Source organism: Marmota monax, unplaced genomic scaffold, assembly GCF_021218885.2.
Source record: "Marmota monax isolate L192 unplaced genomic scaffold, Marmota_monax_Labrador192_F-V1.1 WCK01_AAM20220418_F8-fsc00101, whole genome shotgun sequence".
Taxonomy (NCBI): domain Eukaryota; kingdom Metazoa; phylum Chordata; class Mammalia; order Rodentia; family Sciuridae; genus Marmota; species Marmota monax.
In genome coordinates this window covers 164,476-217,335 of record NW_026692786.1, presented here as the reverse complement: position 1 = coordinate 217,335, position 52,860 = coordinate 164,476, and the positions used below count along the sequence as shown (strand labels likewise).

General features: G+C 37.5%; 1 long non-coding RNA gene across 4 annotated transcripts; it reads left to right on the top strand.

Moving 5' to 3' along the window:
- The first annotated feature begins 13,378 nt into the window (after positions 1-13,378).
- Positions 13,379-38,001, top strand: LOC124095027 (uncharacterized). 4 transcript variants are annotated; one of them, XR_009227080.1, is made up of 6 exons: positions 13,379-13,553; positions 14,621-14,710; positions 19,016-19,137; positions 19,911-20,006; positions 33,291-33,372; positions 35,644-38,001. It is a non-coding gene; the product is annotated as an uncharacterized LOC124095027 (long non-coding RNA). The 4 variants fall into 4 exon arrangements; XR_009227079.1 differs by lacking the exon at positions 33,291-33,372 and adding an exon at positions 25,684-25,760; XR_009227081.1 differs by lacking the exon at positions 33,291-33,372 and having other exon boundaries at positions 13,379-13,594; positions 35,644-38,000.
- Positions 38,002-52,860: the final 14,859 nt, after the last annotated feature.

The window sequence follows — 52,860 nt, the reverse complement described above, 5'->3', positions numbered from 1 at the left end:
GTAAAGTCTGGGTGATATTTACCTTTCATTTTGATATCCAAGAACTTAAAAATGTAAAGTTAATATATAAATATTATGATTCAAAGTCAATAATACATCTTATGTTTGGTAAAGTGATGAGAAGAAAAATAAAACTTTGTTGTACACACACATATTCAAAACAAAATAAGAAAGAAATAATCATGACAATTACAGTTCCTGTTTCCATAACTGGTTACCCGGTTGCAGCAGGCCTTTATAACTACCATCATTGTCCGTTATTTCCTTTCCCCTCAGCTAGTCATGATTCTTTATGTGGCACAGTGACCTCAACCTTCATTCTTGGTATATATGGTAGCTCTGGTAGCTTTTCAATGTAAGGAACTCAAATCCATATTCATAATGTCTATTTCAGTAAGAAAATGATGCTGCTTCTCTATAATGAGAGTAGTCCATGTATTTGTCACTAGGGAATGGTGCCATCTTAGGGATTCAATTTTGATCTCTGCTGCTTCAGACTAAGCACTCAGAAGCAGTGGCTGTAGCCAGGTGGGCCTTACTGAATGGAATTCCATACTATTAGCCTAGCATAACTTTTATCACTGCCATCATGGTCAATTTGTTCATGAGACAAGTGGATAATGGAAGTAGGTGGCTGGGGAAGAGGCTGGCTGGTATCTACACTATAGGTCATCCTCTTGATTATTAAATCCTTTTCTGCTGAGGTCACAATTTGTGTTCATTCACATAAGACACAAATATCTTTGTATTTTTCACCTACTCAGAGATCTATACCTCTCCCTCAGGCTATCTTGTCACATTTTCCAATCATGCTCTTTCCAAGTCCCTGACTACCTAGCCAAAGCACTGGGCACAGTGCCTGAATCTGGATGTAATCTTTTATCTGGCCATTTCTCCTTCAAAGAAAAACCACCATCCAGTACACTGCTTGAAGTACTGGCCATAGGAAGGATTTTCCTTTACCACTATTCTTCAGGGATATCCCAGAAAGGGATTATAATGCTGTAACTCTCTACTTTGAGAAGGTACCTGCCTATCAAGTAAAACCAGCCAAAAATGGGCCAAAGTCTTCTCTTCCCCTGTTAACTGATTATAAAAAATCATGAGGCCATGGGTATAAGCTAGGAAAGAGAAAGTAATGTTGCAAGAGTGGGGACCATGGGTATTCTGGGAAATTCTTCATGTAACTTCCTCCTACCTTCAATTCCTACTCAGATCTGATCACATATGTACCACTTCTGTTTAATGGTAGAATGCTGCTGTGCAGGCCTAACTATGGGGATGAGTCAGAAAACACCCAGTTCATAATGGGCAATGCAGATTGCATAATAACTTGGTCCATGGGTAATTAAGGTTCAGCAGCAGGCCAAAGCTATTTCTCAAAAGGAAAGTAGTTACCTAGAGGATGAAAGGGCTTTGCTCCAAAATCCTAAGGATCTGTGCTATGATTGCTCTATGAGTATCTATTAAAGACTCCAAATAGCATTCCTATCTGTCACTGATGGATCACACAGCCCGGGTGGCAGAGCAGCTTGCACAGCAGACTGGATCTGTTGCAAAGCTTTCACTTGTTCTGGGCCCTATTCAAAACTTGCAGCTTTTCTGTTATATGCACTTGTATGAATGCTTTGCTTTAACTTTGAACAGATAACAGTGTATCTATTCCAAAGGAGGTACTTATACACCCAATACACAAATACAGAAACAGGAATACAAAGGTTATAAAACTGCCTAAGTTCCTAAAACCAGAGAATTGACAGGTTGTTTGATGTGATCTCTTTCATACCAACCCTTGATATTGGCAGTTTTGTATGGTAATGGATCGTGTACTTAAAAATTGCAAATATTTCAACTGTAGAACTAAAATATTTCATATTTCAACTAAATTTATAACTTCCTTTTTAAAAATTTTTTTAAAGAGACAATTCATGAATACAGAAACACGAGAGAGAGAGAGAGAGAGAGAGAGAGAGAGGGAATTTTAATATTTATTATTTTTTAGTTTTCGGCAGACACAACATCTTTGTTTGTATGTGGTCCTGAGGATTGAACCTGGGCCGCATGCATGCCAGGCGAGCATGCTACCGCTTGAGCCACATCCCCAGCCCCTAAATTTATAACTTTTTAAAAAATCAGCTTATGATGGTTGTGGGAGACCAACCTTGCACGTGACTGGGTCATATTCCCCGGCTGGGTGCTGAGGCGCTCAGTCACAGAAATGTGGCAGAGCTTTCCCTACCCTTCTTGGGTTCGAGGGTCGGTATCTCGTGCATGGGTGTGTCTTGCTACAGCCCCATGGGTGAAGCTACGCTCACTTGTTCCTTTATAATATAACCCCTTGCCCTGTTTAGGATAGAATCTTCCATGGAAGTGTTTTGTGTGTGTCCCCTTCTCTTACTGTGCCCTTGGATTTGGCCTACCCAGGTGTCAGTCAACCTGTTGACAGTGGACATCATGAAGACAGACTCAGCCCCTGAAACGTGACCCCTTGCCTCATTTGAATAGCTTCTCCTCAATAAAAGGGGTCAGCACGGGCACTCGCTCGCTCTCTTCCTGCAGACCCTTAAGGTCAGAGGAGCCATCACTGCGACCTGTTGAGAGCCACAGCCGAAGGGGCCCCAGCAAACTTCCAGCTGCCAGCAAACTTCCAGCTGCCAGCAAACTTCCAGCTGCCGGCTGATGATTGGCTCACAGTGGCCCCAGCAACATCTAGCTGATTGGCTCCTCTGCGGTGATGCTCATTGGGCTGTTTCCCTGCCCTTTCAGACCACGGAGCTGCTCATTGGGGGACTTTTTTGGCTCCGCCCACATGACCCAGCCAATCGGCCTCAAGAGCAGGAGGATTGTGGGAGGTGGAGAGAAGCTTGTGTGGGAGAGAGAGGCTTGGGGAAAGCCGGTGGTGGCAGTTGAGGCTCTGAGGGTTTTTCCTGAGAGGCTGTTTTGTTTGGCGTGTGTGGTTCTAAAAATAAAGTTAGTTTCTTTTGACAAGTGGCTCCTGATTGTGCCCAGCCAGACTGCGGCATTTGGTGGCCCGTACGGGGAGCGACTGAGGGTAAGTGAAACTGCTCGCCCCTAAGGGCAGGGCGAGAGGATGGGTAGCCATTTTAAGATTCCTCTTTTATTTTGCTTCACTTTTGTTTTAAGTTGCCTGTCCCTGGAGATGAGTGAGACGGAAGAAAAACCGCTCACATCTGAGGAAAAACTATTTACGTCTGAGGAACAGATAGGGAGAAAGGACGGATGCACATGTCAGGAGGATAGAAAGGCCATAATGACTTTTTGTTGTTCCCTTTTTATTTCATTCTGTCTCGGTTTTGTTTGGCGTCATCTTGTTGGGTTGTATTATAGTAGAAATACGGGATCAGAAATTAGTAAAAAACAAACTGAAAGAGTGTTAAGTAAATTGTTAGAGGAAGGAGGCATCTCAGTAAAATCAAGAACAGTCAGGGCATACGTTGATACAATACAAAAATGTAGCCCATGGCTTTTTAAGGAGGAGTTGTTAAATATATCACAATGGAACCATCATGATGAAGATTTTAAAAGAATAGAAAAGAAAAGCCCAGGGACTCTGCCAGTTGGCACATTGCCATTGTGGACATTCGTATCTTGTTTGCTTAGTCCAAAGCCTTCAGTTCAGACAATGGTAGAGGAAGGAGAAGACATATTGATTCAAGTAAAAGAGAAGGTCTCTCAAGTTAGTCAGACAGAGGAAAAGATTCAAGTAAAAGAGAAGGCCTCTCAAGCTAGTCAGACAGAGAAAGAAAGTGTAAAACAGAAAAAGCCATCAGGGGGAAAGTTACAACAGGAGACGGCTACTAACACCTTTGTATCACCAGAGGGTGTAAGTGTCCAACCAACAGCACCACCTCTACAGGAGACTGCTACTAACACCTTTCTATCACCAGAGGACGTAAGTGTCCAACTAACAAGGCCACCTCCATATGCTGGGAGGTCCCCAACCCCCGCAGTTGATAGTTGGGATCCTGAGACAAGATCTCAAATATTAACATGCCCTGTATTTGAGGCAGGAGGGCAGCGATTTTACCAAGTTTTAAATTTCAAAACAGTGAAGCAGCTAAAAGAGGCTGTAACAACCTATGGTCCTCAAGCACCCTTCACTGTAAGCATGGTCGAATCCATTAACAACTTGAACATGACGCCAGCAGATTGGGCTAATATGTGTAAAGCTGTGCTAAATGGAGGACAATACCTGTTATGGAAGGTTGCCAATGAGGAATTTTGCAAGGAGACGGCTACGCGAAATGCAGCAGCTGGTTATCCTCAGAGAAACCTAGATATGTTGTTAGGAAAGGGACCTTATGAGGATCAGCAGCAACAAATTGCATATGATCCTGGTGTATATGCACAAATTGCTGTAGATGCAATTAAGGCATGGAAGACTTTACAAGGACATGGAGGTTTACAAGGTCAATTATCTAAGGTAATACAAGGAGCTAATGAACCTTATGCTGAATTTGTAGATAGGCTTATTCAAATAGCTACCAGAGTTTTTGGGAATACAGAACAAGCAATGCCATTACTAAAACACCCTGCTTATGAGCAAGTGAATCTTTGGTGCAGAGATATCATTAGACCATGGAAACATGAAGATTTCAACACATATATTAAATTATGTAGAGACATTAATGAACAAGAGCAAGTCGTGGCAGCTGCAGTAAAACAGGCTTTAGATGCCAGAGACATTAATGAACAAGGGCAAATTGTGGCAGCTGCAATAAAACAGGCTTTAGATGCCAGGCCAAGAACATGCTACAATTGTGAACAAACAGGACATTTTAAAAGGAATTGCCCCATTGGAGGAGGGTTTAACAAAACTAGGTATCAAAGGAGTAGAATACCAGGTATTTGCCCACGATGCCGTAGAGGGAGACATTGGGCTAATGAATGCCGTTCTCAAACCACCATAGAGGGTACTCCATTATCAAAAAACGAACAAGGACCAGGTGTTTATCCACGATATCGTGGAGAAAGGCATCGGGCTCCATTGCCAAAAAATGGACAGGGGGGCCCAATGCTCCGGGGCCCAAAACCACAAATATACGGAGCACTGGAGGAACCCAGCAACCCCATCAGGGTAGTGCCCAGGACACATTGTCCATCAGATCCCTCATCAGACAAACCAGAGGGAGCGCAGGGTTGGACATCTGCGCCTCCGCCAGAGCAGTACTAACTCCAGAGATGGGAGTTCAAATCATTCCCACAGGGGTGAAAGGACCTCTTCCCAAAGGAACAGTAGGCTTATTATGGGGACGCAGCTCTTCTACTCTAAAAGGACTTATGATAAGTCCTAGGGTAATTGATCCTGATTATGAAGGTGAAATAAAAATTATAGCCAGTTCTCCAAAGGGTATATCAGTAATTTCACCAGGAGATAGAATAGCACAGTTACTAATAATACCCAGCCTACATGATAAATTTTCCAGTCGTACTGTAGAAAGAGGTTCCAAGGGATTAGGCTCCACAGGTGTAGATTGGGCTATGCTTTCTTTAAATTTAGATTCTCGCCCCATGCTAAAACTAAATATTCAAGGACATGAATTTAATGGGCTACTGGATACAGGTGCAGACCTTAGCATCATCTCTTGTCAAGAATGGCCAAAACATTGGCCATTACAACAAGCCACTCAAACGCTTCGAGGCCTAAGAGTGGCAACTAATCCCCATAGAAGTGCAATGGTATTAGATTGGAAGGATCCTGAAGGATGTGAAGGAACTATACAGCCATATGTATTGGATCATCTTCCTATAAATTTATGGGGACGAGATGTCCTAGATCAATTAGGTTTGACATTAACAAATAATATCAACCAAAATGCACCCACTATTATGACTAGACAAGGTTTTAGGAAAGGAAAAAGATTAGAAAAACAAGAACAAGGTATAGCAGCACCAATACAAATAGATCAAGGAACAGACAGACATGGGTTGGATTTTCAGAAAGGGCCACTGAGACAATAAAAATTACTTGGAAATCAGAAAGACCAGTATGGGTTCCTCAGTGGCCCCTGACTAAAGAAAAGATACAAGCAGCCCATGACCTGGTCAAACAACAATTAGCAGAAGGACATATACAACCTTCTGTATCTCCCCATAATACTCCCATTTTTGTCATCAAAAAGAAATCTGGTAAATGGAGATTATTGCAAGATTTAAGAGCCATTAATAATGAGATGGTTATTATGGGACCTGCTCAATCAGGGATTCCTCAGTTGTCTGCTTTGCCAAAAACCTGGTATGTTTTAGTTATAGATATTAAACATTGTTTTTTTTCAATTCCAATTCATCCTGAGGATAGTCCACGTTTTGCATTTACTATCCCTGCACTGAATCATGAAGGTCCTGATCAGAGATATGAATGGAAAGTACTCCCTCAAGGGATGGCTAACAGCCCAACTATGTGTCAAATTTATGTTAACAAAGCAATCCAGCCACTTAGAAATCAAAATCCTGAACTACAAATATTTCACTATATGGATGATGTATTATTAGCACACAAAGATAAAAACACATTGCTAGAATGTTATGCCACACTTACAAACTTATTAAAAAATTATAATCTAGAGATAGCAATAGATAAAGTACAATTAAATTTTCCAATTAATTATTTAGGAGTTCTATTATCCTCAACCATGGTCTGTCCACCAAAAATTCAAATACGAGTAGATCAACTCAAATCACTTAATGACTTTCAAAAGTTATTAGGAGACATAAATTGGATAAGGCCTTATTTAGGTATACCAACAGGAGAGTTGGGACCTTTATTTGATATCCTAAAAGATCCATCAGATCCAAATTCACCCCGAATGTTAACGCCTGAAGCAAGAAAGGCATTAAAAATCATTGAAACATATATGGAAAATATGCATTTGGATAGAATTGATATAAGTTTGCCTTTATTATTTATTGTACTACCAACAAAAAATATTCCTACAGGAGTATTTTGGCAAGAAGGTCCATTATTATGGATACATTTATCTTATTCTCCTAACAGTATTCTTACTAGGTATCCTGAGGCTGTAGGACAATTAATACTCAAAGGAATAAAAGCAGCAAAGGGAGTGTTTGGAATTTCTCCCAATAAAATTATTACTCCATATACTATGAATCAAATTGATGAGTTAGCTAATGAGTTAAATACTTGGGCAATAATCATGTGCAAATCTAATGTTTCATTTGATAACCACTTACCATCTAATCCTTTATTGTCTTTTTGGTCATTGCATCCTGTAATTTTTCCAAAAATGACAAGAAAAACACCTATCATGAATGCTCCAAATATATTCACTGATGGGTCAAATAATGGTACAGCAGCAGTAGTTACCCCTGATCAAACTTTTACATTTTTAGTACCCAAACAATCAGCTCAAAAGGTAGAGCTTAATGCAGTTTTACAAGCTTTTGTGATGTTTAAAGATTCTGTATTTAATTTATTTTCCGATAGTCAGTATATAGTTAACGCTATAGTATCCCTTGAAGATGCTGGTAGGATTTCCCCTTCCTCTACTGTTTTCTCTTTGTTTTCCACTATACAAAGTCTAATCTGGGACAGAAAAGATCCATTCTTTATAGGACATATCAGAGCACATACAGGATTGCCTGGAGCCCTTAGTTTGGGCAATGATTTAGCAGATAAAACTACACATGACATACATATTTTCTCTACACTAGAAGAAGCTATAAATTTTCATAAAAAGTTCCATGTCAATGCTAATACTTTACAAAAGCATTTTAAAATAACTAAGGAACAAGCTAGACAAATAATAAAACAATGTCAAAATTGTGTGACCTTTTTACCACAAGTTAATCTTGGAGTCAATCCTAGAGGATTGATACCTAACCATATTTGGCAGATGGACGTCACACACTTGCCAGAATTTGGAAAATTAAAATATTTGCATGTTACAGTTGATACTTCTTCTGGATTTTTGATGGGCTCCCTTCATGCCGGAGAAAAAACTAAAGATGTTATAGCTCATTGCTTACAAAATTTTGCCACTGTGGGTGTTCCAAAACAGTTAAAAACAGATAATGCCCCTGGTTATACTTCTACCTCTTTTAAACAATTTTGCTCAACGTTTGGCATTACTCATATAACAGGAATCCCATACAATCCACAGGGACAAGGCATAGTTGAAAGAGCTCATCAAACTATTAAAATGTACTTACTAAAGCAAAAAGAAGGAATTGGGAAGGGGTAATATATTCCCCAAAGATAAACTTAAAATAACCCTTTTTACTCTAAACTTTTTAAATTTGGATTCATCAGGACTTAGTGCTGCGGAAAGGCATATGTGTCCAAAAAATGTGCATAAACCCAAGGTACTTTGGAAGGATATTCTAACAGGACAATGGAAAGGTCCTGACCCAGTAATTGTCTGGAGTCAGGGGTCTGTTTGTGTGTTTCCACAGGGAGAACAGCAGCCGGTTTGGATTCCAGAGAGATTAACCAAGGTCCTGACCCAGTGATTGTCTGGAGTCGGGGGTCTGTTTATGTGTTTCCACAGGGAGAACAGCAGCCGATTTGGATTCCAGAAAGATTAACTAAGCGATTTCTACAGACCAAAAAGAAGATGATTTGGCTCAAATCCATAACAACTGATATCCAAAACTCCAGTTTGGCTATTCTTACATCTGCAACAGAACCAGGATGCTTTTTTCAATATCTATTTTATTATTGCCCTTTGCCATATCATGAAGTTCTATTTTGTTTTTTGAGCTCATACAGACCTAGGTTAATGTTTTGCTGATCAGTTCTATTTTTTGACTATAGAGTTTTTAAACATTGCAATGGAGATTTCACCTGTAAAAAGTTATAAGGCCTTTACTATAATGTTATGTGTTGTATGTATTATATGTGTGCACACTTGTGTTTTGTGTTATATGTTTGAATGTACGTATGTCCATATATCATATATGATGAGCGCTCATGATAAAATGGATCCAAATATTTTTTTCACGTGATTTATATGGTTTAATTTAAATTGGGTAAACAACTGTTGAGGATTGTTTTAATATGTAAACAAAAAAGAAGGTTAACAGATCTGTTTGTTTACTTTCACCTTTCCTTTTCATTATATTTAATAATTCTCTTAAAGATAATGTAAATTGTTAAGAAAATTGTTTTCTTTTAGTGCCTTCTGTAATGTTACATAATTTTTTCTTTAGCCATTATTGCCAGAATTCCTATCTTCATCCCAGTGCCGGTGAAGACAATGTAAATTGTTAAGAAAATTGTTTTCTTTTAGTGCCTTCTGTAATGTTACATAATTTTTTCTTTAGCCATTATTGCCAGAATTCCTATCTTCATCCCAGTGCCGGTGAAGACAATGTAAATTGTTAAGAAAATTGTTTTCTTTTAGTGCCTTCTGGAATGTTACATAATTTTTTCTTTAGCCATTATTGCCAGAATTCCTATCTTCATCCCAGTGCTGGTGAAGTCAAAGATAAAACCAATCTACAGCTTCTACAATAGCCATCACTGAACTGCTTGCAGAACTTGCCTGGACACATTGTGAGCTCACCTGTATGCATTGTGAACTATCTGTTGGTACAGCGACTTGTGGTAGTGTTGGGGTATTTTTGCTGATGATGTCATTGGTGGTACAATTTTTCTAAAAGGAGCCGTCAATTGGCTTGGTGTATCTTCCTCCCTTCTGCTTGTCATGATCGTCCAGCTAAAATTTGGGGGCCAACAGAGGTGAGGCAAAGAACCTCACCCCCCCGCTGGTACAAAGACCTCTCCACAGGTGTGGCTGTATACTGGACCTGTAGTCAGTGACGGGTAAGATCCAATTGCAATGGTACCAACCTAAGGACCATATGTACTATTGGACAACCTAAGGCAGGCACGGTCCCTAAGCCACATGCTTGTTGTTTAAACAGAGAGGGGGAGATGTTGAGAGCCACAGCCGAAGGGGCCCCAGCAAACTTCCAGCTGCCAGCAAACTTCCAGCTGCCGGCTGATGATTGGCTCACAGCGGCCCCAGCAACATCTAGCTGATTGGCTCCTCTGCGGTGATGCTCATTGGGCTGTTTCCCTGCCCTTTCAGACCACGGAGATGCTCATTGGGGGACTTTTTTGGCTCCGCCCACGTGACCCAGCCAATCCGCCTCAAGAGCAGGAGGATTGTGGGAGGTGGAGAGAAGCTTGTGTGGGAGAGAGAGGCTTGGGGAAAGCCTGTGGTGGCAGTTGAGGCTCTGAGGGTTTTTCCTGAGAGGCTGTTTTGTTTGGCGTGTGTGGTTCTAAAAATAAAGTTAGTTTCTTTTGACAAGTGGCTCCTGATTGTGCCCAGCCAGACTGCGGCAGCGACCCCAAAGAAAAAGGTATTTGTGTCTCTTGTGTGGTTATTTTGCACAGCTCAGTTACCCCAATTCAACTGGAGTGACCCCTGAGCCTTTTATTCGCGAGAACAGAAACCCAGCAGATGAGGACTTCATTTTTTTAAAACTAATTACTGTATTTAACTCAATGCACCACCCTTTGACAGTATGTCTTCTAAATTTCAATATTCTAATTTTTACCATGTAAGGAAATGGGCAATGTAAAGAATATTTGCTTTTAATACTGGAAACACATGAACACTACATAAATGCATAAAATCCACTTCCCCAAGACAGTTTAGTCTCTTAAGAAATAAAAGAATGTACTGATGAACTAATTAAATCCAAAGAAGCCTACTTGGCATTATGCCTCCTTTTTGGTTGTAGAAGGGGCCAGATGCAATAACATATCTTCACCTTAGAACTGATATCTCACCATGCCCCATACTACAGGACCCCTAGAAATATCATTAAAACAGAAATCCCCTGAATTCTTGTCAGATTTATTTGTCAGTGCATATCAGTTGCACTGTTTTGCAAGTGTCTTACCAGTAAAGTCTACAGTAGTTACTACTTGTTGTTCACCAGGTCCAATAAGCATAATGTCATCAATATAATGGATGTACATAGCAAGCACCAGAGGATACGTTAACGTCCTCTACATCTGGTACAACAGCTGCAACTGGAGTTACTGATTATGCTTATGATAAACTACTGTTATTCTGAATGATCCATCTGCCTTCCAAACAAGCCAAACAAGCAAGTTGAATTAGGGGATATGATGGAAGTCACTACCCTTACATCTTGAAATGATGATGCTAATTTCTGCAATCCCTCCAGGATTGAAAGGATGATATTGCTTTTACTTTACTATTCTTCTAGATAAAGGCAGTTTCACATATCTTTCACTTGGCCTTTGCCCTATACTCCTGAGAATCAATGTGGGGATTCTGCCAGTTACCATGTATCTATTCTAATTATGCATTCTGGCATTGGGGAAATAACCACAAAATGGGTTTGGAGGCTCACTGTGCCCAATGAGACAGACCAGATCTTTTTTTTTTTTTTTTTAAATATTTATCTTTTAGTTTTAGTTGGACACAATACTTTTATTTATTTTTATGTGGTGCTGAGGATCAAACCCAGGTCCTCACACGTTCTAGGCGAGCACTCTACCGCTGAGCCACAACCCCAGCCCGACAGACCAGATCTTAAACTTTATTTATCACCTAACCTCCATGAGCTCCTACTCTGGCTGGTAGACCACAGTAATGTTTTGGGTCTCCTGGAATTAGTGCCAATTCAGAGCCAGTGTCCAGTAATCCCTAAAAAGTCTTATTATTAAAGGTATGTGTGTGTGGTTCTGGAGATGAACTAGGGCTTACCAGTTAGCTACATTCCCTGCCCTTACTTTCTGTTTTATAATTCAAATTAGGCTTTTGTTCACTTGACCCAGAATTTTTGCACTTACAAATGGAGTAAGACTTTAGTAGATGTTCCATATACTTAATTTCCACCAAAGAGTAACAACCATACTCCCAATTACTCTGTAACTGAGATTTAACTCGAAATCTTTCATGGTCTGTTTGCATTCTTCACCACAATAAATTTTTGTTCCATATTTTAAAAATGTTTTAAATTTAAATTATATTTCAAATTTCCCTCCAAAATCCAATGCTTCAGGAAGCTTTACTTTTTTCCCCTGCCCCTGTGGTTATGGGGATTGAAAACAGGACCTTGTACATGCTAGGCAAGGGCTCTGCCACTGAGTTACATTCCTAGCACCCTATTATCTTTTAGCAGTAAAGAAAGTGAGGCCCATAGTATGTACCAACCCATCCTCAATCTCAAAACACTCATTGCAATCTCTTAAAAGCTGTTACATCCAGATAGTCTCACTGTCTTTCATCCAGACTTTAACTCATAGAAGAAACATTCAAACACATCCAGTAACACCAACATTCACATGATGGCCCACTCAATCATAATCATTTAAAACACATTAATCTCAAGGCCATAACAGTTTAATCACCTGCCCTATCACTGTTATACAATTTATCTAAATAATTGGGTACATTCACAAACCACTTCACATACCTCCTATTTCACTCAAGTATCCTCTCCCTGTGACAGTCTCAAGTGCAAATCATGTCACAATTCATAACAAAGATTCAGAGAGAAAAGCACAATCACTTGTTCTCAAACATAAGTAACATTTCCTCACTAAGTCTGTCGTGAGATTTCAGAAAGGTTGTCTTTCCCATGGATTTGCCCTTCCTGCCTTTCTCAGTTCCTAACACACAAAAAGCACCTCACACTGCTCCCACTCTCAAATCTAAAGCTCAGGACAAGATCTCCCTGCCTCAGAGATGGGTGATTTATCCATCTCAGTTCCTCCTGGTCCCAACCTGTTCCCTCTTTCCCCAGGGTCCGAATTCCTCTTACACACGCAGCAGCTAAACCCATCCATTAGTCATACGTAGACCAGTTACAAAGTCATTATGTTAGTGGCACACTCCGCACAGAAATGATTTTAAATGGCCTCTCACATTCAAGCCACGTCCCAGGGTAACAACTCACAACCACGGTACGAGTGGCGAGCACGCCGCATGAACCCACGCAGGCAGACAGCACGGCCACTCTCAAATCGTTACAATCCCGGGCACAACACCCCGAGTCGGGGTCGCGTCCACCCTCTCAGTCTCACCTTCCGGCACGCGCATGTGCGGACCCAGAATAGGACACATCCCCCCTCCGTAACCTCACAAAAAGACCGTGTCCCTCCGCACCAGCCAACAATTCTTTTAAGCCACTGCACAAGTCCACTTTGAGTGGGTATAGTTAGCCACGGTGCCAGTTCCTAAACCCGTCCTCGGAAGACACAGAAAGTCCGGAATCTAGACACCAACCGCCGGCGTTGGCGACACGCCAGCCCTGAGTGAACCTGCGCATGCGCAGCCCCAAGTCTGCGCTCTCCGGATCTCTGCCTAGAACTCAGTTTCCCAGAAGACTCCACTGCCCAAATGTACTTCCGGTAGGAGCTTGGTGGAGTGGTCTGGATTCGGTGGGCCTTTGGGGACTGGTCCGGGAGTCAGGCGTGGGCGTGAGGCCTTTCCTAGAATCTGAATCCCAACTTGGGCGGGAGCGCACCCTGAGGATGCCGGAAGTGAGGAATTCTGGCTGCTCGGCATCCTGGAAGAGAAGTGTCTGTAGGTTTAGGACCCTGAGTGCAGGAACAGCCCTAGCAGGGGTGGGTTGTGTTGAGAGCACTTAGGGAGTCTTGGGTTTGTCCTTGGCCTCTGTGTGTGGCTATTTTCTCTGACAACATTGAGGGCGTGATTGTACTTTTGTGACAGTATGATTGTGTGTGACCATTTGTGTAAGTGGAGTTTGTATGACTGTGACCATGATTGTGGGTGCTGTTTGTGTCCCTTTACTTACATGTAGTAAAAGTACGTTAGACGTGGTCTCAGGGATACATTCAAGTAGTCAACGCACACAGCACAAAAGCCTAAATCATGTTGTCCACCCCACATTTATTTATCATATAGCTTCAGAAAAAGTAACTTGTGTAATATGTTTATGTGCTTTTTTAAGTTATTATTCAAAGATTATACCACAACCCCATTGTTTTGAAATTCTTTATTACAAAATACTTGGAGGGGACTGGAGGGCCTAGCTCAGTGGTAGAGTGCTTGCCTAGCAGATCTTTTGGTATCGAAAGACAAACTTAAGATTTTCCAGGGTGCTTCCTGGTGTGTTTTTTCTTTCATTCTTATAGTGCATCAAACTAAAGACTCAAGGATTACTTTGCTCTGGAAATTTTTGTTCTGTTTATTTCTTGTTTTCCACCTGTGTTTTAGTCTCTTTTAAAAATGCTTGTTATTGGGTCTTTTGGGTCTATTTCCTTGATCTTTTCTCTTTATAAAAATGTCTTGCCTTTTTATTTTTTCTTCTTAATACAGTGAGAATGTGCTAGTTCAGTGCTCAATTTTGAGCAGCTGGGTGAAGACCATTTCATTTTAGTGTTAGGAGACTAGTTTGGCCTAACTAAATCCCTCTGCTAAAGAGACCAGGTTGTTTTTCTTGAGTCCAATCTACTGTGGTTGTGTCCCCCTCATAGTTTTTAGTAAAGAGTAAAGATAGGATTTGTCCAAATTTCTTCTAACCATTTTAAGAATGTGTTTATGGAGTAGGGATACTTGAAGGGGGAATAAAATTATCATTTTGGGACCTCAGAGGCTTAATCTCCTGTCTTTTCTATCCTGTCATCCAGCAACACATTCTTTGGACTGAATTTCTTCTACAGTGGAACCAAGAAGAGGATTAATTAATACATTCAATTCTAAAATAAACCATGGCCAATGTAAGTTTACTACTTCAAGTTTCTAATTGAAGTAATTTTTTTCTTATAAGACACATGAATATTTGCATTCTTCGTCCTGATATTATTACTGTACTCAGAATTATACAGTAACTTACTAGTGAATAAGTGATGGTACCAAAAGTTCATGCCCTTCCTTTTTTGCTCCTTTCCTCTCCAACCAGTTTTCATACACTCATTGAATAAATCATTCCTTGTGTTTCATATGTTCGGTCTTCTACCGGGAATAAGGTGAGAATAGAAAATAGTATTCTTTTGAGGAAATTGTTGAGAATTGAGTGATTAATTGAGCATAGAATGTAAATTTAGTAAGAAGTAGAAGAAGAAATATGAGCTGGGTATGTGAAATGGGAAGATGATCAGAGAGAAGATCACTTGATATTTTGGAGATATTGTGGTTATTGATAACAATAGGGTCTAGAGTAGTAATGACGAGTGATTGAAGTAGAGTAGGAGGCAAGATTATGGAAGTAGAAGTATTTTGGGGTTGAGGAGGCCATCATGTTAGAAAGATTCTGTATGTGGATATTTGAAATTACTGAAAATTAAGATTAGTAGTATTGGTAGTAATGACAGTAAGCCAAAAGCTAAAATTCCTGAGTGGGGGGTGCCAGGTGTGGTGGCACAAGCCTGTAGTCCTGCTGCTTGGAAGACTGAGGTGAGAGAATTGTTTGAGCCCATCAGTTTAAGACCATCCTGGGCATCATAACAAAATCATGTCTCAAAAGCAAGAAAAAAAATAATTAAAAATAAAATTCCTGAGGAGCAAAAGCCTGAATGTCAACAAATCACTGTAACAGAATAAGATAATAAGATAATATAATCTGAAGAATTGATGACATTAGATTTTAGAGGTGTCTGACACCAGCAATGAATAACAAGGAAGATAATGGTATAACGTTTGTGGGAGGAGAAAAAAAAGCCACAACTTGAGATGTCCTCAGGGGAAGTAGAGTTCACAGGGAAAGAACAGATAATATGTCACTCTACTGGGAAATCTATACTTTTTCAAATTTGGGGTTTCCCAGTTAGATATTGTGGGAACTTGTTTTCTGTGACCTCACTGGATGGAAAGACTTTTTGTTTTGTGAGGTTTTAGAATTAGATGGAGACATGATTGATGTTTGCATAGAAAGAATAAATATCTTGCCAAAAGAAAGGTGAATACTTAATTACAAACTCCAGTTTTAGACAAACAGGATATATTAATCTCAGATTATATCCGTGAATCTGGAACATTCTATATCAATATTCTCTAACTTAGAGACAGAATATAGAGGACAGGGAGAGGTGGTAGTTGATGACAGTTACTACTCCACCATTGTAACTGGTATAGTTACAAATGAATATGTATAGCTGCTGTGGTGGTGCATGACTGTAATTCCAGCATCTCAAAAGCTGAGCAAGGAGAATCACAAGTTCAAGGCCAGCCAGGGGAATTTAGTGAACTGTCTCAAAATAAAAAGGGTGGGGATGTATCTCAAGGGTAAAGCAGCCCTGGGTCCTATCCCCTGGAAAAATTAAAAACAAAAATCTTTTATATGTGCCTTAAAAAAGACTTTATAGAGTTGAACATGATGGTGGTAATCCCATTGACTCACATGGTAATCCCCATGACTCAGGAGGCTGAGGCAAGAGTATCACAACAATTTAGCAAGCCCTAGCAATTTAGGGAGACTCTGTCTCAAAATAAAAATAAAAAGGGATTGGGATGTGGCCCAGTGGGTAAGAATCTCTGGGCTGAAGCCCCAGTACTGAAAAGAAAAAGCTTTAAAGACTTTGCCCATTCAGAGTTTCAAGTTTAAGAGAATGATGAAATCTCTTAATTAGAAGATCAAATGTTTTACCATCAGTTTTTAAAAAATCAGTTACTATTGCTGCATTAACAAAGCAGCCGGATGGGAGCAAATCTTTACCCCTCAAATATCAGATAGAGGACTAATCTCTAGGGTATATAAAGAACTCAAAAAGCTAAGCACCAAAATAAACAACCCAATCAATAAATGACCAGGGACCTGAACACACATTTCTCAGAAGATGATAAACAATCAATTAACATATATATGAAAAAATATTCAACATCTCTAGCAATTAGAGAAATACAAACCAAAACTACTCTAAGATTTCATCTCACTCCAGTCAGAATGGCAGCTATTATGAAGACAAACAACAATAAGTGTTGGCAAGGATGTGGGGGGAAAAGCACACTCATACGCTGCTGTGGGACTGCAAATGGTGCAGCCAATATGGAAAGCAGTATGGAAATTTCAGGGAAAATTGGGAATGGAACCACCATTTGACCCAGCTATCCCTCTCCTCGGTCTACACCCAAAGGACTTAGAAACAGCATACTACCGGGACACAGCCACATCAATGTTTATAGCAACACAATTCACAATAGCTAAACTGTGGAACCAACCCAGATGCCCTTCAGTAGATGAATGGATTTTAAAAATGTGGCATATATACACAATGGAATATTACTCAGCAATAAAAGAGAATAAAATCATGGCATTTGCAGGTAAATGGATGGAGTTAGAGAAGATAATGCTAAGTGAAGTTAGCCAATCCTAAAAAAAACAATGCCGAATGTTTTCTCTGACATAAAGAGGCTGATTCATAGTGGGGTAGGTAGGGGGTGCATGGGAGGAATAGATGATAGGGCAGAGGGGTGGGAGGGGAAGGGAGGGGGCAGGGGGTTAGAAATGATGGTGGAACGTGATGGACATTATTATCCAAAGTACATGTATGAAGAAATGAATTGGTGTGATATACTTTGTATACAATCAGAGATATGAAAAATTGTATTCTATATGTGTAATAAGAATTGTAATGCATTCCACTGTCATATATAAATAAAAAATTAATTTAAAAAACAAAGCAGTCCCAAATTTAATATATGAAAACCACAAGTTATAGTTTGGCTAGACATCTATAGTCTGGGCAGGGCTTGGTAGGGATTGCTTGTCTCTGTTCTTGTGGTATCAGCTGAGGTAGCTTGATTGGGAGCTGAATTGACCCACTTTCAAGATGACTTCTTTACATGGCTTGCAAGCTGTTTCTGGCTGTTGCTTTGATGGCTTTAGTTCCTTTCTCTATGAGTTATTCCATAGGCTGCTTACGCTTCCTAGAAACCTAGTAGCTGGATTTCAAGAACAAGCATTCCAAGAAAGTAAGGCAGAAATATGAGCCATTTTTGAGATCTAACCTCAGAAGTCATGTAGTTCTTTTGCCATACTTTATAGTTAAATCACAAATGTCCTCTCAGCCTAAGAGAAGGGAGCAATGATCTCCACACCATTTGGGAGGGAACAAATTCAGGTTGCATTGAAGAAGAGCATAATGGTGAGAGATACAACTGTGTCCATCTTTGGGAAGTATAGCCTGCATCAGATGTTTACTAAAGCAATTGTGTGAAGAGTAAAAGTGTCTATGACATAATAGTCATAGTGATGAAGGAATATCTTCAAGCTTATTTTTTTCCCCTAAGATGGAGATTTTTGTAAAACATTCTGGGAAAAATAAAATTTTTTTTCTTTTTTGTGCTGGAGATTGAAACAGGGGCACTTTACCCAATCCCAACCACTCCCGCCCCCTTTTTTTATTTTGAGAGAAGGTCTCACCAACTTGCTGAGACAGCCTCAAACTTAAGATCCTCCCATCTCAACGGCCCCCCCCCCCCCCCCGTTGCTGGGATTAGAGATATGCACCACTGTACCTCGCAGTTTTCAGCTATTTAATTGGGAACCTCTATGTATTCTTAATTTCTAGATGATTAACAAGAGTTTCCCACAGCATGCAAGAAAATGTATCTGCAGAAACTGAATTGTTTAAGAACATATAGGGTGCTGGGGCTGTAGCTCAGTGGTAGGGAACTTGCCTAGCCTATGTAAGGCCCTGGATTCAATCCTCAGCACCACATAAAAATAAATAAATAGATGCCGGGGATGTGGCTCAATGGTAGAACGCTTGCCTTGCATGTGTGAGGCACTGAGTTTGACCCTCAGCATCATATATAAATACATAAAGTTACTGTGCTCATATACAACTAAAATTTTTTAAACAAACAAATAAATAAAGGTATTGTATCCATCTGCTACAACAACAATAACAAAGAAATATAAGCATTCTGCTTTAGTCACACTAAATTCCTTTTTGATCAATTTCAAAGACTTAATTTATACACTGTTTTTCCTTTCCTCCAATGCCTTCTTTTAGTACCTATCTTTGCTTTTTAAAAATGTTTCTTATAATATCATAAAATAGTACTGTGATGTATTACTTTAGGGGTTGGTGTTGTTCAGAGATGTGAGACGTCTCTCAAGAAGAATGGGAATGCCTGAATCCTGCACAGAGGAATTTGTACAAAGATGTGATGTTGGAGTACTAGAGCAACTTGGTTTCACTTGGTAAAGTTACCTAACAGATAAGAATGTCTCTATCAACACATTGAGAATAATTTCTTAGAATATCTGCTCTCTCCCCTGTGAATTTTAGGGATAGCTTTCAGTTAACTAGATAAAAATTTCCTTTGGGTAGAAATGAACACAATTAGATTCCCTATTAGCACAATCAATTTCCCTATCCTCACTTGTTCTGGTCCTTTCTTATAGTAATTTTTTTCCTTGATGACTAATGGATAGAATTAAAATGCTGCATTGCTAAAGCATAACATTGTTAAAGAAGCCAGGCTTTGTCTTTTATTTTCACTGTGCTATACCTGCCAGTGCACAGCATAGAACACTAACCACATGGATCCCAAATGTGAAGCTGTTTGGCTTTTCCAATTAATGTAGTGGTAGGCTGGGTCAGTAAAAGTCATTTACTATTTATAGCTCAAATGGACACTATCTTATTTTCTATAACAAATGCACTTTCTTTTACATAATTTGCCTTTGGAAGTTACATTCTAAGAACTTCACATTTAATGTTAAAAAATCTGAAAAAAATATATCAGGAAACTTTTTTCTCATAGCAAAATAAGAAGACAAAAAGGTTATATAAATTTTAGTATTTCTTTGTTTTGTTTCTTATAATCTTGAACTTAACTGAATGTGACATAATTTATCCTTTAATTTTTCTTCTACAGACCTGTGATTTATTTTTATGTAAATCAACTCTGAGTCACTGTGTTTGGGTATTATCATTTCCATCTGATTTCAATTTCTTTTCTTATAACTAGGACTTTCTGTTTCTAAGCCAGCTGTGATTGCCTCATTAGAGCAAGGGAAGGAACCCTGGATGGTTGTGAGGGAAGTGACAGGAAGAAAATATTCAGGTGAGTAAGCCATTATCAGGAAGCTATTGCAGAATGTTGGAAACTGGTCAGAATATTGAGTTTGCAAGGTTATTAACAAAAATAAGTAAGCGGGGCTGGGAATGTGGCTCAAGCGGTAGAGCGCTCGCCTGGCATGCATGCGGTCCGGGTTCAGTCCTCAGCACCACATACAAACAAAGATGTTGTGTCCGCCGAAAACTAAAAAAAATAAATAAATATTAAAATTCTCTCTCTCTCTCTCTCAAAAAAAAAAAAAAAGAAAAGAAAAGAAAAATAAGTAAGCAAATAATTACAGAAAACCTGTTTCAAAAACCTGTTACAAAGCCACAGAAATGAAACAGGATGCTACTGGAGTGAAGAGAGACATATAGACCATTGGAATAAAGCACCCAGCCCAGAAATAAACCCTTGTATATATAGTAAAATGGTTTAGTCATGGGTGTCAAGACTGTTCAATGAGGAAAGACACACTTTAACAAACAATGTTGGGAAAACTGGAAATCCACATGTAGGGGAATAAAATTCAAACAGATATAAAAATTAACTCAAAATGGATCAAAGAACTAAATGTGAGAGCTAAAATGATAAAAACTCTTAGAGGAAAATATTATGGAAAAGATTCATGACATTGGATTTGGTAATGATTAATTGGCTATGATACCAAAACATAGGCAGCAAAACCAAAAAGAGACAAATGGGAATCCATCAAATCAAACATTTCTTTTCATCAAATGACACAATCAGGAGTAGAGCTGTAGCTCAGTGGTAGAGCTCTTGCCTAGCAGGTGTGAGGCATTAGGTTTCATCCACAGTACCACATAAAATAATCAATAAATAAAATATAGGCATTGTGTAAAAAAATCTTAAAAAATAACACACAATCAACAGGATTTTATTATTATTTTTTGTGTGTGGGTATTTTACTGGAGTTGAACCCAAGGTCTCTTGCATGCTAGGCAAGTGCTTTATCACTAAGGTAAAGCCCTTTCTCTCTTTCTTTTTTATGTTTTTAAATACTGGGGATTGAACCAGTAAGCTTCATGCACAGCCATTTTTATTTTAATTTTGAGATAGTATCACACAAAGTTTCCTAAGCTGACCTTGAACTTGTTGTCCTCCTGCCTTGACCTCCCTTGTAGCTGACCCAGTCTTCTACCCACCTTTTTAAATTTTATTTTGAGACAGGGTTATATTGCCTGGGCTATCCTCAGACTTGCAGTTTTCCTGCCTAATGTTTATTATTATTTTTTAAAAGATTCATATAAATTGCTTTGGTAGGTGATGGAATAACATTTTTAATGTGTCATGAAGACATTTTCAATCTAGTAGGGGATCAAGAGTATAAGAAAAAATGTTTCAGTAGAACACTTAGGAAAGAATTAGGATTGTTTAGAAGTTGGGAGAGTTAAATAAAATATGACTACTTTGAGGAGGTAGAGATGGCAGAGTTGATTGGGATGGAAAGTGGTCAGCAAGGAATTTTTGGGTTTCTGTGTGCCAACATGGAATATTTATGGTTCTGGAGGCCAAGAGCACATCATTATACAGGTCAAAGATCTTTAATGATGTCTACAACTCATTACATTGCTTAGAAACTGTGAAAGAATACATTTGTGTTGTTGTAAGCCATCCAATTTGAAGTATTTTGTTGTAGAAGCCATGAAATACTAATAGAAGGAAATCATAGAAAAAAGGATACATATTTTTCTATGTGTTTTAATTTAAAGATGTCATTCCTTTACCAAGGAAATCTTGTTGCCTGACTAGACTTTCCCTTTGGCTTGGGTATAGAGATTGATTGATTTTATTTTTATCTTTTTTTGAAGTGCTGAGTTTAAGCCCAGGGCCTTGGTAAGTACTCTACCGCTAAGCTGTTATCTCCAGCCCTGGTATAGTGATTTTTCAAAAAAAAATTTTTTTTTAAATGGAGGCTCATAGGAGGTTACAAAGAAATGTACAGAAAGTCCTACAGTCTCCCCTAGTATAAATACCTTACACAACTATAGTACAATATCATACCAAAAATTTGACATTGCTACAATCCATAGAAATTATTCAGATTTCTTGAGTTATACACGCCCTTGTTTATGTGTGTGTATAAATAACTATATGTAGTTTTATCACATGTAGCCTTGCATCTCCACCACAATAGTCAACATATTCAACAGACCAGTCACCACAAGACTCCCTGTGTTATCTCTTTATAGCTGCACATATTTCTTTTTCGTTTTCTCTAACCCTTGGTAGCCACTATGCACTTATCCATCTTTATAATTACATTGTTTCATGAATTCAAATTAAAACCAAAAATGAGATACCTATAAGAATGGTTAAAATGTAAAATGAAAAATATAATATCAAATGCTGGCTAGGATTCAGAGAAAATGGATAGCTCGTGCATGATGATGTAAAAATGAATGTAAAATGGTATGTATGACCATTGTGGAAAATAGTTGGGCATTTCTTTTCAAAACTGAAAATAGATTTACCATACCACCCACAATTTAATTCTTGAACATTTATTGTAGACAAATTAAGACTTATTTTCATGTACTAATATATACATGAATGTAAGAAATATAAACATATGTGTGTACATATGTGTGTACATGTGCGTGCGCACATGTGTATGTATATGAAATAGGAAAAAAAGCCAATTGAATTTCCTTAGTGGTAAATGGTATTGAATGTCTTTTCATGTATTTGTTGTCTGTATATCCTATTAAGTAAATTGTCTCTTGCTCATTTTTTAATTTGATTGTTTTTTACTGTTAAGTTTCAATGTTCTTTGCGTATTCTTTCTTTTTTTGAGCCAGAGTCTAATTTGCCCAGTTGACCTTGAACTTTCTATCTTCTGCCTCAGCCTCCTGAGTAGCTAGGATTAGAGGCCTTTGCCACTATGCATTCTTTGTGTATTCTAGAAGGCCTTTGTTGGACTTTTTTCCCCAAGTCTATAATTTTTCTTTTCATCCTTCCTTGCCCCACTCCCTATACTGGAGTCTTTTATCATTATGATATAAATTATAGATTTTTCATTTTTGTTTTTAATGCCCTTTATGAGATGAAGGAAATTTCCCTCCTCTCCTATTGCCCCAAGAGTTTTTATCATGAATGGGTTTTGATGTAATCAAGTTATTTTTCTTCTTTGTCATATTGATTTGATGTATTACATCAATTGATAAATCATAATATATTACGTAGTATAATATATGTAGTATATTATATGATAAAACAGTATTTTTTATTGTTGTTGGGTTGGATTCATAAAATTAATTGAGGATTTTTTATTTATGTTCATGAAAGATATTGGCCTGTAGTTTCTTTTTTTGTTCTGACTTAGCCCAGTTTTTGTATCAGAGTAATTACTGACCTTGTTAGGTGAGTTGGGAAGTATTCCCTTTTCTTTTATTTTCTAGAAGAAATTATTTAAAACATATGAGTGGCAAAATAAATTTTCCATTGAAATCATCTGGACCTGGAGATTTCTTTGGGGGACTTTGTGTGTGTACATGCGTGTATGTGTGTGTATATGTGGGTATTTTACTGGGAATGTAACCCAGGGGCACTCTACCACTGAGCTGTACCCCTAGCCCTTTTTTATGTTGAGTCAGGCTCTGGCTGAGTTGCCTGGCTGTCCTCAAACTTGTGATCCTCCTGACTCAGGCTCCCAAGTTATTGGGATTACAGGTGTGTGCTCCAGTGCCAAGCTATTTCAGGGGCATTTTTTTTAGTTGTAGTTGGACACAATACCTTTATTTTTATGTGGTCCTGAGGATCAAACCCAGGACCTTGAACATGCTAGGCAAGCACTCTTCCGCTGAGCCACAACCCCAGCACCTTTCAGGGGTATTTTGAATTACAAATTCAATTTCTTTAGTAGTTGTTAGACTATTCAGATGATCTTTTTCATCTTGGCTGAGTTTTGATAGTTAATTGTTTCAAGGAATTAGTTCATTTCTTCTAAGTCATTGAAGTTATAAGTGTAAAGTTGTGTGTGTGTGGGGGGGTGTATGTATATATATATATATCCTGCCACATGCCACTTAATGAGGGGAATACAATGAGAAATGATACTTAGGCAACTTCATTGTTGTATGAAACTCATATAACTCATGTTTACAGAAACTAAGATAGCTTCACCATCACTGGGCAATATAATTTTATGGACCACCATCATATAGGCACTCTATCATTGACTGAAGCATATTTAGGTCATGTGTGGCTTTAAATAAAGGATGTCCTTATGATCCTTTAAATTTCTTTGCTATTTCCTCTTTGACCTGCAGATCATTTTTAAATTAATTAATTTTTAAATTGACAAATAAAAATTGTACACATTTATGGTGTACAACATATTTTCATATATGAATACATTGGGAAATGATTAAATCAAACTAATGTATGATGAGAGCCTTAAGTGATACCACAACATGGCAGAGAAGCAGAAGAGCAAGTAGGTGTGTGCCAAAGAAAGATGACTTCCTCCCATGAGATCTCTCCCAAGAACAACATTAATCCCTTCCTAGGGGCAGAGCCCCCATGACACAAACCCACCTCTTAAAAGTCCCACCCCTCTCAGCTCTTACCCTGGGGGGGCCAGATTTCAATGTGCATTTTGGAAGGGACAAACCATAGCAATGTGGTTTACAGGAAGCAAAGAGATTGACCACTTATATCTCACGTGGAAGAGTCATGTGGAATGAAGACTGGCACTGGAGCACTGATTATGGGATAGTGATTTTCACGGTGACCTAGGCTAAAAATATTTCAGTAGAGTTGAAATATTTATTGAAGTGAGTTATAAATGACTAACATATAGGCAGGGAAAGGAAGTTCTATTCCATAAGTGGTACTGAATCAGTGGGTATCTGTCTAGAAAAATAGTAATATTGATTCCTACCTCAAACCATCAAAAATCAAATCTGCATGTATTGTAGATGTAAATATGAAAGGTAAAAGAGTAAAACTTCTAGAAGAGAGTATGGATATATTTTCGTGACCTTTGGATTGAATTAGTTTAAAATGAAAAATTTCGACTCATTAAAACATAATGAATAAAAACAGAGTGAAAGTGCTAGCTTAGAATGGGAGAAGATATTTGCAATATATATGTTGGTAATATTCAGAACATATAAAGAATTCATACAAATCAGTAATAAAAAACAGAAACCACCCACAGGGCCATTAATTGATGAATTGATAAATGTGGCATATCCACCCAAGGTAATATTATTCAGCTATAAAAAAGAATGAATGCTACAACATAATTGAAACTTTAAAACATGTACAGTGAAACAGCAAGATCTAAAAGGTCATATATTATTTGATTTCATTTATATGAAATGTCCAGAATAGGAAAATCCATAGAGGCTTAAAAATTTTTGTGGTTGCCAGGATGGTGGAAAGAGGGAATGGGATGTGACTGTGTATATGATTTCTTTTTGGAGTGATAAAAATATTCTTGTATTTAGATAGTGATGATGTTGTACAATACTGAGATTTGACTAAGTTATTGAATTGTATGTGTGTGTGTGTGTGTGTGTGTGTGTGTGTGTGTATATATATATATATTTTTTTTTTTTTTCGTCTGTGTGTGAATGGAACTGGGGATTGAACCCAGGGGTGCTCTACCTCAGAGCTACTTCCCTAGACCAATTTTGTTTGTTTTCTGAGACAGGGTCTTAGTAAATTTCTGAGGCAGGCCTTGAACTTGAAATCTTCTTGCCTCAGCCTCCCAAGTCACTGGAATTACAGGTGAGTACCACCACCATACCTTATTGAAAGGCTAAAATGGTAAATTTTATGTTTTATGAATTTTACATAAATATCAATAATAATGGACAAATTTTATTAAAGAAAATGCCCATGCAGCCAATAAGCATATGAAAAAGTGCCTCATTTGCAGTTGTGGAAGTTGTAAATTAATTACAATTTAATATCATAACATAATTGCCATGACAGCCAATGGTAAAAAGATTGACAATAACAAGTGTTATTGAAGATGGATAGAACTGGACCTCTCTTAGCATCTGAAGGAATCTTTAATTAAAAAACAGTTGGATAGTATCAACTAAAGGCTAAAAAAATGTATATACTTACTATGATGCAGCAATTTCACTTTTGTGTGTATACCTACTAGAAGGAAATCCTAACTTCTATCCAAAGAAATGTATAAGAATATTCATGCACCACTAGTCATAATAACCAACTGGGAACAACCTGAATGTCCATGATTAGGAATAAGAAAAAATAAATTGTGTTAGAATATACAGTCATCAGTTTTTATTTTGAAGATACCTGAATACTCCCCCAAATTATTGAGGACTCTAGGAGCTCTTGTGTATATATATATCATATCTTTCAGTATTTACTATCTTAGAAATAAAATCTAGGAAAAAATTTACTTAGTTAAAAAATGGTATACAGAATATTAACATAAATATTTTATGACAATTATTTTTCCCAAAAAAAAGATATTTACTGAGAAAGTGACAGTATTTTGTTTTTATTTTTGCATATTTCCTTAATGCCTAGACTAAAAAAAGATAGCTGGACTGTCATCTCTGTCTGCATATACTGTTAAAATCCATTTTTAAAATTTGTTTTTTTTTTGGGGGGGGGGGAAGGGGACCTTTAATTAACCCAGGGGTGCTTTACTACTAAGCTGCATCCCCAGACGTTTTGGGTATCACTAAGTTGCTGAGGCTGACCTTGAACTTATGATCCTCCTGCCTCAGCCTCCCCAGTTGCTAGGATTATAGACGTGTGCCACTGATCTTGGCCTATCTTAGTTTTGAATGGATCTCTTACCTGTGTTACCCATTTTATAATACTGTGCTTTAGTCACTTGGAAAATATTGCTTCAATTAATTATTCAGATATTCCTACACTGTCAGAACCCCCTAACAATCTGTAGTTCCTGTTACAGCAGACATGCTAAAGACACACACACACACACACACACACATCCAATAGAAATGAGCCCCTCTTTATTTTTTCCATACTTCTTTTATACAGCAAAAAAGAATCACATCCTCTCGGCAGCTTAATCTTTTAAAGCATGGATAAACATTCTCAGAATAACTTTGTTCATGGTCACAGTGCTCCATACTTCTTATTATCTGACTTGTAGTTAGTTATTTCTTGGCAAGCATATCTATATCTATATCTATATCTATCTATCTATCTATCTATCTATCTATATAAAACTTGGCAAAACATTCTTTTATCTTCTTAAGACAGCAACAAGGACACAGTTCAAAGAGTTCATAGTTTCTCACAGAACCCCTTTGTTTTGCTAAGCACAGCAAAACTTAACACTTTGTGTGCATGAGCATACACTACACTAACACATTTTCTCTCAAATAACCAAAAATATGTTATTTTATAATAACCAGTAATGTTTGTTAATATGATCGGTGATCTCATCAGAAGAGTCTTTTTTAAGTATTGGGAAAATGTTAGACTCATAATAGCTGAAACAAACTTTCCAAAAGTCTAGTTTTTTTGTTTTTTGTTTTTTTGGTATTGGGAATTGAACTCTGGCCACTCAGCCACTGATCCACATCCCCAGCCCTATTTTGTATTTTATTTCGGGACAGGGTCTCACTGAGTTGCTAAGCACTTCATCATTGCTGAGGCTGGCTTTGAACTCTTGATCCTCCTGACTCAGCCTCCCGAGCTTCTGGGATTACAGGCATGGGCTACCACGCCTGGCTTCTTGTTGTTGTTGTTTTTGTAGATGGACACAATGACTATTTTTATTTATTTATTTTATGTGGTGCTGAGGATCAAACCCAGTGGCTCACACATGCTAAGCAAGCGCTCTACCACTGAGCTACAACCCCAGCCCCCTGCCAAAGTCTAGTTTTTAACTTGAAAGGTAGAATTGTATCATTGACAAATAGTTTTTCTTGAAGTGACAGATTTTTTTTTTTAGTTTTCTGAAATAATTATGGTGCCTAAATTACCATAGCCTGTTTGTTGTTCTCTCAAGTAAAAATTGAATTCCTTGAGAAATAAAGTAACTAGTTCAATTTGCAACTGAAATAATTTAGTTTATGCTTTTTCCTCAAAACCGTCAATGTACTTTTGTATACAGCAGCACCATGTTTCATCATATAAAATATACCAAACATGAACTGAAGGCCTGAGATATAACAAAACTAATCATATTTTCTGATCATCATGAGCATTCTTAAATGAATCTGTCATTTCCCCCAACAGATAATGGCAATGAAGAAGAGTGATAATGTACACTTTGGTGCCACTGCTTTGATTCAAGCTAAGGCACGAGCAGTTCTACTCATTATTACTTTTTGTATAGATATTAATAGGAATTTCCAGGATAAATCATGAGATTAAAAAAAAGTCATTTAAATCCCTACTATTCAGGAGGCTGAGGCAGGATTTTTTGAACCCAGGAGTTAAAGGCCAGTCTGGGCAACATAATGAGATTCCCATCTAAAAAAAGTTTTTTGCTTTGAATATTTTAGTACTACAACGATGTTTGTTATCAAGCATTTATATAAAGAATCTTCTTTTAATGATTAATTTGTACTCACGCTAGTCAGATACAAACAAAACACTAAGTCCAGCTACGTGGATGAATTTATTTGTAAGACAAAAGTACAATTCAGTCTTCCTGTTTGCAATCTAGTATTTCTGTTTACAGGTTAGTCTATAATTTGAGTTTATTAATTTGAAATTTGTACTTTTGTGATTTGTTTTACTGACATCTCATCCAGCAGGTATCACATGTACAAATGTCAAAAGACAAAATTACTGCAAATTGGTTATAGATCTAATTGGTTTATTTTAAAGTATTTTTTAGTTGTAGATGGACACAACACCTTTATCTATCTATCTATCTATCTATCTATCTATCTATCTATCTATTTATTTATTATGTTGTGCTGAGGATCAAACCCAGTGCCTCACACATGCTAGGCAAGTGCTCTACCACTGAGCCATAACTCCAGCCCCTCTATAAAATAGAATAAAAGCTCCTGTTGGGCAGCAGCAGAATTGTAAATTTTGTAACATGGGAACAAGGAAACAGAACAGTAGAAAAGAAAAAAACCTGAGAAAAGAAAAAAGTAACATTAAGTTACTTTTTTTGTAAGGTTAACCCTTAAAAATTTAACATCAGGTATTTCCTTATCTTATAAGCTAAAACTGGCTTGTTTAGGAATTTGATTATTCTCTTTCTCCTGACTTCTCAAGTCAGATTAAAAAAAATGCATTTTGACTTGGTGACATGAACTTTCATCTTGAGTAACTCCATTTTGGTTGGTCTGTTGAACTTATTGCAGGAACTCAGTCCCAACTAACAGCAGCCTACAAATTTTCTTTAAACACAAGTCTCTGAAAACTATTGTGTGCAATTTCTACTGTTTTTCTATAAGACGATTTCAGTGGAGTTTTTATTTCTAGTTTCAATAGTTATAGCAAAACAACTGTCTTTTAAAGAGCTCACTGTGGCTATTTTTTAAATATTAAAAATATTAAATTTCTTTTTCTTTACACTGATTGGTCCCTTATTCTTCCTGTTTTTATTTCCATGTGGCTACATGGAAACTGGGATTTCAAAATAATTTCTTGGACGGTAATAAAGCTACAGAGATAAAAGCATGTCTGAATAAATATGGTTTTTAAGAGCACAGAAGTGCTGAAAACAAAATGAATTAGTCTTTGAAAGTGTACGTTTAGACAGCATGGCACTGGTTAGCCACTGCAGGATGGTAGCGCAGCGGCTGGACAAGTAAGTATTAAGCAAGCTGCAGTCCCCATAGCTGCAGTCCCCATTGTGGGCCCACAGGAGCTGCAGCTGGACGACGTGAAGTGGATCAACTTGGAGGAGCTATACTGTGGCAGCAAGGCAGACATGCCTGATGAGGTTAATATCAATGAGTTATTAGAATTGGAGAATGAACAGGAAAGAAGCCAGAATATCCAGGGACTCCTGAAGCAAAAAATGCAGGAATCCTATACAAGATTCTGTTCAAGAGCTGCTGGCCAAGCTGTGGGGCCTCCACAAGCAGTCTGGCCTCTGCCATCTCAGACCCTCAGATGAGCCCCTCAGGACAGGTTCAGACTATACCCCATGACCCTTTCTCACCTCTGACTCCCGTGCTCTCTCCAATATTGCCCAGTTTGCCCAACTTGTATTTAATGGTTCTGTAACAATAACTCCATGTTCCTGTTTTTCCTCTCTGTGGTTACCTGGGCTTCTCTGTGGCTCCTACCCACAACCTCCCTCTCTCCTGTTGGGGTCTTGTGTCCCAGTACAGCTCCTGGCAACAGATGGAGGATTGCTCCTGTCCTGAGAACCTGAGAACAGCCATGGTAACAGAGGGGTACCTCAGGACTCATCCTGTGCTCACCAACCCCCCTTGCCTGGGCCCAGTCCCAGCCAGCAGGGTCCCTGTAGGCTGGAGGCGCCCAGGGATGCTGGGGGCAATGACAGCCTCGACTTCCGGGCCAGGGGAGGTACACATGACCCACTGTGGCCCATATCACCTCAACACAGGTGGTCAAAGAGCAAACGAGTCATTCATCCATGTCAAAAAAAAAAAAAGGACATATTTATTGGCTAAATTTACTACTTTAGAAACAAATAGAATATACAAATACATAATTATTCCATTAAATTTCCAAATATGACAATATCCTGCCGGGGTCCAGCCCTAGCGGGGTCCAGGGAATCCTGAAGGATGAGTGGCGTCGGTGAAAAGATGAACAGGAGTCGTTTCGTTGGAGCAATCTCCAGAGAGAGAGAGCTCTAATGCAGCTTTCTCTGGATCATCTTTTATTATAATTTTTCTCATCATTATAGATTCAGAATACATCATTGATTATACAGTTTCAAAACTTTGCCAAGACATAATGTTTCCTTAACCATAATTAGGGGTATAGAAAAGTGTAACATCAATTTACATTTTTCCAGGATGTGACTTTTTAGTTATCAATCATTAATAAAATGCGTCATTAATTCACATTTTTTTCAGATTTTCACAAAATGTACTATTTTCTTATTAACTAATGACAAACTATGTAACCAGACTCTAAGTCTCCTAACCTATCATTAACATTTAAGTTTTAAAGTACACCTGCACTTTTATTTCTAATCTAAAATTCCCATCTAAAAAAGTCCCTTTAAATCTTATACTTAAAATATCCTAAAGTTTATAAACCATTCTTAAAACATATCAGAAACCCATACAGCTAAAAACTCAAGAATTCTAAACCAAGAATCTAAATAGGATAATACTTCTAACATTATTCTAAAAATATGTCTTATAAAGCTACTTTAATTAATTCCTAAATTTATTCTCATAAAACTGGTTCAGCTGCTTTCTCAAAGAGTATCTTTGTTTCTCAGTCAAGGTACACTAGTTCTTATATCTTTATAATCTTTCTCAATAAAAAGTAAATTCTAAACATCAGTCCACTTTCCGCCAATATTAAATATGCTCATCATAAATCCCTATATGAAGTAAAAGAGGGTTTATAGAAATGAAAAGAATGTATCCTTATATGTCTTAACTTTCCTAAATGTATAACATAACTTTCCTTAATCAAGAATGAAACAACATACAGTGGGTTTTGTACAATGAGCATAATGATTAGGTTTTCTTAAAGGCCGGAAATATGGGCTTGGGTTCTAGTTGATATAATCAATGTGGTGCCTAAAATTCTCATGACCTTTCAGAAAATGATTGTCTATTATCAGTTTTGTCCTCAGTGTGCTGATATGGAAGAGCAGCTTTCTACTTTGTCCTTGATATGCTGAGGGGTAGTAGAACAGCTTTTAAGGCATGAACTACCTGTTATGTTCTAGCCATCTGAAATTTAATTTGGTTTGGCATTTAACATACTCATGCCTCCTGTGAGGAACATGAGCATGAAAATGAAAAGTCCCAATTACATAAAAAGGGGTCTCATGGTTTCGGTTTCCCACCAACCAGCATGGCTTTGCCAGCATTCATCCTCACTGTGACCTTGTCAAGGCAGTGGGAAAGTAGCTTTGCCAGTGAGAGGGGGATCACCTTCACCAATATCCCATATCCAGAAGTCTCAGAAACTTTCCAGTACTAGTCAAAGAATGAAAGAAATAGGCAACTAAAAGCTGGGCATTGTGGCATGCATCTGTAGTCCCAGCTACTTGAAGGCTGAGGCAGGAGGTTCTCTTGTACCTAGGAGTTTGAAGCCAGCCTGGACAACTTAGAAAGATTGTCTCTTAGAGAGAGAGAGAGAGAAGGAAGGAAAGAAAGGCAAAATGTGTTCTGTTATTAGTATGATGATAGCTTTGACTCTAAGACCGTAAGAGTCTCAGATTCACTCATGAGTTGCTAGAGCATGCTTTACTGTTCCTATACAGTAATGAAAATTAATAAGTCACTGCTGTGTGTAACATTATGGATGAACCCTACAAACACAGTATTTGATAAAAGAAGATGAGGGAAAAATTACAAACTGTATGATTCTTTTTATTGGAAATTCAGAAACAGACAAAAAATCAGTGTAAGTATAAGAATACAGGAAATTGTTTACCTTGAGTGAATAACAAGCCAACTCTGAGAGGCCCTAAGCAACTCAGTGAGACCCTGTCTCTTATAAAATACAAACAGGGGCTAGGGATGTGCCTCAGTGATTAAGCACCCCTGGGTTCAATCCCTGGTACCAAAAAAAGTATTGAAATTCTGTAACAAGGGGCTGGGGCTGGGGCTTAGTGGCAGAGTGCCGCGTCGCACATGTGAGGCACTGGGTTCAATCCTCAACACCACATATAAATAAACAAAATAAAGATATAAGAAAAAATATCAACGTTAAAACAAAAGAAAAAAGGAAGAAAAAGAAAAAGAAGTTATGTAACAAGGGCTGGGCTGTACCTTAGTGGTAGCCTAGCCATGTTAGGCAATGGTTCTGATCCTCTGCACAACGTAAAAACAAATAAAACAAATAAATCTATTGTATCCATTTACAACTAAAATTATCTAAAATAAATAAATAAATACATCTTTTAAAAAATTCTGTGACATTCTTAACTATCCTTTGAAAATGGGACATCCCAAAATTACTTGTGTCTAACAAATAGAATGCAGCTGAAGTGATACTTTGTGACTTCAAAGGCTAAGTCATAAAGGTAGTCAGCTTGTGCCTGGCATATGTTCACACCCTCCCTCCTGTATCTCTCCACATGTTTTGGAGGCTTGAGCTGCCATGTAAGAGGGTCTCAACAGACTTAGCTCTTCTAATCCCCAGCTTCTCATACTTTTCAAGCTAAGAACCAGACATGTGAGTGAGGAAGCTGTTGAAATGATTTGGCCTGACCACTATCTGACTACCACTGAAGAAACTCCAAGTAAGGAATGGCTGACTGAGCTCAAATCTGAAAGATAAGTTATTGGTACTGGTTTAATCCACTAAATTATAGTGGATTGTGTGTGTGTGTAAAATAAGATTGTGTGTATGTGTATAAAATATCTGTTATTAAATACTCCTGTGTGTGTGTGTGTGTGTGTGTGTGTATAAAATATCTACCAAATACTCCAGTAGATGTAGGGGTGAGGAAAATTATGGGACGTGTTAAGGAGTTATTGCAAATTTAAGGGTTTTAAATTATTACAGTTCTCAACAGTTTATTATCTTTGACTTGTTTTGCATTTCCCCCCCCTCAATCCTACTTCTTTAAATATATACTCAGCACGGGCTGGGGTTGTGGCTCAATGGTAGAGCACTTGCCTAGCACACATGAGGCACTGGATTTGATCCCTGTCACCACATTTAAAAAAAATAAAGTCAAGTCATTGTGTCCATCTGCACCTAATATATATATATTATATATATATATATATATACACACACACACACACACACACACACATACTCAGCAGTTGGCTATTGAATACTTATTAGTTATATCTTGATTTTCTATCCTTAAACAAGTGCATGAAGAGGGAACCTACAGAATGAAAGAAAAATTTTGCCACCTGCACCTCACATAGAGCATTAATCTCCAGGATCTATAAAGAACACAAAAACTTAACCCCCCCAAAATAAAAATAAAACAAATAATCCAAAAAATTGGCAAAGCAGCTGAACAGGTACTTCAAGAAGAATTACAAATGGTCAACAAATATATGAAAAAATTTTCATCTCTAGCAATTAGAGAAACGCAAATTAACTGAGATTCCATCTCACTCCAGTCAGAATGGCAATTATCAAGAATGTAAGTAACAATGTTGGCAAGGATGTGGAGAAAAAGGTATGCTCATACATTGCTAGTGGGACTATAAATTACTGTGAACACTCTGGAAAGCAGTGTGAAAATTCCTCAGAAAACTTAGAATGGAACCACCGTTTAACCCAGTTATCCTACTCCTCAGTATATAAGCAAGGACTTAAAATCAGCATACCACAGTAATGCAGCCACATCAATGTTTATAGCACCTCAATCCAAAATAGCTAAGCGATGTGCCCTTCAACAGATGAATGGATAAAGAAAATGTGATATATATACACAATGGAATATTATTCATTCATTAAAAAAAGAATGCTATATGACTTTCATCAATATATGGATGAAACTAGAGATTATCATACTAAGTGAAATAAATTAATCCCCAAATACCAAAGGTCGAATGATCTCTCTGAGATGCAGATGCTAACACACAACAATGGGGCAGGGCACAGGGAGAATAGTTCAATGGACTAGACAAAGGAGAATGAAGGGAAGGGAGGAGAGATTGGAATAGGAAAGACAATAGAATGAATCAGACATAACTTTCCTATGTTCACATTTGAATACATCATGTACAACCACAAGAATAAGATCCTAATAGGAATAAGTTATACTCCATGTAGGTATAAAATGTCAAAATACTTTCTACTGTCATGTATATTTAAAAAGAACAAATTTAAAAATTGAAGAGGGAGAATTAGCAATTAGGGCTTGGGTCATCTGGATCTGAGGAGAAGTTCTCAGAAGTTACTATATAATACATCTGGATTTCTTTAGGGAGAACCCAGTTACATGGCACACCAAGGTGCAAAAGAGTTTGAGAAATGCAGGTTTATAATGAGGAGATTTGTTCTCAACTATGTAAACATGAGTTCATTGATATTTTCAAAAAGGGAAGAACAGAAATTTGGGAACAACTTGCAGTTGCCACATAGACTTTGGGTTAGTGGGGAATATTAAACATACTATTGTGGATTCTCATTCAGTTAATCTCATACTATGATCAACATTCTTAGATTTTGATTTGGTTGGTCTAGAATGTTTCCTAAATATAACATAATTACATTCAGTGATTGATTTCAAAGCAGATCAAAATTTTAGGACTATTGCTGGGTACAGTGATGCATGCCATAATCCCAGTGACTCTGCAGGCAGGAGGATTGGGAGTTTAAAGCCAGCCTCAGCAACTTAGGCCCTAAGAATTTAGCAAGACTCTGTCTCAAAAAATAAAAAGGGCTGGGATTATAGCTCAGTGGTTGAGCACCCCTGATTCAATCCCTAGTACCAAAAAGCATTTTTTCAGCACTATTGAATTTATTACTCCCTTAATTAACTTAGTATATTTCTCTTGTATACAAAACTAGGAAATAAAATATATTTCTTTTCTTTCAGACTTGGCATCAAAAGCTGACCCCAAGAAGTTATCTCCAAAAAGGGACATTTATGAAATAGAATCATCCCCATGGGCTATTGTGGAAAATTTTATTCCTGAGGGATCCATTTTCAGGGATATTTGGGAATGCAAATGTCATTTTGAGCAAAAGGAGTGTTATTTCAGGCAATTTATGATGTACCATGAAAACGTGCCCATTTTTATTCAACATACTTTACTTACTCAAAATGGAAAGAAAATCTCTGAATGTGAAAAATGTAGAAAAAACTTCTATTATCATTTATTCTTTTGTCAACACAAAAATCATTCTAAAGAACTTTCTGAATGTAAAGAGTACACAGAAATTATTAATACCCCGTTCCTTATTAAACAACAGATAATTCAATATGGTAACCAATGCAATGGATGTAAGAAATGCTGGAAGACCTTTATTCATTGTTCACAACTTAAAAAACATTTGAGAATTAATAATGGTGAAAAACGCTATGAATGTAGAGAATGTGGAAAGGCTTTTAATTATGGCTCAGAACTAATGTTACATCAGAGAATTCACATTGGTGAGAAACCCTATGAATGTTAGGAATGTAGGAAGGCCTTTAGACAGAGATCACAACTGACTCAACATCAGAGACTTCATACTGGTGAGAAACCCTATGAATGTGAGCAATGTGAGAAAGCTTTTATTTGTGGCTTTCAACTTACTGAACATCTGCAATTCCATACTGGTGAGAATCCTTATGAATATAAAGAGTGTGGAAAGACTTTTAGGCATCGCTCACACCTTACCATACATCAAAGAATTCTTATGGGTGAGAAATCCTATGAATGCACGGAATGTGGGAAAGCCTTTAGCTATTACTCAAGCTACTCTCACCATCAGAAGATTAATTCTGGTCAGAAGCCTTATGAATATAGTGAATGTGGAAAGGCCTTTCATAATTGGCTTAAAACTTAACCTACATCAGAGAATTCATACTGGTGAGAAACCCTATGAGTGTAAGGAATGTGGGAAGACTTTTAGACAGTATTCACACCTCAAAAGACATTAACAAATTCATACTCATGAGAAACCCCATGAATGTATGATATGTGGTAAAACCTTTAGACTTCATTCACACCTTATTCAACATCAGAGAATTCACACTGGTGAAAAACCCTATGAATGTAAGGAATGTGGAAAGACCTTTAGCTATCACTCCAGCTTCTTGCATCATCAGAGAATGCATTCTGGAAAGAAACCTTATGAATGTGTCAAGGTCTTTAATCATGGCTTACAACTCAATCTACATCAGATACTTCATACTGGTGAGATACCAGTAAAGTTTCCTCTCCTCCCTCCACATCCAAGTTTCACTTCATAAAATTATTTTTGGAGAAAATACACCTTTTCCTCTCTAATTTCCATATAAGAGAAAATGTACGACCCTTGACCATCTGAAATGGGCATATTCCCTAAACTAATGTTCTTAAGTTCCATCCATTTTCCTGCAAATGATGTAATTAAAGTTTTCTTCATGGCTGAACATAACTCCCTTATGATATATACCATATTTTCTTTATCCAGTAAGCCATTGAAAGATTCCTAAGCTGGATCCATAGTTTGGCTATTGTACATTATGCTGCTATAAATATGGGTATGCATGTATCCTATAGTATGATAACTTTAATTCTTTAGGATAAATACAAGTTCTATTCCTAGTATTTTGAGGAGCTTCCACATTGATTTCCATAGTAGTTGTATTATCATCCCACAAGAGCTTCCTTTTTCTCCATATATCCTCTCCAGCATTTTTTTTTTTTTTTTGGTACTGGGGACCAAACCCAGAGGTGTTTTACCAGTGAGCCACATGCCCAAGCTTTTTTATTTTTTATTTGGAGGCATGGTCTTGCTAAGTTGCTTAGGACAGCCTGGAATTTGTGATCCTCCTGCCTCAACTTCCTGAATTGCTGGGATTACAAGTGTGTGTCACTGCACCTGGCCATTGTTTGTATTCTTGTTGGCTGCCATTCTGACTGGAGTGAGGTGAAATCACAGCGTAGTTTTGATTTTCATTTCCCTGATTGCTAACAGTGTTGAATCATTTTTCATATATTTGTTGGCCATTTTTATTTCTCCTTTTGAGAAGTTCTGTTCATTTATTAATTGGATTATTTGTTGGTATTAAGTATTTTTGTGTTCTTTATATATTCTGGATATCCTCTGTCAGAAAAGTAACTAGCAAAGATTTTCTCCAATTTTGTAGGCTCTCTCTTCACATTCTTTTTTTAAAAAAAATTTTTTTAGGGCTGGGGATGTGGCTCAAGCAGTAGCGCGCTCACCTGGCATGCATGTGGCCCGGGTTCAATCCTCAGCACCACATACAAACAAAGATGTTGTGTCCGCTGAGAACTAAAAAAAAAAAAAATATTAAAAATTCTCTCTCAAAAAAAATTTGTTAGTAGACCTTTTTGTTATTTATATGTGGTGCTGAGAATCAAACCCAGTGCCTTATGCATACAAAGCAAGCAATCTACCATTGAGCTACATCCCCAGCCCATCTTCACACACTTGTTTCCTTAGCTGGACAGAACCTCTTTAAATTGATGCCATTCCATTTATTAATTGGTATTTCCTGAGCTTCAGGGTCTTTATTGAGAAAGTCATTGTCTGTGCCTGTGTTGGAATGTTGCTCCTATATTTTCTTCCAGGAGTTGCATAGTTTCTGGTCTAATTTGTAGATCTTTGATCCATTTTGAGTTGATTTGTGCAAAATGCGATTTATTCTTCTACATATGGATAACCAGTTTTCTAAGCACTATTTGTATAAAAGGCTGTCTTTTCTCCAGTGTGTTATTGACACTTTTGCCAAGAATCAGATGATTGTATCTATGTGGGTTTGTCTCTGTATCTTCTATTTTGTACCACTGGTATATGTGCCTTTTTCAAATCTCTCTCTCTCTCTCTCTCTCTCTCTCTCTCTCTATATATATATATATATATATATATATATATATATATATATATATATATTCAGTAGAATATATATATTACACTAGAATATATATATTACACTAGAATGCATTTTGACACATCATACATAAATGGAGTATGACTTCTTATTCTTCTGGTATTATATGATATAGAGTTGCACCAGTCATGTAATCATATAGGCACATGGTGTAATAATGTCCAATTCATTCTATTATCATTCTTACCCCCATACCCCCTCCCCTCCCTTCATTCCCCTCTGTCTAATCCAAAGTACCTTTATTCTCCCCTAGCCCCCCTTATTGTGAATTAGCATCTATGTGTCTGTTTTTATGCCAGTATCATGCACTTTTTGTTACTATAGCTTTGTAGTATAATTGGAAGTCAGGTATTGTGATGCCCCCAGCATTGCTTATTTGGCTTAGAGTTACTTTGGCTATTCTGGGTCTTTCACTTTTCCAAATGAATTTTAGGACTGTTTTTTCTTAGTTCTAATGAAGAATGTCATTTGGTATTTTGATCGGGTTTGCTTTTGATCTGTATACTGCTTTTGGTGGTATGGCCATTTTAATGACATTAATCCTGCCTCCATGAAAATGGGAGGTCTTTCCATCTTGTGTCTTCAATGTTCTTACTTTTTCTTCAATGGTCTGTTTTTTTTTTCTTCAATGTTCTGTACTTTTCATTATAGAGGTATTTAAATTCCTTGGTTATATTTATTCCTGGATTTTTTGAAGCTTCTGTGAATGGGGTTGTTATTCTGTTATCTTTCTCAGAAGATTTATTATTGGTATTTGGAAAGTTATTGATTTTTGTATGCTTATGTTGTAGCCTTCTAGTTTGTTAAATTTGTTTATTAGCTGTAGCAGTCTTTTATAAAAAATATTATTTCTAGTTGTAGAGGGATGCACAATCTTTATTATTTTTTTATGTGTGCTGAGGATCGAACCAGTGTCTCACACATGCTAGGCAAGTGCTCTGCCACTGAGCTACAGCCTCAGCCCCTCTAGCATTTTTTTTGCTGGACCTTTGGAGTATAGGATCATATCTTGTATCATATCATTTCAAAGTGATAATTTGACTTCTTCCTTTCTCATTTTTATCCCATTTATTATTATATTATTAGGCAACCTTCTCTTGCCTAATTTCTCAGGCTGGAATTCTTAATACTGTGTTAAATAGGACTGGCAATAGACATCATTGACTTGTTCTAGATTTTAAAGGAAACGCTTTCAATATTTCACATTCAATATGATGTTTGTTCTGGGTTTTTCATATATACCCCTTATGATGTTGAGGTGGGTTCTTTCTATCCCTAGTTTCTTCACTGTTTTTATCATGAATGGGTTTTAAAGTTTGTTGAAGGCATTCTCTACAACCATTAAGATGATTAAGTCATTTTTACCTTAATTCTGTTTAAATTATGAATTGCATTTATTGATTTTCAGGTGTTAAACCATCCTTGCATCCTATAACCAACTTGGACATGATGTGAAATTTTCTTAAAACGTTGTTTAATACAAGTTACTAACATTTTTTGAAGGATTTTTGCATTTAAGTTCATCAGTATTACTAGTCTGTATTTTCTTTCCTTCATATGTCCTTATCTGGTTTTGGAATGAGTGTGATATTGACTTCATAGTAATCAATTTGGACGTTTTCATCTTCTATTTCATGGAATAATTTGAGGAGCATTGGTATTAGTTATTATTTAATGATCTGGTAGAATTCAGCTGAGAATCCATTCGGTCCTGTACTTTTCTTTCTTGGAATTTTTTTATTACTGCTTATCTGCTTTATATCTAATTGCTAGTTGTTTGTATGTTCTCTTGATTAAATTTTGGCAGGTTATATGTATGTATAAATATATCTATTTCTTCTAGGTTTTCCAATTTATTGAAGTATAAGAGTGTAAGTTTTCAAAATAGTCCCTAATGATCCTCTGGATTTCAATGATGTCTGTTGTGTTTTCTCCTTTTTAATCTCTGATTTTATTAATTTGGGTCTTCTCTCTTTTTCTTTGGTTATTTTGGCTTAGGGTTTGTCAATTTTATTTGCTTTATCTTCATAAAGAACCAACCCCTTTTTTAATTAATTCTTTGGTTTTGTTTGTTTGTTTTTGTCAGTTTCGGTGATTTCAACTCTGGTCTTAATTATTTCCTTCCACTGGTTTTGGATTGGTTTGTCTTTTTTTTAATATTTATTTTTTAGGTGTAGATGGATACAACACAATGCTTTTATTTTTATGTGGTGCTGGGTCCCACCTGTGCTAGGCAAGCGCTGTACTGCTGAGCCACAATCCCAGCCCCTGGTTTGTCTTTTTCAAAGACCTTGAGATGCATCATAAAGCTGCTTATTTATGATCTTTCTTATTTTCTTTCATAGGCACTCATAGCTATGAACTTTCCTCTTACTTGCCTTTGTGGTGTCCCAGAGGCTCTGGTATGCTGTATCACTATTCTCATTTGATTCTAAGACGTTTTAATTTCTCTCCTGTTTTATTCTGTTGCCCATCATCATTCTAAATGGTATTGTTTGCAGCTGGGATTGTGGCTCAGAAGTACTCGCCTAGCATTCATGAGGCATTGGGTTTGATCCTCAGCACCACATAAAAATAAATAAAAAAATAAAGGCATTATGACCACCTACAAAAAGGGGGGAGGATTGTTCAGTATCCATGCATTTAGTTTCTGTAGGTTAGTTTGTGTTATTTTCCAATTTCATTCCATTATGAAATCAACCTTTTGTATTTGCTAAGTGAAAGAACGAACAAGGCTCGTCATCAGAGAAAATGCCCATTTATTGAGGAACAGCTCTGCATATTTATAGAGCTGGGGGTGGTTTGACAGTTATGACAGTTTTATGGTTGAATGGTTTGACAGTTGGCATGGGGTGCTTTCTGATTGGTGGGTAAGGATCATGTGAGCCAGCAGGGCTAGTCTGATTGGTGGGTAAGGATCATGTGAGCCAGCAGGGCTCACCGTTGGACTGCTCTTCTCAGGGGATGGGGAAATTAGTCTTTGGGTGGGGGGACTCACAACACTAAGAGTTGCTTTATGGCCTAAAACATGGTCTGTTTTGGAGAAGTTTCCATGAATCACTGAGAAGCAAGCTTATTCAGTTGTTGTTGGATGAAATATTCTAAAAATGTCTGGTAAGCCCATTTGATTTGCAATATTTTTCAGGTCAAAAGAATCTTTACTGAGTATGTTTTGATGACATATGTATTGGTGGGAGAGGTGTGTTGAAATCACTCAGTATTAATGTAGCAGGGCATATCTGAAATTTTAATTGAAGTAATTTATCTTTTATCTAATTAAATGCATCAACATTTAGGGCATAAATATTTACTGTCATTCTATTTTCTTGTTGGATTGTTCCTTTTAGCAGTATAAGTGACTTTCCTTGTCTCTTCTGATTTTAATTGAAGTCTGCTTTGTTGGATATGAGAGTAGCTACACCTGCTTGTTTTGGGAGTCCTTTCACATGATATACCAATTTCCATCCTTTGACCTTTAGCTTGTGGCTGTCTTTGCCTATAATGTGAGTCTCTTGCAAAAAGCATATAGTCTTTTTCTTTGTTTTTTAATCAATTCTGCTAGCCAATGTCTTTTAATTAGAGAGTTGAGACCAATAACATTCAGTGTTATTATAGAGATGTTTATTAATTCCTGCCATTGTTATTTATTCCTAATATTTAATTTGATTCTAAATTAGCTATACTGCAAATGAGATTTGTTCATTTGTGAGCTCTGGGGTTTATTTTATATTTTTTCTGTGTGGAGTATTTTCTGTAGTACCAACTTAAGTCATGAAAATTCCACGCTTGTTCTTTATGTTAGGCATTTTAATTATAATGTGTCATGGAGAGGTTCTTTTTTGATCTTATCTGTTTGGGGTTATGAATGCCTCTTATATCTAATATCCATCTCATTCTCAAGGTTTGGAAATTATTATTTCCCTTAAGAGGTTATTGATTCCAACAGTTTGTATTTTGCAATCCTCTTCAATTCCAGTGATTTTTAAATTTTGTCTTTTAATGTGTTCCCAGAGTTCTTGTAAACTCTGGTCATGGTTTACTTATTTTCTTTAATATTGTCTGAATGTTCAAGGCTTGTCATTCTGTTTTCCAGCTCAGATTCTGTATTCAGCATGGTTTACTCTATTAGATTGTCACCTGATCGTTTTATTTATTGTGTCGTTCATTTCCAATATTTCTTTGGTTCTATTTGAATATCTCTATTTCCTTATAGAATTTATCTTTCATATTCTGTACTGACTTTCTTAATTCATTCAGTTGTTTTTCTGTATTCTCTTAGATTCATTGATCATTTTAATAATATTTTTTGATTTATTTATCTTTTATCCATTTCAATATCTTTGTAGTCAGTTGCTGACTGAATTATCAACTTTAGGAGGTATCATGTTGCTTTTTAAAAATATTTTTTTGTTCTCCTGTGTTGGATTTTATGCATCTGTTTGGATGAATTTCTCTTTTATTATCATGTGTGGGTCCTTTTAACACACAACTTTTTCTTGACAAATTGCCCTAGAGTGATCTAGATTGAAACCCCCTCTTAGATATGGTATCCAGTCTCTGTGTTAATTCTATTTTTGCTGTAGGAGTGGATATCAATGAATGAGACCTAAAGGCCCACACCTAGCTATTTCTATTTGGGGCCTGGTCTTTAGTTTGGGTTGTTGTCTATTCTATTTTTTGTTTTAAAGTAGAGCGGAAGTTTGAGGTTTGAATGTACTGAATTTTTGGAGTAAAGAGTGCTGTCCTTTGGCTGGGTTCAGTAGCAGAATCTACCTTGTGAACTTTTCATGTCCTTAAATATTCCCAACACTTCACAGAAAAGAGGAAAGCAAATACTAGCAACAACTAATATAATATATAGCACTACAATAAATACCCAGTTCCTATGACATCTACAATACTAACTACCACAGAAATAGGAATGGTTGGGTCATCAGTTGCCAACAACAAAATAGTAATTAACCACGAACTAGATCTGGCATTAAAGCAAAGAGTAGATGTCTGTTGTATCATTCATAGCAGTTATAATTTCAACAACATGAATGGTGAGGACCAGAGTTACATAAACAAAATAGTCCTAAAAATGGTAAAAATAACAGTTCATTAAGAGAAAAGAAAATGTAATGTGATAGGAAGGTAGGAGAGCTTAAAATGTTCATAATGTGAACAGAGAGAATGCAGAAGAGATATAATAAGTGATGGCTATAAAGGAGGAGGAGGAAGAATATGAAACCCTAAATGGAGAGAGAAAGAGAAGACAAGAGAATTTGGCTGTTATCAGAAAAAGAAAGGAGAGAAAGAGAAACAAAACAAAACCCTAATCCTGGGGGCTGGGATTGTGGCTCAGTGGTAGAGCGCTCGCCTAGCACAGGCGGGACCTGGGTTCAATCTTCAATACCACATAAAAAAAAAAAGCATTGTGTTGTGTCCATCTACACCTAAAAAAATAAATATTAAAAAAACTAATCCTCAAACTACAAGGCAAGTAATAATAACTATCATAAGAGATGCTGAAAATGAGAAAAAAACCAAACATGTATATATGTCCATGAACCAATCAGCACAGCAAGAACACCAAAAAAGAAAAAGGGAAAAATGAAAGAATCATTTCTATTGAGGGGTCAAACTGCTCAATGAGACTACATAGTGATTATCTTAAGTCTAAGTATCCTCCTTTCTGTTTCTTCTTGGGTTATTCACTAAGAGAGAGGAAGGGTAGCTCTTATTAACCTATACTTCTGTGTTGCTCACTGGGAAGGACCCAGTGAGCACTTAGAAGGACCTAAAACTGAAGATGGTTGCAATAGCTTTCATGTTCCCTTCTCACTGGTGTAAGGTAGGATGGAATGGGAAGTACTGTCAATTGGAGGTTTTTCTGCATAGATCAGATTTATGCACTCCAAGGGTGGGATGGCTGCAGAGTTCTATGTGAGGGGTCCCTGTGACTGAGTCTTAGGTCTAATCAGGCCTTAGGTGATATATGCACTGAAGAGATTATATCAACCTACCCCTAGATTTGGCAAATGCTGATTTCTGCTAAGAATCTGGATCTCAGGAGCCTCCCAAGAATTCTACTTATGGAGCTGGGGAACCAACCCTCCATATATTTTGCTGCCTGTGAGGACAGCCTTCACACATCCTTAGTCCCTGAATGTATTCACAACGCCTGTTTAATTTCCTGGCCTTCTTGAGATGGTCATATTAACCACCAGACTCAGAGGGAAAGGAGTTGGACTCTCCTTCATTTTCTGATTTGAATCCCCCAGGGTGCAATCTTCTCTGTGCCTGTTTTACTCACATTCTCCTAGGTACACACTAGGCCACACATTAGGCATTTGCCAGAGTAGTATGGCAATATTTGCTATTGACTCAGCTCCCTGGCTGGCAAGCCACACAGCCAGCCTACTGATTCCTGCCAAGAAGTGTCAACAGAATGGTGGAGCCATGGAATGGTAACCCAAGTGGGTTGGAGTGTGGGCAGCAAGTGCAGCCTGCAGTCACATAGAGCCCACCATGGAGGCTTAGCAGGCCTGAGGTACACAGAGCCAAGGTGTGCCAACCTGTCACACTTTGTCAGTCAGGTCTGGGCACAGAATGGTTGCCTGGAGCAGAAGCCTGCTCCGTGCAGTACTACAGCCCCATAACCTGTGAGTATAGACCATCCAATGACCAGAAAAGAGAAGTGGGGTAGATCTGAATAGAAGTTGGGCCTCAAGAGTTGACTAATAGCATTAGTATTTTTCCAAACCCTAATTAGCATATGTTTGGACCAATAGCTTTGGTACTTTTTTCAAACACCAATTAGCAATAAGATGGGACCAATAGCAATACCAAGTGCTATATAAACAAGCACACTTAAATGAAGAAAATCTGCTATTAGGTCCCCTTATGCCGCAGTCTGTCTGGGCACAAAATAACTGAGCCGCCACACAGCCTTGTAGGTTCAAAACAGGAACTCTTATATTCTCTGTACTCCTGCGAATGCCAAGCACGCAGCCTTCTCAGAAACCCCCCACACCGGAAATCCCTCCTCTGGCACTTCCCCAACCAATGGGAACTCTCTGGGAATCCCTGTGAGAACTCCAAAGTAGCAGGAGAACTCCAAAGTAGCAGGCGGGAGAACTCCAAAGTAGTGCGAGAACTCCAGCAAGAGCCGCCCTATTGCCCGACAGTAAAGGTTAAATATGCAATACAATCAATCCAGCATCACAGCAATTATATATAGCTTAACTCAAATCATCATCTCAATGGTTCACTGGCATCACCTTTCAAACATTCCCTCTGGCAAATGCCAGGCGTCATTCTGACCAGCTGTGGCTCTCAACATCTCCCCCCTTTGATTTATGCGTGTTGATTTTATATCCTGCCACTTTGCTGAATTCATTTATTAGTTCTAGTAGTTTTTTTGTAGACCCTTTTGGGTCTTCTAGGTATAGAATCATGACTTCCGCACATAATGATAATTTAAGTTCTTCTTTTCCTATTTTTATGCCTTTAATTTCTTTTGTCTGTCTAATTGCTCTGGCCAGTGTTTCGAGAACTATATTGAATAGAAGTGGTGATAGAGGGCATCCCTGTCTTGTTCCAGATTTTAGAGGGAATGCCTTCAATTTTTCTCCATTCAGAATGATGCTAGCCTGAGGCTTAGCATAGATAGCTTTTACAATGTTGAGGTAAGTTTCTGTTATCCCTAGTTTTTCTAATGTTTTGAACATAAAGGGATGCTGTACTTTGTCGAATGCTTTTTCTGCATCTATCGAGATGATCATATGGTTCTTATCTTTAAGTCTATTGATGTGGTGAATAACATTTATTGATTTCCATATATTGAACCATCCTTGCATCCCAGGGATGAATCCTACTTGATCATGGTGCACAATTTTTTTGATGTGCCTTTGTATCCGATTCACCAGAATTTTATTGAGGATTTTTGCATCTAGGTTCATCAGAGATATTGGTCTGTAGTTTTCTTTCTTTGAGGTGTCTTTGTCTGGTTTCGGAATCAGGGTGATGTTGGCCTCATAGAATGAATTTGGAAGAGCTCCCTCTTTTTCTATTTCCTGAAATAACTTAAAAAGTATTGGTATCTATATTTTGTCAAACATTATTCTAGTTATTTGCATATTTTTCTTATATAAAATTAACATTACATCAGGCTTTGAGTAAGCAGATTATGCTCCATAACCTGAGTCAGAATCATCCAACAAGTTGAAGGCCTTAAAAGACCTGCTTCTCTCAGAGGAGGAAATGCTGCCATCAAACTGCCTTGGGTTTCAATTATAACATTAACTCTTCCCTGAGTTTCCAGCCTGTTGGGCTACCCTGTAGGTTTTGGACTTGCCAGATTCCATAATCGTGTCAACCAATTCTTAGAAAATAAATCTCTCTGTGAGAGCATTAACTGATTATGGAATATAATCCATCTACAAAGTCCCTTCATAGCAATACCTTTATTTGTTTCTAAATAACAAGGGACTGTAGCCTAGTCTAGCCAATGCATAAAATTGACTACCACAATGATATATGAGGTGTAAAGGCAAATAGATGGACATATGAAATAGCGGGCATGATGTGTGAAGATCTTTGTATCAAAAAGTCACTAAACATCCAAATGTGTAAAATGACTTAGGTTGTTATTACCCAGCCTTAATAACCTGTCCTCCAGTTTAGGCATTATAGCACATATATAAGTTGGTGGTAACTGCAAATAATGGAGAATATGGATGACATCTATATCATGGACTCCAGATACTGCTGCCTCTGACTGTCCAATCTTCTAGTAAGAGACATCAAAAATAAACCTTCATTGGCAGTATTCTTTGAGAAAATAAGCAACCACATACTATCCAGCTGGGTTCACCAAATTGGGTCTCTTCTATCCTGCAAGAGCCTGCAATTTATTCTTGTGAACAACTATTCTGGGTATGGGTCTGCTTTTTGTGCCTACAAGACCTCAGCCAACACCACCATATGAGTGCTTAAAGAATGCCTGACATGGGGAATGGGGTTGTGGCTCAGTGGCACAGTGTTTGCCTTGCACGTGTGAGGCACTGGGTTTGATCCTTAGCACCATATTAAAAAATAAAGAAATATAATAAAGGTATGCTGTTAAAGAATGCCTGACATGAACTGAGGTTGTAGCTCCATGGCAGAGTGCTTGCCTAGCATGTGTGAGGCACTGGTTTTGATCATTAGCACTGCATTAAAAAAATAATAAAAAGTAAATGCATCTACAACTACAAAAAAATTATAAAAATAGAATACCTGACACAAAGGCATGATATCTCACATACCATAGCATCTTATTAGGAAATGCACTTTTGCAGGGAAAAAAATTGCAGGGGCTGGCTCATACCAATGAAATGAACTACTGGTATCCCCTACTGCACCATCCATAAATACCCCTGATAAATCATTGGAATGGCCTTCTCTAAGTACAGCCAAAATGAAGGCACAAAGGACATATTCTGCTGGGATGTAGTGTCATCCTCTAGAATTCAGACCTTTATGTTGTGTTGTAAAAAAGAATATCGATGAGGGCTAGGGTTGTAGTTCAGCGGTAGAGAGCGCACCTTGCCATGCACAAGGCCCTGGGTTCGATCAGCACCACATGAAAATAAATCAGTGAAATAAAGATATTTTGAAAAAAAAGAATATTGATGAGAACCAAGGTATAGAAGCATATTGGCCACTCTTTTTTTTTTAAAGAGAGAGAATTTTTTTTAATATTTATTTTTTAGTTTTCGGCGGACACAATATCTTTGTATGTGGTGCTAAGGATCGAACCCGGGCTGCACGCATGCCAGGCAAGCGTGCTACCGCTTGAGCCACATCCCCAGCCCCATATTGGCCACTCTTAATATCATTCTCAATGATTGCAAGTGCACTTCTGGGTATATATTGGCTGGTAGGCCATCTATTGTCATTTCTGTTGGAGAATGCCCAATACAACACACCCCATTTTAGAGGTGAGCTCTCTAACTCTCCCACCCCAGAAATGGAGTCTGCTACTCCAGCTGTGGGCTGATCATGTGGATGGAGATTGCAAACATGAGTCAAATGCATTGTATTCCTTGTGTTGTAGTTGACAGAGAAACAAGAAATAAGGAGATCATGTGGCAAGGCCTGTGTGTGTATGTGAGAGTGTGTGTGTGTGTGCCCGCATTTGTGCATATGTATACATGCATACACATGTGCTTGCAGGCTATTGAACATCCAAAATTTTTTGTGGGGCAGATCACAAATCACAGATTCTGCTGATAATGGAGCTGGAGAACAGATCTATAGTTTTAAAATTTATTTATAAAATTTACAAACAATACAATTCACTGTGTGCATGTATACTTCTACTTGTTTTTTAAGCATGCATAAATTTTTTCATCTATGACCACAAATAGGATATAAAACAATTCCAACACCTCAATTTCTTTGTGCATGTCCTTTGTAATGAGATCCTCCCCTATCCAAACACTTGGTAAACACTGATTAGTTTTCTGCCTTTTCCAGAATGTCATATAAAAGAATCACATGGCATATAACTTTTTGGACTGGGGTCTTTATGTTAGCATAATGAATGTGAAGTTCATCCATGTTGCTGCATATATCAGTAGTTCTTTTTTTAAAATTGGTGAATAGCATTCCATTTTGTGAATATATCCATTAATCCACTGAAGAACACTTTGGATTATTTCCAGTTTTTTATTTTAAGTGATACTATAAACATTCATATACAGGTTTGTATGTGAATATAAGTTTTAATTTCCTAGGGTAAATACTTAAAGTGAGATTGCTGGGTCATATGGGAAGTATATGTGTAACTTAAGAGACTGAAAAATTGGGTTGGGGATGTAGCTTGGTAGTAAAGTGCATGCATGAGGATCTGGGTTCAATCCCTAGTACCACTACAGAGAGAGAGAGAGAGAGAGAGAGAGAGAGAGAGAGAGAGAGAGAGAGACAGACACTGAAAAATTGTTTTTGAGAGTAGCTTAGCCATTTTGTATTTATATTAGCAACATGTGAAAGTTACTCCATATTGTCATAGAACTTGGTACTGTTTATACCTAGGGTTTTGAAAAAACCAAGATTATATAAATTTATGACTGTTTGAAATGGTTGAAATAGGTGTATTTTGTTTTATTTTGTTTTGCTGTTGTGAGTTGGGCTTGGCAAGCCTGATTCTAGTGCTAGACTGGAAATTGAGTGGAGAAATATAAGGATTACCTGGCTAAAAGGCTCATGTTTAAGATGCACTTAACACTGACACTGGGGCCATAGGGAATGAGGTAGGCTTGATCACATATTCTAGGAGAAAATACACAAGAATTGAAGAACTATATTTAGAGGATGGAGTTGATTTACAGTTGGATTCCAAGTTCTAGCATTACCTCCCTGATGCCTATATGTCTAATTTTGATTCCTGGTAGAGATGAGGGCAGTGAGATATGCAAGGTATATTTAAAACCTGATACTGCCCTGGAGGCAATTTTTTTACTGATGATTTTCAATTTGCTAGTCAGATAGCCTGGCTAGACTATGTAATCAGTGAACAGAGAACACTTGCAGAGAAATTTTGAGTGCTCTCAAAGGCAAGTTTCATATACATCTTAGTATTTAATCCCAGAGGCAGTGTGCAGTCTTTTGTGAATAAGGACACTAGAGTTTAAACCTGGATTATTCACAGACACCCCCCCACCCAACGCTTGCATGCCCTTTGCTTTTAAATAAAACCATTACATGGATATGCTCTGTGGAGCCCTTTGAGTGAATAATTATCTTTGTACATGTCTGTGATTTTGCAGTTGGGTCTACGACGTATGAATCTGCAAAATTATACTTATATGTTTAAGTTTATACATAGATAGAATATTATATTTAATATATATTTATAATATATATTAAAGTGTTTTGAAATATATATTTTATAATGTATGAATTTATATAATATATAAATGTATAATTATATAACATATAAATGTATCATATATGTTAAATATAATATATATAAATCCATGTCTTCTTTACTCCTAATATATACATATTTAGAAGTAAGCAGACTCAGATGTTAAAATCATGTTTGCTCCTCACAGCTGCCCACACATAATATAGTAATAGTTGAATTACATGAAAAATCCTCATGTTTATCAATTCATAAATGGAAAATTAGTGTCAAAAAATCTCCAACTTCAACAGAGATCTTCAAGCAGGATTCTGGAATTTAGTCTAATGCTGCCTCATGACAAAATATAAACTAATTGACCCAAATTTTCTAAGAGCAGCTTAAATATAAGTAGCTACTACAAAATAAAAATTCAATTAGGCTTTCTTTGAAGCATTCAAAAGTACCTCCTAGGAGGATGTGAGTGTACTTATATTTGTTGTAATCCATTTCTTTTTTCCTCTTTGCTCCTTAGTTTGTGGGACTTCATGAGAACTGACTCTGTATAGAACTGTTTGAAGACAGACATTTGGGGCCATTTTCATTTTTGCAAAATTGGGAAGTATGCATTTGAATATGTAATTTAACTAGGTTCTCTTAACCAAATAATCAAATTTAATTTAAAAGTATCCATTCTTTACTTTTTTTTTTTTTAATTTTTTTTATTGGTTGTTCAAAACATTATAAAGCTCTTCACATATCATATTTCATACATTAGATTCAAGTTGGTTATGAACTCCCAATTTTACCCCAAATACAGATTGCAGAATCACATCGGTTACACATCCACATTTTTACATAATGCCCTATTAGTAACTGTTGTATTCTGCTACCTTTCCTATCCTCTACCATCCCCCCTCCCTCCCCTCCCATCTTCTCTCTCTACCCCATCCACTGTAATTCATATCTCTCCTTGTTTATTTTCCCATTCCCCTCACAGCCTCTTATATGTAATTTTGTATAACAATGAGGGTCTCCCTCCATTACCATGCAATTTCCCTTTTCTCTCCCTTTCCATCCCACCTCATGTATCTGTTTAATGTTAATCTTTTCTTCCTGCTCTTCCTCCCTGCTCTGTTCTTAGTTGCTCTCATTATATCAAAGAAGACATTTGGTATTTGTTTTTTAGGGATTGGCTAGCTTCACTAAGCATAATCTGCTCTAGTGCCATCCATTTCCCTGCAAATTCTATGATTTTGTCATTTTTTAGTGCTGCGTAATACTCCATGGTGTATAAATGCCACATTTTTTTTATCCATTCATCTATTGAAGGGCATCTGGGTTGGTTCCACAGTCTAGCAATTGTGAATTGTGCTGCTATGAACATCGATGTAGCAGTATCCCTGTAGTACGCTCTTTTAAGGTCTTCAGGGAAAAGTCCAAGAAGGGCAATAGCTGGGTCAAATGGTGGTTCCATTCCCAGCTTTCCCAGGAGTCTCCATACTGTTTTCCAGATTGGCCGCACCAGTTTGCAGTCCCACCAGCAATGTACAAGAGTACCCTTTTCCCCACATCCTCTCCAGCACTTGTTGTTGTTTGACTTCATAATGGCTGCCAATCTTACAGGAGTGAGATGGTATCTTAGGGTGGTTTTGATTTGCATTTCTCTGACTGCTAGAGATGGTGAGCATTTTTTCATGTACTTGTTGATTGATTGTATGTCCTCCTCTGAGAAGTGTCTGTTCAGGTCTTTGGCCCATTTGTTGATTGGGTTATTTGTTTTCTTATTGTTTAATTTTTTGAGTTCTTTGTATACTCTGGATATTAGGGCTCTATCTGAAGTGTGAGGAGTAAAAATTTGTTCCCATGATGTAGGCTCCCTATTTACCTCTTTTATTGTTTCTCTTGCTGAGAGAAAACTTTTCAGTTTAAGTAAGTCCCATTTGTTGATTTTTGTTATCAACTTTTGTGCTATGGGTGTCCTATTAAGGAATTTGGAGCCCGACCCTACAATATGTAGATCGGAGCCAACTTTTTCTTCTATCAGACGCAGAGTCTCTGATTTGATATCTAGCTCCTTGATCCACTTTGAGTTAACTTTTGTGCATGGCGAGAGGAGGGGATTCAGTTTCATTTTGTTGCATATGGATTTCCAGTTTTCCCAGCACCATTTGTTGAAGATGCTATCCTCCCTCCATTGCATGCTTTTAGCTCCTTTATCAAATATAAGATAGTTGTAGCTTTGTGGATTAGTCTCTGTGTCCTCTATTCTGTACCATTGGTCCACCCTCCTGTTTTGGTACCAGTACCATGCTGTTTTTGTTACTATTGCT